Genomic DNA, 72089 nt, shown 5'->3' with positions numbered 1-72089 from the left:
ATGAGTGATATTCCACTGCTGAAAAAATGCAGCCATGGCTTTGCTGCAATACCCTGAACCCTTATCAGTTTTGATTTTTTCTGGGATTCCCATAACTGCAAAGCAAGAGAAAAGATGTTTTTTAACATGAGCTGTAGCTTCCCCTTTTGACATGTGGCCCAGATAAAATGTGAATAAGTATCTCCTGAAACATGAACAAAGGACAATTTTCCAAAAGCAGGAATGTGTGTTACATCCATCTGCCAGATGGAATTTGGAGATAAACCTTTAGGGTTAACTCCTGCTCCTTTATGTGGCAGATGCAGGACTTGACAGGCAAAGCAGTGTTTTACAGTCTCCTTAGCCTCCTTCCAGGATGAGCCATATCTTTTTCTGAGGCCTACAGCTTTAAGATGGGTTAAGGAATGGAATGTTTGTGCATCAGCAAAAGCCACAGACACCAGTGCATCTGCCCTTTGATTAAGTTTAGTCAAAGGGCCAGACAGGTTAGTGTGTGCTCTTATATGAGTAATATAGAAAGGGGAATGTCTTTGTTGTACTGCTTGTTGTAAAGAACGAAATAAAAGATTAAGTTGTTCATCAGTCACATTGCGAATTAAAGCACATTCAATATTTTGTGTGGCTTGCACCACATAAGCTGAATCAGAAACAATATTAACTGGCTGTTTAAAAGTTTTCAGTACTGTAATTACAGCCATAAGTTCAGCCCTTCGAGCAGAAGCAAAGTCAGTTTGAAAAACTTGTTATTGACATCCCACAAATGAGGCTTTTTCATTACTAGACCCGTCAGTAAAAACAGTAATGGCCCCTACAATATGAGCTTTTTGAGTAATAGAAGGCAATATCCAGGATGTTAATATTAGAAATTGAAATATCTTAGATTTAGGATAATGATCATCAAGAATACCAACAAAACCTGCCAAATTAACTTGCCATTCCTGGGAATTAATATAAACTTGCTGAATTTATTGTTTGTTTAATGGAACTATAATGTGATTTGGATCATATCCCATTAACTTTGTTGTGCTCAGCCTTGCCTGTCCTATTAGTACAGCAATTTGATCTAAGTTCAGAGTAAGCATTTTGGTTGTATTGTGAGGTAGAAAAAGCCACTCAACCAGATCATCCTGTTGAACAATAACTCCTGTAGGTGAATGTTTAGTAGGAAAAACTAAAAACTGTAATGGCTGCATAGGGTCAATTCATTTTACTTATGCTTGTTGAATTTTTTCTTCAATTAATTGACGTTCCTCTAATGCCTTTTTGGACAGGGAGCATTTACTGTTTAAGTTAGAATCACCTCATAAGGTAGAAAAAAGGTGAGACATAGCATAGGTAGGAATGCCTAAAGTTGGATGAATCCAATTAATGTCTCCCAATAATTTTTGAAAGTCATTTAAAGTTTTTAAATTATTTCTTCGAATTTGAACCTTTTGAGGCTTAATAGTACTTTGTTCTACCTTCATTTCTAAATATTGAAAGGGAGTAGAGGTTTGAATTTTATCGGGGGCTATGATTAATCCTGCTGCAGTTACAGCCTTTTCTAACTCTTTGTAGCATAGTATTAATTCCTACCTAGTTTCAGCTGCACATAAAATATCATCCATGTAATGGATAATATAACATTTTTTAAATTGTTCTCTAACTGGCTTAATAGCTTTTCCGACATAAGTTTGACAAATAGTCAGGCTATTTAACATGCCTTGTGGTAATACTTTCCAATGGTATCTGTCCACTGGTTATTTGTTATTTATAGCTGGAACAGTAAAAGCAAATTTTTCATAATCTTGGAAGCTAAAGGAATGGTAAAGAAGCAGTCTTTTAAATCTATCACTATTAGAGGCCAGTATTTTGGGATCATTGTTGGAGAGGGCAGCCCTGGTTGCAGTGCACCCATGGGTTTAATTTTAACTGCCCTCAAATCCGTTAACATTCACCATTTCCTTGATTTTTTCTTAATAACAAACACAAGAGAGAGTTCCAAGGGAGAAAGCAGGCTCTATGTGTCCCTTTTGCAATTGTTCCTCTGCTAATTTTTTAAAAGCCTCCAGTTTTTTCTGTTTCAGCAGCCATTGCTCCACCCAAACTGGTTTGGCAGTTAGCCAAACAAGAGGAATGGGAGAGGGAGGCTCAGCAATGGCCACATCTAAAAATGATACCCTAATCCAGTTTGATCTGTTTGCCCTTTTAGTTCTAAAGGTTCTGGTTGGCCACTTTCATTCTTTCGTAATCCTTTTGCAGGGAGATATCCCATATTTTTCATCATTTGTTTACTGTTATTACGATACTGATCCATAGGAATAGATATTTCAGCACCCCATCATTGCAATAAGTCTCTACTCCATAGATTGACAGGAATAGGTGTGATAATAGGTCAAATTGTCCCTTCCTGGCCATCCGGCCCCTGACATGGTAAAATCAAGAAACTTTGAAAACCTTCTGAAGCAGCTCCTACTCCAACAATACTGATGGATGCCTTTTGTTTGGGCCAGTGTCGGGGCCATTGATTTAATGCAATAATAAGAACATCGGCTCCAGTATCTACTAACCCTTCAAAGTCCTTTCCCTGAATGGTTACTGTACAAATAGGTCTCTTATCAGACACTTGATTAACCCAATATACAGCTTTTCCTGCTGGGTTAGTACTACCAAAGCCTCCTGTTCTTTTTACAGTGCTGCTTCCCAGTTTTGTATAAGGTAACAGCAACAACTGAGCAATTCTTCCTCCTGGAGAAGCAGACCATGGAGTTGAGGAACTAATAACTAGTTGAATCTCTCTGGCATAATCAGAATCAATTATTCCTGTATGCACAGTGACACCTTTTAAATTTAAGCTAGACCTTCCAAGCAATAGACCAACTGTTCATGAGGGTAAAGGGCCCCCAACTCCCATGGGGACCTTCTTTGGCAGCTCCCCAGGAAGTAAGGAGACAGGAATTGTGCTGCAGAGATCTACGGCAGCACTGCCTGCTGTGGCGGGGGACAATTGTTGTACGTTTGTAAGGCACTGACTGTGCCAGATATTCCTCGGTTCGTTGAGGGGCCTGAGGCAGGCTCCTCTTCCCATTTCCTGAAAGAGGTTGCCCATCTTTACTAAATTTAGAATGATACTGATTTGCCCAGTGATTGCCTTCTTACACTGGGGGCATACACCGGAACTTTTCTGTTGATTTATGGTAATAGTTTTTGCCTTTTGATTTCCTTATCTACATGCCTTTTTTGTGTGTCCAAATTGCCCACAATTAAAGCAAGAGCCTGAGAATTGGGGCATATTTTTTCCCACCTTTAGTCCAGCCATAGCTTGAGCTAAAAGAGTAGCCTTGTGTAAGTTACCCCCAATGCCATCACCAGCCTTAATATATTCAGCCAAGTGAGCCTTCCCTCTCATAGGTCTAATAGCATTTTGACACTCTGTATTAGCATTATCATATGCAAGAAGCTGTATTACAACATCTTGAGCTGTTTTGTCAGTTATGGCCTTATACACAGCCTCCTGGAGCCAAGCAATAAAATCAGTATATGGTTCTTTAGGTCCTTGTTGGACAGAACTGAAAGAAGGATATTTTTCTCCTGTAACATTTATTCTCTCCCATGCCCATAAGTGCACCATGCGTAACTGAACAATGGCAACGTTCTCCATTACTGCTTGATTTTCTAATCGACCCCAATTAGGGCCAACTCCCATTATCTGTTCAAAACAAACGCACAGGTGGCTGTGCTTGTGTGTTTTCCCTTGCCTGAGTTTGTGCTTTATCAGCCCACCAGGTTTTAAACTGTAAGTACTGAGATGGAGTGAGAGCAGATTTTGTTAAAGTATCCCAGTCATATGATATTAATCTATTCTCAAGAGCCACATTTTTTAGTAAACTTTGTACAAAAGGAGAATTTGGCCCATATTGACTAATGGCTTGCTTAAATTCCTTAAATAACTTAAAAGGAAAAGTAGCCCAATTAGCTATATTTTGCCCTTCTTGCTGGGTGATAGTAATGGGAAATTGCCATGCTTCAAGGTCTCCCTCAGCCCTAGCCTTTTGAATGAATTTTGTATAGCACCACCAATTGCTCCAAGTTTTGATGTTGCAACTACAGGAGCAGTAAGCTTTACAGCTAATTCATTTTCTCGCCCATTAGTGGGAGGGGGAGGAGGTGGCCATTCACTTAATTCAGCAGGTGGAGCTGATGGGCTAGTAAAACACACCCTTTTTAGTTTCCCTTTCTTTTCTTTAATTTCCTCCAGTTTTTGCTCCTCGCATCTAGAATCTAAGGTTAGTTTTTTACACTCATTTTCCTCTTCCTCATCTGAATCTGTCTCATCATCTGTTTGAAATGGCCCAAGAGCTGCCTTTATCAATGCCCACACTGACCAAACAGAAACTGGAATTTTGGCTCCTTCTTTATACACCTTTTTAAAATCTCTGCCAATTCTTTCCCATTCATCCAACTCCACAGTCCCTTATTCTGAGAACCATGGGCAAAACTGCTCTACTCTACTAAAGAGTGTTAATAATTTCTGAGTACTAGCTTTCACTCCCCCTCTCCATAACCAACACCTTAGAAAATTTAAATAAGCAGAATGTTTGCTTTCATTCTGTCCCATTGTTACCCTGGTTCTCCCAAGCACCCAGCTTACCCACTGAGCTTCTTTCAGTCATCCTTGGGTGTCCTTTGACCATGTGTCCTCCACTTCCACATGCTCTGGCATTCCTTCACCGGGGTCTTCGTAGCCAACATTGGGTGCCAGAAATGTTGGGGTGATCAGACACCAACACCAGGTCATGGAGGCTACGAAGTCCCGCAGAGTCAAAGGAATGAGACAAGACAAGTTAAGAGTACATAGGGTGGGTCCAGGGGGCCAACGCTAGTGTATGGAGGCTGCGAAGGCTCTGAGCTCTGGGAGCCCACGCTATTTATTGGTAATCAAACAAAGAAGCTGGTGGTGAGGACATGTAGATGTGGGGGTAGACAGGTGAGGATGTGAGGATGTGGGGGTAGAAAGGTAGCAGTGCATCAAGCATAGCTGTGACAATTTAGCATATGCTCTGCTATTTGAGATAAGGGAGAACAGGTTCTTCTAATTCAAGATACATCAATCAGTGAGTCTGGACACATTCCAGAGGCTACAAGGGGTTTTATTCCCTGAGACCTGGGTTCTCTCCAAGCCACAAGGGGTGTTATGCCCTGGGCTTAGATTGTAGTGCAGCAGGGCAGCCTTCCATCCTTTGGCACAGAGCTTGGTGTTACACAAGGGGAACAAGGCCACAAGGGTTTTTAGACCCTGGACCCAGGACATGTTCCAAGACTCTTTTACATTATGTCAGACAAGCAAGCCCTGCCTTAGCTCTTCTACCAACACTATGCATTTAACACATGTTGAGACAGAGTCTTGCTCTGTCACCCAGGCTGGAGTGCAGTGGCACAAATCTTGGTTCACTGCAACCTCCACCTCCTGGGTTCAAGCAATTTTCCTTCCTCAGCCTCCCGAGTAACTGGGATTACAGGTGCCCATCACCATGCCTGGCTAATTTTTATATTTTTACATAGATAGAGTTTCACCATGTTGTCCAGGCTGGTCTCGAACTCCTGACCTCAAGTGATCTGCCTGCCTCAGCCTCCCAAAGTGCTGGGATTACAGGTGTGAGCTTCCACGCTCAGCCCAGTATATATAATTTCAAAACAAATATTACAACATATGAATTGGCATTGCAGTGGGAATCAGAAGAGTTCTGTGATCATAGACATTTTGGAAGGAATAGGTGAAAGAATTGGCTATTACGTTTTGTATAAGAAAATCAGCACCTGTTCTGTCCATTTTGGAGTAGGCAGGCTGAGGTGCACACAGTGTATGTTGTAACTGTTTGTGTAGCCATGACACACACTCTGTCTGCAACCCCAGACCAAGACAACTGAAAATTAAAGCATGATATGTTTTGTAGAGTAGTACAAAATGAATGGCATTTATGCATGATGAAATTATTTCCTAGTTACCCAATAAGAAATTAATAATGCAACAAAAAATCATATAAGCCACAAGAGAAAGATTAAATCCCTTGTGATAGGAGGAGGAAACCCAGACTGATCGTAGATTTTGGTGATTGATCCTGGATGGGTTTTTTGGAGCCTTACATACTTTCTGTCCTCTGTGTAGCTTGTTCTCTTTTTCGTTTTCTTTTCTTTTTCTTTTTTTTTTTTTTTTGAAACAGGGTCTCACTCTGTTGCCCAGGCTGGAGTGCAGTGGCATGATCTCAGCTCACTGCAGCCTCCACCTCCCGGGTTCAAGCAATTCTCCCACTTCAGCCTCCTGAGTAGCTAGGATTACAAGTGCCCGCCACTACACCTGGCTAATTTTTGCGTTTTTATTAGAGATAAGGTTTCACCACGTTGGTCAGGCTGCTCTCAAACTCCTGAACTCAGGTTCCACCTGCCTCCGCCTCCCAAAGTATTGGGATTACAAGTGTGATCCACCATGCCCGGCCTGCAGTTTGTCTTCTAATAGTCAGCATTCTCTTTAGTAGTCCCAGTGGCAGGGTGGCACAACCAGAGGTTCCCAAAGGAAAATCTCACGTCTGGATACTAAATATACTATTTGGTTAAATGATAAACTTTTTCACTTGGCATTTCCTAGCACTGATGTAAACAACTTCAGGAGTTTGTCTCTACAATTCTATATCTTTTGAGAAAATATTTTTTCCAGCTCTTTTGTAGTTGGCAAAATACAATTGTATCTATTGGGTGAAAACTTAAACATAGCATCTGAAATCATAAAACTGCTAGAAGAAACCACTGGGGAAAACTTTCTTTTTTAAAAATTTTACTTTAAGTTCTGGGATACATGTGCAGAACGTGCAGGTTTGTTACATAGATATACATGCGCCATGGTGGTTTGCTGCACCTATCAACCTGTCATCTAGGCTTTAAGCCTAGGTATTTGTCCTAATGCTCTCCTTCCCTTTGCCCCCCACCCCCCAACAGGCCCTGGTGTGTGATGTTCCCCTTCCTGTGTCCATGAGTTCTCATTGTTCAACTCTCACTTATGAGTGAGAATATGCGGTGTTTGGTTTTCTGTTCCTGTGTTGGTTTGCTGAGAATGATGGCTTTGACATTGGTCTTAACAATGAATTTTTTGATTTGACATCAAAAACCCATACAATACAAGAAAAAACAATCAAATGGGACAACATTCACTAAAACGTTTCTCATAGCAAAAGAAAACAATCAACACAATTAAAAGTCAGTCGGTACAATTGGAGAAAAATTCTGTAACAATATATCTGAGAATGAGATTATGTATCAAACAGATAAGGAATTCTTAAAACTGAACATCAATAAGTAAATAACCCAGGACCTGAACAGATATTTTTCCAAAGAAGTCCTACAATGGCCAACAAACATTTGAAAAGATGCTTAGCATCACGAATCATGAAGAAATGCACATCAGAACTGCAATGAGCTATTACCTCATACAGACTTGTCAGAATAGTATCTATTAAGAAGTCAAAAGATAATGAGTGCTAATGATGATGTGGAGAAGGGAGAACTCTTGCACACTCTTAGTGGGAATGTAAATGGATAAAGCCATAATGGAAAACAATATGGAGTTTTCTCAAAAAAGTAAAACTAGAACTGCCACATGATCCAGCAATCCCACTTCTGGGTATTTATCTGCCTTGGTTCATTTTGTGCTTCTATGACAGAACACTTTTGGCTGGGTAATTTATAATGAATAGATATTTATTTTCTCATAGTTCTGGAGGCTGGGAAGTGCAAAATCAAGGTGGCGGCATCTGGTGAGGGCCTTCTTGCTACACCATCATGTGGCAGAAAAGCAAAGGCACAAGGTACCACTAACCCTATGATCGTGACATTAAACCCAACTATGAGGACAGAGCCTTCATGGCCCTATTACCTCACAACCACATTTGCCATAACCAAATTTCAACATGAGTTTTGGAGGGGACAAACATTCAAACCATTAACAATATCCAAAGGGAATAAAATTGCTATCTTGAAGAGATATCTGCACTCCTATACTCATCACAGCATTACGCACAATAGACAAGATATAAAAACAATGTAGGTGTCTATCAGCAGAAAAATGGATAAAGAATATATGAAATATCTATTAATATATCTATTTGTCTATCAAATGAAATACTATTCAGCCCTAAGAAAGAAAATCCTGCCACTTGCAACAACATAGATGAACTTTGAAGACATTATGCTAAGTGAAATAAGGCAGACATAGAAATACAAATGTTGTATGAACTCATTTTATGAGGAATCTGAAAAAGAGTAGAACTCACAGTTACAAAGAGCAGAATGGTGGTGACCTGGGGCTGAGGGACTGGGAAAAAATGAGAGATATTGGTCAAAGGGTACAAACCTATTGTCACAAAATAAATAATACTAGAGACCCAATGTACAGCATTGTGACTATACTTAATAATTACATCTTGTATACTTGAACTTTGTTAAGAAACATGGATCTCAAATGAACTTACCACACTAAAAAATAGTAACTATGTGACATGACAGATATGTTTATTAGCTTTATTGTGGTAATAATTTCACAATATATAAATATATCAAAACATATATTTTAGTTTTTACACTTTAAATACAGTTTCTATTTGTCAATCATAGTCCAAAAAAGGTGGGAAAAGATTGTGTAACCAAACTAATATCTAGTCACATGTAAATTGTATTTAAGACCATTTGAAATAAATTTTAGATTAAATTTAAAATCTAAATTGGCATAATTATTTTAAATTTTACTTTAAGTTCTGGGATACATGTGCACAATGTGCAGGTTTGTTACACAGATACACATGTGCCATGATGGTTTGTTGCATCTATCAACCCATCATCTAGGTTTTAAGCCCCGCATGCATTAGGTATTTGTCATAATGCTCTCCCTCCCCTTGCCCCCCAACCCCCGACAGGCCCCAGTGTTTGATGTTCCCCTCCCTGTGTCCATGTGTTCTCATTTTTCAGCTCCTACCTATGAGTGAGATCATGCAGTGCTTGGTTTTCTGTTCCTCTGTTAGTTTGCTGAGGATGATGGTTTCCAGCTTTATCCATGTCCCTGCAAAGGACATGAACTCATTCTTTTTATGGCTGCCTGGTATTGCACCCATACCGCAATCCAATGGGATTGCTGGGTCAAATGGTATTTCTGGTTCTAGATCCTTAAGGAATCACCACACTGTCTTCCACAATGATTGAACTAATTTATACTCCCACCAACAGTGTAAAAGTGTTCATATTTCTCCACATCCTCACCAGCATCTCTTGTTTCCTGGCTTTTTAATGATCGCCATTCTAAAAGGCGTGAGATGGTATCTCATTGTGGTTTTGATTGCATTTCTCTAATGACCAGTGACGATAAGCTTTTTCTCATGTTTGTTGGCGACATAAATGTCATCTTTTGAGAAGTGTCTGTTCATACCCTTTGCCCATTTTTTGATGGGATTGTGTTTTTTTTTCTTGTAAATTTGTTTAAGTTCCTTGTAGATTCTGGATATTAGCCCTTTGTCAGATGGATAGATTGCAAAAATTTTCTCCCATTCTGTAGGTTGCCTGTTCACTCTGATGATAGTTTCTTTTGCTGTGCAGAAACTCTTTCACTTAATTAAATTCCATATGTCAATTTTGGCTTTTGTTGCAATTGCTTTTGGTGTTTTAGTCATGAAGTCTTTGTAAATTGGCATAATTTTTACAGGGACAAAAAAGTTTTTTCGAAGAGGCATTATTTAAAGCTAGAACTGAATATTTAGCTAAAATGTTTAATTTTTATTCGTTGTTCATTTTAAAATTCTTTTTAGAGATGGGGTCTTGCTCTGTCACCCAGACTGAAGCACAGTGGTGCAATCACAGCTCACTGCAACCTCAACCTCTGGGGTTCAAGGAATCCTCCCACCTCAGCCTCCTGAGTAGCTGGCATTACAGGCCCTCACCATCATGCTTGGCTAATTTAAAAAAAATTATTTTTGTAGAAATGAGATCTTACTATGGTGCCCAGGTTGGTCTCAAACTCTAGCCCTCAAGCAATCCTCCCAGCTCAGCCCCCCAAATTGCTGGGATTACAGGTGTGAGCCACTGTGCCTGGCCTAAAATACTTTTGATAAATAAGAGTAAATTAAAATATTTTCAAAAGTGAAAATTTTGAGAGATTTTATTACCAATAGGAGCTTCTTTAGGGTACACTTCAAGAAGAAAGAAACATTTTCTGGTATGAAATTACAATGAAAAAGAGTAAGAGACTTAGTATGGGAATATCAACTATGGTGGACACTGAACTAAAGAAACTAAAAATTCCTTGGTTTCAAAAGTATTTAGATACAATAAAAGTATAATTCTTTATATATTTTTTCTGCATAATCTCATTTATATGTAGACTCTAATAAAGTCTAATTCAAAAAAATAGAAAGTGAAATAAGGGTTACTAGAGGCTTGATGTGGTGGGAAGAAATTATAGAGTTTTTGATTGAAGGGTACAAAGTTTCTAACAGACAAGGTAAGTAGGTTTTGAGATCTATTTCACAGCAGCGTGACTATAGTAAACCATAATGTAATTGTATATTTTAAAATGACTAAGAGTAAATTTCAAATGTCTTACCACAAATAATGCTGGTAAGCGAGTTGATAGATGTTATTTAACTCAATCATGCCATATTACATACATATATTCAAACATCACATTTTACCCCATAAATTCATTCAACTTTGATTTGCCAATCAAAACTACTATTCATACTTTAAAGAGAAAGAAATAAACTTTAAGAAATTTGACGAGAGAAAAAACTGTTCATTTTAAAATCTTAGAAAACAGACACATATTTTTCATATATATATATATATATATATATACATTTCAAATGGCTTGCTCCCTTAGTGATGTAAGTAAACTTTTTTTTTTTTGAGACAGAGTCTCACTGTCACCCAGGCTGGAGTTCAGTGGCATGATCTCTCACTGCAACCTCTGCCTCCCAGGTTCAAGCAATTCTCCTGCCTCAGCCTCCCGAATAGCTGCGATTACAGGCGCCAGACATCGTGCCCAGCTAATTTTTGTAATTTTAGTAGAGGCGAGGTTTCACCATGTTGGCCAGGCTGTTCTTGAGCTCCTGACCTCAGGTGATCTACCCACCTCGGCCTCCCAAATTGTTGGGATTACAGGCTTGAGCCACCGCGCCCAGCCATAAGTAAACTTTTAATATAATGAATAGTCTAAACCCAACACTCAGGAATAAAATGTATATTTTTAATGTTCAAAATAATACAATACTATAAAAGACAGCCCCTAAAGCAACTGCTTACAGTAAAATTATTTCTACATTTGTAAATAAATTATTCCTTCACTTGTTAGAGAAAAGATATTTGAGTATATATTTTAAACTACATTTCAATGTATTAAATCAAATGAACATATGTACTTGGCAATAAAAAATGTATTAAACAAGTAGACAAGAAAACTTGCCTTCTTTTCTAATTTTAAAACTGACAAACACTCAGCATTTAGGTGCTTATTTGTCTAGTGTTACTGGAGTGCTAAAAAGAAGTGCTCAATGAGAAATCTTTCCATATTTATATCCATGCTGGGTGTGAATATATGGGAATTTTACAAGGGTAGTATTATAAACATTCAACTACTACTATAGGCCCAGACTGACTGATTAGAATAAACATGGGTTACAAACCATTGATGTGGCCATCTTGTTTTTAGGCTTAACATTGATCATGATCTAACAGAATCAACAAATGAGAGCTATATGCTGGGTGCTCTTCGGGCACCTTCATTTGCATTAATTGCTTTAATTTTACCAAAACCCTAAAGTTCGGGATGCGATCAGGAACCAGCTCATAGCGAATTTCAATCTTAACCATTATGCCCAACACCATGTCATCCAATGCTTGTTTTAAATCCCGACATAACATTTTGGCTTTAAATTTTTTAATTTAGTAAAAATAAAGATAAATTTACAAACCACTTCTTTTTATCCATAGATAGTATGCAGAACTTAATTTTTGGTTTAAAGTATTCATTACAAAGTCTGAGACAAACACTTCAGTAAATGAATTATCACAATATTCTTCTTATGACTTAAAAGAACCATTAATTTTACTTTTGAAATATATTGAGTGTTTATATTTAAAGTTAAAATGAGCCTATTATTATATAGAAAATTTGTTGTCTGCATGAATCTTGTCATCCCTTGAGGGGTCTACATTTGCTAGAAGTTTCAGAAACACTAATAAGAATACTGTTTCTGATTGAATAATTAAAGAATGTTACGCTTTTTCAGTGACTAAAATAGATTGGAATTACTGATCAGTAACTTACAATGCGGTTTAAATGTTATTTAATGAATACATGTGAAGTTTCTCTTAAACTCATTATAACAAATTACTTCTACTGTTTTTCACTTCTATTAGAAAAAAGTATTAAAATTTCTGTTATTGCAAGCCTATAAATTTTATTCAGATCTAAACATAGTGATAATCTTAAAAGATCTGTATGCTTAGGATTATAAAAAGCCTATTGCCATTCACACATGGAAGATAAATAACTCCTTTTCAGTAAACCCAATGGGGCAATTGTGACTCACAACTATAAGCTATTAAAATATTAATACTATCACCTAGATGATACTTTTAGGTATCTGCATGTTCAAGTTGTTTAACTTATAATTCAAAAATAAATTTTTATAAACTATAAAAAATATAAAGAATTTTTTTTAGTTCGTAAATACTGTCATTATTTCTAGTTGACATAACATTAAATTTTAGAGGCTATGGCTTTAGAAACAAGAAATGTCACGGTTGACTCCGCTTTACTTCCTGCCTTATTTCACACAAACACAGCAGCACAAAAAAAGCCAGAAATGCTACAACTTGACTGGAAGTACACCAGTACCCTTCTAGGGAGAATATATGTGGAGCATATTTACTTGAAATTCATGACATCTTTTGTTGAAGTACAGGCTTCTATATGGCAAGTAATAAAGACAAAAATTTTATAGGGCAATAGAGTAAGAAACATACTCTAAAATTACCTTCTAACTCATTATTTCTATTTTCACTAGCATGGTTGTGATGGAATGAGCATTTGCAGCAGTTTTTTTGTTGTTGTTTTTTTTCTTTTTTTTGAGACAGAGTCCTGCTCTGTCGCCCAGGCTGAAGTGCAACGGCATGGCCCAGGCTGGAGTGCAATGGCGTGACCCCGGCCCTCCACAACCTCCACCTCCTGGGTTTAAGTGATTCTCCTGCCTCAGCCTCCCAAGTAGCCGGGCCACAGGCACACGCCACCATACCCGGCCCACCTCTGGACTTCTAGTAGAGACGGGGTTTCACCATGCTGGTCAGGCTGGTCCCAAACTCCTGACCTCGTGATCCACCCGCCTTGGGCTCCTGAAGTGCTGGGATTACAGGCGTGAGCCATTGTGCCAGGCCCATGGTCTTAAATAACCTACACTCTCTGCTTCATCATTTTTAGGGTATGGCCATAAGACGTTTATGATTTTATTAGAAAAAATGTTTTCTTTTTCTAATTCAGAAATTCAGCATCATTTCACAGGCAGATCACAAGGTCAGGAGTTCAAGCCCAGCCTAACCAACATGGCGAAACCCAGTCTCCACCAAAAATACAAAAATTAGCTGGATGTGGTGGCACACGCCTGCAGTCCCAGCCACTCAGGAGGCTGAGGCAGAATTGCCTGAACCCAGGAGGCAGAGGTTGCAGCGAGCTGAGACCACACCAGTGCACTCCAGCCTGAGCAACAGAGAGAGACTCCATCTCAAAAAACAAAAAACAAAAAAACAAAAAAAAACAAAAAAAAAACCAACTCATCTACAACAACTGTAGTAATTATACTTTAAAATAAATTTAACCAAAAGTGGAAAAACCTGTGCATTATAATCTAAACAATACTGAAGTACAAAATTAAATACACGAATGGAAAAATATTACCTATAAATGAATTGGCATTATTAATATTGTTAAATATCCATATTACACAAAATAATCCACAGATATAATGCAACCTCTATGAAAATACCAGTGACACACTTAATATAAATTTTAAAACATACATCTAAAATTTATATTGTACCACAGAAGACCCAAAGTAGCAAAGCAATAAAGAAAAAAAGAAGGGTGAATATATCACCCTACCTGACTTTGAAATATACTAAAAAGCTATATTAGCTAAAACAGTATGGTAATTGAAGAAAAACAGACACATACTCCAATGGAGCGGGACAAACAAAAAAAGACCAGAAATGGCTGACTTGAAGTTACAAACTAACTCCAGCAGAAATATTTATGGCTTATTATGGAGCATCAGTTACACAGCAAGCACTGTCATGTTTCTTTCTTTTCTTTTTTTTTTTTTTTTTGAGACAGAGTCTCGCTTTGTCACCCAGGCTGGAATGCAGCGGCGTGATCTCAGCCCACTGTAACCTCCACCTCCTGGAACGAAGTGATTCTCCTGCCTCAGCCTCCTGAGTAGCTGAGACCCCAGGCACGTGTCACCACGCCCAGCCAATCTCTGCACTTCTAGTAGAGATGGGGTTCCGCCATGTTTGCCAGGCTGGTCCTGAACTCCTGGCCTCAGGTGACCCCCCAACCCCGGCCTCCCAAAGTGCCAGGACCACAAGCATGAGCCACCGCACCCGGCCTCACTGTCATGTTTCTTTGATACATTTATATATAAAAACATTTTCATGACTTATGAAAGTTCCCTAGTACTTACCTAAAAAGAGAATGACTCAATAAATAAGTAAATTCACTTACGTCATCTATAAAAAGTGAAAGGACAATAACTAAAGAAAAGTAGGCTTATATAGGCATCTGCATCTAAAAGAACAAAACAGAATGTTCTAAATAAAATATAACACTACATTAATTATGGAATTACATCTAAAAATTGTGTGCACTACTAAATTTTATAAAAAACACTCTTATAATCACTGACCAGCTCGGGTAATGGATACTTCATAAACTATAAAACAAAAAATTATAACAAACAAAATTATAGGTCTGGCATGAGTACCGGGCAAAGAGTTTGTGTGGAGAGATTCTGAACCATAAGCCATAAGGTTTTACAGTAATGAATTTAATACAAAGCTGAGAGCATAAACTTGCTTTCAGCATTTTTGAGGTTTTTATTATCTAGTAAATTAATAACCTTATTAAAATGATTTGTTTTGTTCTGATATTGCTATATTCTTCTGAAAATAGGTACAAACTCATACTCATACAAACACACTCACTCCATAATTTTCTTTCCTAAGGTTTATCTTTAGAGTAATATATGTGTATTTTTAACTTTATGTAAATCAAAATTAAAAGTCTTTATGTGTTTGCAGGCAGAGAGGCCACATGTTCAAATAAAAATATCTAAGAAGTTTATAAAAATATGTATTCAAGACTCACAAATGTATAGATTTTGTTCATGCTTCTAAATAATATAATCATAGAAATTACCCTGTAGTCAATATCTATTTATTTATTCTTTTTGAGACAGAGTCTCACTCTGCCACCCAGGCTGGAGTGCAGTGGCACGATCTCAGCTCACTGCAACCTCCACCTCTCAAGTTCAAGTGATTCTCCTGCCTCTGACTCGTGAGTAACTGGGATCGCAGGCACTCACCACCATGCCTGGCCAACCTTTGTATTTATAAGTACAGACAGGGTTTCAACATGTTGGCAACACTGGTCTCAAACTCCTGACCTCAGGTTATCCACCTGCCCCAGCCTCCCAAAGTGCTAGGATTACAGGCATGAGCCATGGTTCCTGGCTGTCGGTAACAGTTTAATTGTACATTTTAAACAAAAAGTGTAAAATTGAATTTTCTGTAATACAAAGGATAAATGCTAGAGGTGATAGATACCTCATTTACCATGAGGTGATTATTATATATTGTATGCATGTATCAAAATATGCCATATGTGCTTTAAATATATACATATACTATGTACCCAAAAGTAATAATTCTTTATATTTTACTTAAATCAAATTAAAGAATTTCAGTGCTACTTGAACAGTTTGACTGATGGCTGAAGACTCTTTTCTCAAAAAACATTTTTCATCACTGACTTATTAAAAACTGTTGGTACTTCAGTTGCAATTTTGCATAATACTGATTATTGTTTTATCAGAACTGATTTGCACCAAAGGACTAACAGTGGCATAGGCATTGAGCACAGCTCTCTGCAATCTCAGGACAACGTGTGGGTCATACGTCCATGGCAGGGTTAAAGAGGTTGAGAAGATAAAGTCCACCCAGTACATGACCACAAAGAAACTCACCAGCAGCAGGATGGTCTGGGTGGCCCTTTTCTCTGGGGAGGGTCTTGGGGAGAGGTGGGTGCTATGGAGGTGCTGGGATTGCCTCCAATGCCTGGGCAGGAGAATCACCATGTATGCACTTGAGAGCAGCATAAGTACTACACAGGAGACATACTTGGATAATGTCACAGTGAAAAACACTCCCCTGATTGTGGAGTTCATGGGGGAAAGTGGCAGTATTTACTGACATTCTGTAGCTTGATATGGGTCGTGTTGGAAGAATGCACAGAGAAAAAGATTGGCCAACTACTGAAGGACAAATTGAAGAACACCCAAAAGAAGAAAACATGCAAAATGTAATTTGTGGATTTATGTTTAAACCTTGCCAACCAGGAGGTGCTGGGGCTGATGCTGATGGCCTGGAGCATGTTCAGAAGGCAGGTGGTGCAGATGGAGAGTCCCTTCATTGCCCTGTTTGTGTAAAAAAGTGCCTTACACTTAAAGTCATTCCCAAAATGCAGTGATTCAAATATGTCTAGAGGCAAAAAATCCACTGCAGTGAGGAGCATCTGAATGTGAATGAGGGCCAGGTGACAGGTGAGTAAGTCACGGGGTTTAGGCCTGCGATTCAGAAGAAGCGTAAAGATGTGGAAGAAAAGGAGAAAGGTGTTGGCTGAGAATCCAATGCCAGCTTGAAAAACAAAGGCATTTTTAACGATAGCATAAGTAGAAAATAGTTTCATCTCAATGGCATAGAGGAAACATACTTTCTATATCTGGAATAAAAGAAACAATAGATCCCATGTTATCAATGTTGGTTGTTCAGTGTTCAAAATTGTTACCATCATCATCTTTTTCCCCACTTATTCTTTGTTAAGCCTGTATATGAATTCTTGGAAATCCAGCTTCTGCATTCTTTTCCATACCAAATCATTTATATTTGTAAAACAGTAAGACTTCTACAATCATACAGTGCACAGTGCCTGTATCCCACTATACCTGAGCCTCACTTTTTAGAAATCATATCCTTATTGTTCTGCATTCTCTCCTATTATATTTAGCACCCAGAACAGTGATGGACAAACAAAATTACTCAAAAAAAAGGGCCAGGCACAGTGGCTCATGCTTGTAATCCCAGCACTTTTGGAGGCTGAGGTGGGAAGATTTCTTGAGGCCAGAAGTTCAAGACCAGCCTGGGCAACATAGTGAGGTGCCATCTCTACAAAAAAATTAAACAGTTAGTGAGACATTGTAGCATGCACCTGTAGTCCAAGCTACCCAGGAGGCTGAGGTGGGAGGATTGCTTGAATCCAGGAGGTCAAGGCTGCAGTGAGCCATGATTGCGCCACTGCATTCCAACCTGGGCAACAGAGTGAGACCCTATCTCATAACAAATACAAAAACAAATAAAATTACTCAAAGGTATTTATACATTTAAATTAAATGGAAATTTATTCTTTTTTTTTATACTTTAAGTTTTAGGGTACATGTGCACATTGTGCAGGTTAGTTACATATGTATACATGTGCCATGCTGGTGCGCTGCACCCACTAACTCGTCATCTAGCATTAGGTATATCTCCCAATGCTATCCCTCCCCCCTCCCCCCACCCCACCACAGTCCCCAGAGTGTGATATTCCCCTTCCTGTGTCCATGTGATCTCATTGTTCAATTCCCACCTATGAGTGAGAATATGCGGTGTTTGGTTTTTTGTTCTTGCAATAGTTTGCTGAGAATGATGATTTCCAATTTCATCCATGTCCCTACAAAGGACACGAACTCATCATTTTTTATGGCTGCATAGTATTCCATGGTGTATATGTGCCACATTTTCTTAATCCAGTCTATCATTGTTGGACATTTCGGTTGGTTCCAAGTCTTTGCTATCGTGAATAATGCCGCAATAAACATACGTGTGCATGTGTCTTTATAGAAGCATGATTTATAGTCATTTGGGAATATACCCAGTAATGGGATGGCTGGGTCAAATGGTATTTCTAGTTCTAGATCCCTGAGGAATCGCCACACTGACTTCCACAATGGTTGAACTAGTTTACAGTCCCACCAACAGTGTAAAAGTGTTCCTATTTCTCCACATCCTCTCCAGCACCTGTTGTTTCCTGACTTTTTAATGATTGCCATTCTGACTGGTGTGAGATGGTATCTCATTGTGGTTTTGATTTGCATTTCTCTGATGGCCAGTGATGATGAGCATTTTTTCATGTGTTTTTTGGCTGCATAAATGTCTTCTTTTGAGAAGTGTCTGTTCATGTCCTTCGCCCACTTTTTGATGGGGTTGTTTGTTTTTTTCTTGTAAATTTGTTTGAGTTCATTGTAGATTCTGGATATTAGCCCTTTGTCAGATGAGTAGGTTGCGAAAATTTTCTCCCATTTTGTAGGTTGCCTGTTCACTCTGATGGTAGTTTCTTTTGCTGTGCAGAAGCTCTTTAGTTTAATTAGATCCCATTTGTCAATTTTGGCTTTTGTTGCCATTGCTTTTGGTGTTTTAGACATGAAGTCCTTGCCCATGCCTATGTCCTGAATGGTAATGCCTAGGTTTTCTTCTAGGGTTTTTATGGTTTTAGGTCTAACGTTTAAATCTTTAATCCATCTTGAATTGATTTTTGTATAAGGGGTAAGGAAGGGATCCAGTTTCAGCTTTCTACATATGGCTAGCCAGTTTTCCCAGCACCATTTATTAAATAGGGAATCCTTTCCCCATTGCTTGTTTTTCTCAGGTTTGTCAAAGATCAGATAGTTGTAGATATGCGGCATTATTTCTGAGGGCTCTGTTCTGTTCCATTGATCTATATCTCTGTTTTGGTACCAGTACCATGCTGTTTTGGTTACTGTAGCCTTGTAGTATAGTTTGAAATCAGGTATTGTGATGCCTCCAGCTTTGTTCTTTTGGCTTAGGATTGCCTTGGCGATGCGGGCTCTTTTTTGGTTCCATATGAACTTTAAAGTAGTTTTTTCCAATTCTGTGAAGAAAGTCATTGGTAGCTTGATGGGGATGGCATTGAATCTGTAAATTACCTTGGGCAGTATGGCCATTTTCACGATATTGATTCTTCCTACCCATGAGCATGGAATGTTCTTCCATTTGTTTGTATCCTCTTTTATTTCCTTGAGCAGTGGTTTGTGGTTCTCCTTGAAGAGGTCCTTCACATCCCTTGTAAGTTGGATTCCTAGGTATTTTATTCTCTTTGAAGCAATTGTGAATGGGAGTTCACTCATGATTTGGCTCTCTGTTTGTCTGTTGTTGGTGTATAAGAATGCTTGTGATTTTTGTACATTGATTTTGTATCCTGAGACTTTGCTGAAGTTGCTTATCAGCTTAAGGAGATTTTGGGCTGAGACAATGGGGTTTTCTAGATATACAATCATGTCGTCTGCAAACAGGGACAATTTGACTTCCTCTTTTCCTAATTGAATACCCTTTATTTCCTTCTCCTGCCTAATTGCCCTGGCCAGATCTTCCAACACTATGTTGAATAGGAGTGGTGAGAGAGGGCATCCCTGTCTTGTGCCAGTTTTCAAAGGGAATGCTTCCAGTTTTTGCCCATTCAGTATGATATTGGCTGTGGGTTTGTCATAGATAGGTCTTATTATTTTGAAATACGTCCCATCAATACCTAATTTATTGAGAGTTTTTAGCATGAATGGTTGTTGAATTTTGTCAAAGGCTTTTTCTGCATCTATTGAGATAATCATGTGGTTTTTGTCTTTGGCTCTGTTTATATGCTGGATTACATTTATTGATTTGCATATATTGAACCAGCCTTGCATCCCAGGGATGAAGCCCACTTGATCATGGTGGATAAGCTTTTTGATGTGCTGCTGGATTCATTTTGCCAGTATTTTATTGAGGATTTTTGCATCAATGTTCATCAAGGATATTGGTCTAAAATTCTCTTTTTTGGTTGTGTCTCTGCCCGGCTTTGGTATCAGAATGATGCTGGCCTCATAAAATGAGTTAGGGAGGATTCCCTCTTTTTCTATTGATTGGAATAGTTTCAGAAGGAATGGTACCAGTTCCTCCTTGTACCTCTGGTAGAATTCAGCTGTGAATCCATCTGGTCCTGGACTCTTTTTGGTTGGTAAACTATTGATTATTGCCACAATTTCAGCTCCTGTTATTGGTCTATTCAGAGAGTCAACTTCTTCCTGGTTTAGTCTTGGGAGAGTGTATGTGTTGAGGAATTTATCCATTTCTTCTAGATTTTCTAGTTTATTTGCGTAGAGTTGTTTGTAGTATTCTCTGATGGTAGTTTGTATTTCTGTGGGATCGGTGGTGATATCCCCTTTGTCATTTTTTATTGTGTCTATTTGATTCTTCTCTCTTTTTTTCTTTATTAGTCTTGCTAGTGGTCTATCAATTTTGTTGATCCTTTCAAAAAACCAGCTCCTGGATTCATTGATTTTTTGAAGGGTTTCTTGTGTCTCTATTTCCTTCAGTTCTGCTCCGATTTTGGTTATTTCTTGGCTTCTGCTAGCTTTTGAATGTGTTTGCTCTTGCTTTTCTAGTTCTTTTAATTGTGATGTTAGGGTGTCAATTTTGGATCTTTCCTGCTTTCTCTTATGGGCATTTAGTGCTATAAATTTCCCTCTACACACTGCTTTGAATGCGTCCCAGAGATTCTGGTATGTTGTGTCTTTGTTCTCGTTGGTTTCAAAGAACATCTGTATTTCTGCCTTCATTTCGTTATGTACCCAGTAGTCATTCAGGAGCAGGTTGTTCAGTTCCCATGTAGTTGAGTGGCTTTGAGTGAGATTCTTAATCCTGAGTTCTAGTTTGATTGCACTGTGGTCTGAGAGATAGTTTGTTATAACTTCTGTTCTTTTACATTTGCTGAGGAGAGCTTTACTTCCAACTATGTGGTCAATTTTGGAATAGGTGTGGTGTGGTGCTGAAAAAAATGTATATTCTGTTGATTTGGGGTGGAGAGTTCTGTAGATGTCTATTAGGTCCACTTGGTGCAGAGCTGAGTTCAATTCCTGGGTATCCTTGTTGACTTTCTGTCTCATTGATCTGTCTAATGTTGACAGTGGGGTATTAAAGTCTGCCATTATTAATGTGTGGGAGTCCAAGTCTCTTTGTAGGTCACTCAGGACTTGCTTTATGGATCTTGGTGCTTCTGTATTGGGTGCATATATATTTAGGATAGTTAGCTCTTCTTGTTGAATTGATCCCTTTACCATTATGTAATGGCCTTCTTTGTCTCTTTTGATCTTTGTTGGTTTAAAGTCTGTTTTATCAGAGACTAGGATTGCAACCCCTGCCTTTTTTTGTTTTCCATTGGCTTGGTAGATCTTCCTCCATCCTTTTATTTTGAGCCTATGTGTGTCTTTGCACGTGAGATGGGTTTCCTGAATACAGCACACTGATGGGTCTTGACTCTTTATCCAATTTGCCAGTCTGTGTCTTTTAATTGGAGAATTTAGTCCATTTACGTTTAAAGTTAATATTGTTATGTGTGAATTTGATCCTGTCATTATGATGTTAGCTGGTTATTTTTCTCGTTAGTTGATGCAGTTTCTTCCTAGCCTCGATGGTCTTTACATTTTCGCATGAATTTGCAGCGGCTGGTACCGGTTGTTCCTTTCCATGTTTAGTGCTTCCTTCAGGAGCTCTTTTAGGGCAGGCCTGGTGGTGACAAAATCTCTCAGCATTTGCTTGTCTGTGAAGTATTTTATTTCTCCTTCACTTATGAAGCTTAGTTTGGCTGGTTATGAAATTCTGGGTTGAAAATTCTTTTCTTTAAGAATGTTGAATATTGGCCCCCACTCTCTTCTGGCTTGTAGGGTTTCTGCTGAGAGATCCGCTGTTAGTCTGATGGGCTTCCCTTTGAGGGTAACCCGACCTTTCTCTCTGGCTGCCCTTAACATATTTTCCTTCATTTCAACTTTGGTGAATCTGACAATTATGTGTCTTGGAGTTGCTCTTCTCGAGGAGTATCTTTGTGGCGTTCTCTGTATTTCCTGAATCTGAACGTTGGCCTGCCTTGCTAGACTGGGGAAGTTCTCCTGGATAATATCCTGCAGAGTGTTTTCCAACTTGGTTCCATTCTCCCCATCACTTTCAGGTACACCAATCAGACGTAGATTTGGTCTTTTCACATAGTCCCATATTTCTTGGAGGCTGTGTTCATTTCTTTTTATTCTTTTTTCTCTAAACTTCCCTTCTTGCTTCATTTCATTCGTTTCATCTTCCATCGTTGATACCCTTTCTTCCAGTTGATCGCATCGGCTCCTGAGGCTTCTGCATTCTTCACGTAGTTCTCGAGCCTTGGTTTTCAGCTCCATCAGCTCCTTTAAGCACTTCTCTGTATTGGTTATTCTAGTTATACATTCTTCTAAATTTTTTTCAAAGTTTTCAACTTCTTTGCCTTTGGTTTGAATGTCCTCCCGTAGCTCAGAGTAATTTGATCGTCTGAAGCCTTCTTCTCTCAGCTCGTCAAAGTCGTTCTCCATCCAGCTTTGTTCCGTTGCTGGTGAGGAACTGCGTTCCTTTGGAGGAGGAGAGGCACTCTGCGTTTTAGAGTTTCCAGTTTTTCTGTTCTGTTTTTTCCCCATCTTTGTGGTTTTATCTACTTTTGGTCATTGATGATGGTGATGTACAGATGGGTTTTCGGTGTGGATGTCCTTTCTGTTTGTTAGTTTTCCTTCTAACAGACAGGACCCTCAGCTGCAGGTCTGTTGGAATACCCTGCCGTGTGAGGTGTCAGTGTGCCCCTGCTGGGGGGTGCCTCCCAGTTAGACTGCTCGGGGGTCAGGGGTCAGGGACCCACTTGAGGAGGCAGTCTGCCGGTTCTCAGATCTCCAGCTGCGTGCTGGGAGAACCACTGCTCTCTTCAAAGCTGTCAGACAGGGACACTTAAGTCTGCAGAGGTTACTGCTGTCTTTTTGTTTGTTTGTGCCCTGCCCCCAGAGGTGGAGCCTACAGAGGCAGGCAGGCCTCCTGGAGCTGTGGTGGGCTCCACCCAGTTCGAGCTTCCTGGCTGCTTTGTTTACCTAAGCAAGCCTGGGCAATGGCGGGCGCCCCTCCCCCAGCCTCACTGCCGCCTTGCAGTTTGATCTCAGACTGCTGTGCTAGCAATCAGCGAGACTCCGTGGGCGTAGGACCCTCCGAGCCAGGTGTGGGATATAATCTCGTGGTTCGCCGTTTTTTTAAGCCGGTCTGAAAAGCGCAATATTCGGGTGGGAGTGACCCGATTTTCCAGGTGCGTCCGTCACCCCTTTCTTTGACTCGGAAAGGGAACTCCCTGACCCTTTGCACTTCCCAGGTGAGGCAATGCCTCGCCCTGCTTCGGCTCGCGCACGCACGGTGCGCACCCACTGACCTGCGCCCACTGTCTGGCACTCGCTAGTGAGATAAACCCGGTACCTCAGATGGAAATGCAGAAATCACCCGTCTTCTGCGTCCCTCACGCTGGGAGCTGTAGACCGGAGCTGTTCCTATTCGGCCATCTTGGCTCCTGGAAATTTATTCTAATATGAAAAGAATCACTAAAGCAAGCAATTGAAAAAATATTCAGCTGAGTCACTCTCATATCTCATCACTTTGATACACTCTGTTCTCCATCACTCTTCCACATATCTGGACCCTTGTGATTATACTGGACCCATGGTGATAATTTGTGAAAATCTCACTATATTTCAACAGCAGACTAGCAATCTTGATCACATCTGCAATCTTATATTTTCTTTGCCATGGAATCTAATGTATTCCCAGTATCTGGGGAATTAGTATGTGAACACATTGGGAAGGTTTTGTTTTGCTTTTCTGAATCCTTCTTAATGTATCACTTAAAAATGGTCCCAGCTCTCTCCCAGTTTAGTTTCCATTCCAGTAATTTTTTTTTTTTTTTTTGAGATGGAGTCTCCCTCTGTCGCCCAGGCTGGAGTGCAGTGGTGCAATCTCAGCTCACTGCAAGCTCTACCTCCTGATTTCACGCCATTCTCCTGCCTCAGCCTCCCAAGTAGCTGGGACTACAGGCACTCGCCACCCCGCCCGGATAATCTTTTGTATTTTTAGTAGAGACGGGGTTTCACTCTGTTAGTCAAGATGTTGTTGATCTCCTGACCTCGTGATCCACACGCCTCGACCTCCCAAAGTGCTGGGATTACAGGCGTGAGCCACCGCGCCCGGTCCTTCCATTCCAGTAATTTCTTATGTAAGCTCTTTTTTATCTCGGTATAACATTGCTAATGTCCACCTCTCAATTATCAACAAAAAAAATCACTATTTTATTCACTTCACGACAACTATGAGGTTGCATCAAAAGAATCAGATGTTGGCCGGGCGTGGTGTCTCCCGCCTGTAATCCCAGCACTTTGGGAGGCCGAGGCAGGCAGATCACCTGAGGCTGGGAGTTTGAGACCAGCCTGGCCAACATGGTGAAACACCGTCTTTACTGAAAATACAAAAATTAGCCAGGCGTGGTTGTGCACGCCTGTAATCCCAGCTACCTGGGAGACTGAAGTGGGAGAATCACCTGAGCCCTGGAGGTTGAGGCTGCAGTAGCTGAGATTGTGCCACTGCACTCTACCCTGAGCAACAAAGCAAGACTGTCTCAAAAAAAAAAAAAGGCAAAAATTTTTTAATCACATGTTGATCTGTTTCCTGAGACTTCCCTTAATACAGGGATACTTTCCAATGCCTAGAAAAATACTTGGTTTCCAATAATAAAAATATCTTCCCTCAAGTTTTCTCAGGATATCTCTAATACCATATCTAATATCTTGTAAAATTTTATAGAATGATTTTTCAGGCACTATCCTATGTTATTTAGCTTGGATTCAGGCATCATATATCATCAGTTTAATTTAATCCACAGCTTAGAACAATTCAATTTCATGACATGTTAAGATAAAAAGCCACTGCATTCACTCAGATTTTTCTGAGGTGAAAAGGTGTCCAATTATATTTTCAAAATCACTTATTGGGATACTGTTCCATAAGTGTAAATAGATAAGGCAATGCATAAATGGTAATAATTAGTATTTCTGGCTTATAATTAGAAATTAATGGCTGAAGTAAAAATTGCTCAAAACACACATACACACACATATAAGTATATATATGTACTTTTATAAATACATACACATATATAATTTTAAAAAAAAGAAAAGAAAAGAAAATGCCAGCTCCGTCAGACCTACATAGGCAAAGTGTTCTGTTCTCCAGAGGACACAGCTGTGAGCAAGGAAACTAGACATGACTCCCCATGGAAGGTAGGCTGCTTTTCACATTCCCCTTCCATCAATTTGCCCAGGTGCATTTGTAGAGGGCAGAAAGATTCCTCCATTCCAAGCAGCATGAGTGTTTAAATATGTACTGTCCTCCCCAGGAGATCTTACTTCTTTTTGAGATGGAGACTTACTCTGTCGCCCAGGCTGGAGTGCAGTGGTGTGATCTCGGCTCACTGCAACCTCCGCCTCCCTCGTTCAAGCGATTCTCCTGCCTCAGCCTCCTGAGTAGCTGGGATTACAAGCATGTGCCACCACACCCAGCTAATTTTTGTATTTTGGGTAAAGATGGGGTTTCACCACGTTGGTCAGGCTGGTCTCGAACTCCTGACCTTGTGATCTGCCCGCCTCAGCCTCCCAAAGTACTGGGATTACAGGTGTGAGCCACTGCACCTGGCCGAGATCTTACTTTGATGTAAAGTATCAAGCTATCCTGCTATTGTGTTCCACCCCTCATTCTTCAGTCTCCTCTGCTGCTTCTACTCACAGGAGTGTTTTATTTCACACATTTATCAGTCACGCACCCACTTGTTAGCAGTAGACACTTATTTTTGGCCCCTGTGATATCCATCAAGCACAACTTTAATCATAACTAAACATAACATTAACTTAATCATAATTACGAGTGCACATATATGATCTTCTTCCTTAACAAATAATACCTATTAAATTGTTAGATGATAAGATCATGATATTTCTTCTTATAAATATCTAAGAATCTTAGCATAGGGCAGCAGCTCAGCCTGTTTAGGTTCAGGATAATGAGCTATCTTTCCTACTCTGATGAAATTTCTTCATTTGACCTCAGTCAGGACCACCCAGCCCACAGAATTCTATTGTCCACAAATTTACTTTTTCCTGCTCTCTCTAACCCAGTCCAACATATCATTTGTTGCAATCAACATGACTTCATTTCTCAATCCAATTGGCTTTGTTGGATCTTGCTTTGTTTGCCTTCTTGCAAGTCTTTCAACTCCATTTGAAAATGTTTTCCCACTCCCCAAAGAAAAAACTGTCAATCAAAAATTATATGTCCAAGAAAGCTATAGAACAACAATAAAGACAAAATATGCATCTGACTAAGGTCTACAAGCATCTGTAAGGAACTCAAACAAATTTACAAGAGAAAAACAATGCCATTAAAAAGTGGCAAAGGATATGAACAGACATTTTTGAAAAGAAGACATACGGGCTGGGCGCCACCTCACGCCTGTAATCCCAGCACTTTGGGAGGCCAAGGGGGGCAGATCACAAGGCCAGGAGATCAAGACCAGCCTGGCTAACAGAGTGAAACCTCGTCTTTACTAAAAAATACAAAAAATTAGCCGGGCTTGGTGGCACGCACCTGTAGTCCCAGCTACTCGGGAAGCTGAGGCAGGAGAATCACTTGAACCTGGGAGGCGGAGGTTGCAGTGAGCTGAGATCGCGCTACTGCACTCCAGCCTGGGTGACAGAATGAGACTCCGTTTCAAGAAACAACAACAAAAAAGACATACATGCGGCCAAAAAGCATATGAAAAAAAGCTCAATATCACTGATCATTAGAGAAATGCAAATCAAAACCACAATGAGACGCCATCTCACACCATTCAGAATGGCTAGTTACTATTAAAAAGTAAAAAAAAAAAAATAACAGTTGCTGGTGAAGTTGTGGAGAAAAGGGAAACACTTATACACTGTTAATGAAAGTGTACATTAGTTCAATCATTGTGGAAAGCAGTATCACAATTCCTTAAAGAGCTAAAAGCAGAACTACCATTTGACACAGCAATCCCATTACTGGGTATATACCCAGAGGAATATACATTATTCTACCATAAAGACATGTGCATGCAAATGTTCATTGCAGCACTATTCACAATGGCAAAGATGTGGAATCAACCTAAATGTCCATCAGTGACAGACTGGATACTAAAAATGTGGTACATGCCCACCATGGAATATTATTAAGCCATAAAAAAGAATGAGATCACGTCATTTGCAGAGACATGGATGGAGCTGGAGGCCATTCTCTTTAGCACACTAACATAGGAACAGAAAACCCAGTACCGCATGGTCTCACTTAAAAGTGGGAGGTAGGCCGGGCACTGTGACTCACCCTTGTAATCCTGGCACTTTGAGAGGCCAAGGCAGGAGGATCACCTGAGGTCAGCGGTTTGAGACCAGCCTGGCCAACATGGCAAAACCCCATCTCTATTAAAAATACAAAATTAGCTGGGCATGGTGGTGGACACCTGTAATCCCAGCTACTCTGGAGGCTGAGACAGGAGAATCGCTTGAACCCGGGAGGCAGAGGTTGCAGTGAGTTGAGATCACGCCACTGCTCTCCAACCTGGGCAACAGAGTGAGACTCCATCTCAAAAAAAAAAAAAAGTGGGAGGTAAATTACAAGAACTCATGAACTAATGAAGACACTGGGATTTATATACTTGAATGTGGAAGGTGGGAGGAGGGAGAGAAGCAGAAAAGATAACTATTGAGTACTGGGCTTAATACCTGGGTGATGAAATAATCTGTACAACAAACCCTCATGACATGAGTTTACCCATATAACAAATCTTCACATGTACCCCCAAACTGAAAATAATTTTTTTAAATATCAACATTAATTATAGCAATTACAGTCATAATCTTTTATAACAGAAGAAACTTTGAGTAATTTTTTAATTGTTCCCAGGGCTTATTCTCACACAATATTCTTTCTGATTGTTTCTTGTTAACTGCAGAGAAACTATAGAAATGTGAGATACTAAAAATTAAAAATAAATACATTGAAAAACACCAATTCTCAAAATAAAGTTAAGAAGAAATAAATATATAAATAGCTCTACATAGAAATAAATGTAACATATTAATAGATCTATAACAAAGAAAGAGATCAAATTAATTAGAACCTTTACACAAAGAAAAGCCCCAGGACAAATGGCTTAACTGGTAAATTCTATTAAGCATTCAATAAAGAATTAATACTGGGCCAGGCGCAGTGGCTCACGCCTGTAATCCCAGCACTTTGGGAGGCTGAGGTGGACGGATCACCTGAGGTCAGGAGTTCAAGACCAGCCTGACCAACACGGAGAAACCCGTCTCTACTAAAAATACAAAATTAGCCTGGTGTGATAGTGCATGTCTGTAATCCCAGCTATTTGGGAAGCTGAGGCAGAAGAATTGCTTGAACCCGGGAGGGGGAGGTTGCAGTGAGCCAAGATCACACCATTGCACTCCAGCCTGGGCAACAAGAGTGAAACTCCATCTCAAATAATAATAATAATAATTAATACTAACTTTTCACAAATATTCCAAAAAATTGAATCAGTGAAAACATTTCCCAGGTCATTCTATCAGATCAGCATTACTATGATTCCAAAATCAAACAGAAACATTACTAGATAAAAAGTGACTTATCATTATCCTTCATGCATACAGACACTAAGATTCTAAAACAAAAAAAAAACTAGCAAACTGAATCTGAATCTAGCAAAATATAAAACTCTTTAACACCATTGTCAAATGGGATTATTTTGCAAATGCGATGTTGGCTTAAAATCTAAAAATCAAACAATTTTCTAGTTTAGAAAATAAGTAGAACCATCTTCTGTTACAGATTTACATAATCATGTGTATTAGCAAGGTATTCCCCAAAAACCCACTAGACCTAGTAAACAAGCTCACCAAGGTCACAAGATACAAAAACAACCTATAAGACTGAATCGTACTTTTATATGAAAGCAATGAAAAATATGAAAGTAAACAATTCTTTTAATAACAGCATCAAAGAAAGAAACATTTAGAAATAAATTTGCTGAGCGTGGTGGCTCATGCCTGTAATCCCAGCTCTTTGGGAGGCCAAGACAGGTGGATCACTTGAAGACAGGAGCTCGAGACCAGCCTGGACAACGTGGAGAAAACTCATCTCTACCAAAAATACAAAAATTAGCCAAGTGTGGTGGCGCACGCCTGTAGTTCCAGCTACTCAGGATGCTGAGGTGAGAGGATCACCTGAGTCCTGGAGATTGAGGCTTGCAGTGAGCCAAGATAGTGCCACTGCACATCAGCCTGGGTGAGAGAGCAAGACCCTGTCTAAACAAACAAGCAAACAAAAACTAGAATGAGATAATAGTTATTGCTCAATAGATTATTATATCAAAAAGATGGTAACAAATGTTGACTAAAGTGTGAAGAATACGGAATCCTCACACATTGTTGATGAGAATTAAAATAGTGCAGCCATTGCGTGAGAAAAAGGCAATTCTTCATAAAGTTATATATGGTTTTACATATGACTCAGAGATCCCATCCTCAGGTAAATACCCAAAAGAATGAAAATCTGCAGCACTCAGAGATTCATATGTGAATGTTTACATCAGCACTCTTCATGTAGCCAAAACGAATAGAATCCAAGTATCCATTAACTAGTGGAAGAAAAAATAGTATGTGCCATAGCCATACAACAGAATATTACTCACTAATCAAAAGGAATGAAGCAGTGATGCATACTACAACAGGAATGGGCCTCTAAAACATTAAGCCAAGTGAAAGAAATCAGACCCAAAAGACTACTTAATTGATGATTTCACTTATAAGAAATTTTTATAAAAGACTCACCTTTAGAAACAGAAAATAGATTGATGATTGTCTAAGGTTGGGACAGTAATAGGGAGTGAATGCAAATTGACTAAAATTTTCTTTAAGAGAAAAAGACCTGCTGACAGAGCCAAAATGCTGACTGGGTGCAAGGAGGAACATCTCCCACCGAGAGACCAGGACATCAGGAAGACGGGCACACTTTGAGCCGATCTTTGGAGGGAAGGCATTGAGAGTAGACGGAGGGAGAACACAGATGCTGGGCTGAAGTGGGAGGATGCTGGGAATGCTGCACAGGGCTGCTGAGCATTGGAACTCATTCCTGGCCCCCGGTGACTCTTGAAAACAGGTGGGTTGAGCAGGTGAAGAGTGACCCATTCTCACCGCAGACCTCTGGAATTCTAGAAGTAGGAGGTCCTACAACCCCCACAAACACTTGAGCTGGCAGAGAGAGCTGCTTAGATAGGAGGAAAGGGCTGGACCCTAGCCTGTGCAGAACCCAGAAGGGTTGGCATGGAAATAGCCGCAGTGGGCCACAACCAAGGATGCCCATCCCCCAAGGTTTGTAATGTTCTTCTAGGAGACTTTAGCCTTAGAGTTACTGTCATACCTGGACAGGGCAAGACAGTCTTGCAGTGGAATGGGCCAGTCTGGCTTGAGCACCTTCCTGTCTGCTATCCTCTCCTGAGGACCCAGCATGGCTACACCCATTTGCAGCACAGCCTCAGATGCCTAACCAGGGTGCTTCCCTGGGGCCCTCATCATAGCTCCTTTGCCGGAAGACTGAACCTGACTGTTGGACAGCTCCAGCAGACTGACCACTGCCAACATGCACCAGCCCACTCACAGATTACCCCCACTACAGCCTCCGCCTGCTGCTTTGCTGGTACAAACTCACCCAAGAACACCCTCTCCCCACGACTGCCTTGCTGATGTGCAGTGCATATGGGTGGACCTTGCCTTCCCCACTGGGGCACGTGAACACATGCACCCCACAGCACCTGACCACCGCCATTGTGAGTGCACCCCAACACCTTTCCCCTGCTGATGGGTGGGCACCCTGCTCTGCCACCACCATTGGCATGAAAACACACACAAATGCCCACAACTGTGCCACTGCTGCTGCCGGCACAAATGCATGCACAAACACCAGCAATCCACCCCTACTACACCACTGCCATTGCAGGCATGAACACACACACAAACACTCACAAGCCCACCCTCACCAGTGCTCTGCCACTGCCACTGCCACAACCAGTGTGAGTGTGGGCACCACACATGTCTAATTTTAATTGTTTTTGTAGAGACAGGGTCTCCCAATGCTTCCCAGGCTGGTCTTGAACTCTTGGGCTCAAACAATCTTCCTGCCTCAGCCTTCCAAAGCTCCAGGATTATAGATGTGAGCCACTGCTCCTGGACTAGCTCCAATTTTGAAAGAAGTTCTACTCTGTGTAAAAGCTATCAAACAGCATTGCATGTTACAAAGAACTCTTGGGTGAAAGAAAGAGTCAATTGGTATGGCAAATTTTACTGCTGTCTTATTTTAAGAAATTGCCACAGAACCCAACCTTCAGCAACAACCACCCTGATTCACACCCATCAACATCAAGGAGAGACCCTCAGCCAGGAAAAATATTATGACTTGCCAAAGGCTCAGATGTTCATTAGCACTTTTTAGCAATGAAGTATTTTAAACTAAGGAGTGTACTTTTTTGGACATAATGCTATTGTACACTTAACAGACTATAGTATCTTGTAAACATAATTTATATGCACTGGAAAACAAAAAATGCATGTGACTTGCTTTATTGCAAGATTCACTTTGTTTTGCTGGGCTGAAACTGAACATGCAATAATTTGTGGTATGCCTGTACCTTTTAAAAAATGAATACAGTGGATAAATATCACAAACATAATGTTACACTAAGAAGCCAGATGCAAAAGTATACATGCTATCTCATTTCGTTTCTTTAACAAAATAGCAGACAAAGCAGAGTTTCTGGCTCAGGTAAGGGCGGAGTCGCTTTTTGAACAAACACTCTCACTGAAAATAATAAGTTCTCGCATCCAACACAGGAGCACTCAGATTCATAAAACAAGCTCTTAGAGACCTATGAAGAGACTTAGATAAGCAGACAATAAGAGTGGGAGACTTCAACACCCCCACTGACAGTATTAGAGAAATCACAGAGGCAAAAAAGTAGCAAAGATGTTTGGAACCTGAACTCGACACTTGACCAATTGGACCTAACAGACATCCACAGAACTCTCCACCCCAAAACAACAGAATGTACATTCTTCACATGGCACATAATCTGGAATCAACCTTTCAATCGGCCATAAGACAATTCTCAGCAAATTCAAAAAATGAAATTATAACAACCACACTCCTGGACAACAGCACAGTAAAAATAGAAATCAGCACTAAGAAGATGCTCAGAATTATACAATTACATGGAAATTAACAACATGCTCCTGAAAGATTTCTGGGTAAACAATGAAATTAAGGCAAGAATCAAGAATTTCTTTGAAACAGTGACAACAAAGATACAACATACCAGAAACTCAGGGACACAGCTGAAGCAATGTTAAGAGGAAAGGTTAAAGCACTAAATGCACACGTCAGTTAGAAATATCTCGAATTAACAACTTCACATCACAACTAGAAGAACTAGAAAAACAAGAGCAAACCAAACTCAAAACTAACAAGACAGGAAATAACCAAAATCAGAGCTGAACCAAATGAAATTGAGACATGAAAAACTGTACAAAAGAGCAATGAAACCAGAAGTTGGTTATTTGAAAGAATAAATAAGATTGATAGCCCACTAGCTAGACTAATGAAAAAAAGAGAAGATCCAAATAAACACAATCAGAAATTACAAAGAGGACAGTACCCCTGACTCCACAGAAATACAAAAACTCTCAGAGGCTACCATGAACAACTCTGTGCACACAAACTAGAAAACCTAGAAGAAACAAATAAATGCCTGGAAACATACAACCTCCTAAGATTGAACCAGGGAGAAATTGAAACCCTGAACAGATCAATAATGGCTTCTGAAATTGAATCAGTAATAAAAAGCCTACCAACCAGAAAAAGTTCAGGACCAGACAGATTCACAGCTGAGTTCCACAGATATAGAAAGAAGGGCTTGTACTATTACTATTGAAATTATTCTAAAAAAAATTAAAAAGGAGGAACTCCTCCCTAACTCATTCTATTGCCAGCAACATCCTGATACCAAAACCTGGCAGAGACACAACCGAAAAAGAAAAATTCAGCCAATGTCACTGATGAACGATTCAATTTTTGAAGTGAAGGAACTCAGATCCAAAAAGCTGTATATTCAGCCCTCTGTATCCATGAAGTTTGTATTCTTGGATTCAACCAACCAAGGATCAAAAATATAATTAGGCCTATGATGCTTGCATCCATACTAAATCTATAGAGTTATTTTTCTTGTTAGAATCCCCTAAACAATATCAGTATAACAACTATTGACATAGCATTTACATTGCATTAGGTATTATAAGTAGCCTAGATATGACTTAAAGTTCATGTGCATAGGTTATATAAAAATAGTGTACCATTTTATATAAGGCATTGAGCATCTACAGATTTTCATATTTGCAGGGATTTGAAAAAATCCACCATATATACTGAGAGACAACTGTAAATTATATAAATCTATTTATAGAGCATTGTAAGAAAGAGCAAAATTATAGAGATGGAAAATGAGCAGTAGTGGCGAAAGGAAGGGATGGGGAAAGTTGTTTACTGAAAGGGACAGCATAAAAGAAATTTGGTGGGTGAAAAAAGTTCTGTGTGGTACTCCAGTGGTGAAAGATGACTCTAGACCATTGTTAAAACCTGTTGAACTGTACACCACAAAGAACAAATTTTTCTGTATAAAATTTTTAAAAAATCAGGCCGGGTGCAGTGGCTCATGCCTGTAATCCCAGCACTTTGAGAGGCCGAGGTGGGTGGTACAACCTGAGGTCAGGAGTTCAAGACCAGCCTGGACAACATGGTGAAACTCCATCTCTGAAATACAAAAATTAGCTGGGCATGGTGGCGGGCACCTGTAATCCCTGTAAGCTACTTGGGAGGCTGAAGCAGGAGAATTGCTTGAACCCCAGAGGTGGAGGTTGCACTGAGCCGAGATTGTGCCATTGCACTCCAGCCTGGGCAACAGAGCAAAACTCCATCCCAAAACAAATTTTTTTAATAGACCAAGTTGCTGAAGAAATTCAGATAGAATATAGACAATGACAGATGAATTAAACTATATTCCAAATGTATGACATACTGACTATTTCACCGGGGTTGGAGATGAAAAGTCCTGACCCAGTAACTTTGGGAAACATACGGGGTATTGCAAGAATCAAAATCTCTACACAAACACTAAACTATATTTCAACTTAATTGTTGAAATTCCTCTGTCAGGAAGATTTGTCTCTTCCCTCCCTCTTTCTTCCTTCCATTCTTCCTTCCTTTCCATTTCTTCTTTCTTTCTTTTCTTCTTTCTTTTTCTTTGAAATGGAGTCTCACTCTATCGCCCAGGCTGGAGTGCAGTGGTGCAAGCTCAGCTCACTGCAACTTCCGCCTCCTGGGATCACGTGATTCTCCTGTCTCAGCCTCCTGAGTAGCTGGGACTACAGGCATGCGCCCGGCTAATTTTGTACTTTTAGTAAAGACAGGGTTTCACCATATTGTCCAGGCTGGTCTCAAACTCCAGAAGTCAGATGATCCACCCGCCTCAGCCTCCCAAAGTGCTGGGATGACAGGCATGAGTCAACGTGCCCAGTTGGTATTTACTTTCTAATTATACATGGACCTTTACATAAATGCTTTGTGCATGCATGCAATTCTGTATGCATGTTATAATATCAATAAATATTAAATATTATGGGTTGGGTGTGGTGGCTCATGCCTGTAATCCCAACACTTTGGGAGGTCAAGACGGGTGGATCACAAAGTCAGGAATTTGAGACCAGCCTGACCAACATGGTGAAACCCCATTTCTACTAAAAATACAAAAATGAGCCAGGCATGGTGGTGCGTGCCTGTAATCCCAGCTACTCAGGAGGCTGAGGCAGGAGAAACACTTGAACCCAGGAGGTAGAGGTTGCACTGAGCTGAGATTATGCCATTGCACTCCAGCCTGGGCAACAGAGCGAGACTCCATCTCAGAAAAAAAAAAAAAAAAAAAAAAAAAGAAAACATATTGGTTCTGGAGCCAAGATGGCTGAATAGGAACAGCTCCGGTCTACAGCTCCCAGCGTGAGCAACACAGAAGATGGGTGATTTCTGCATTTCCATCTGAGGTACTGGGTTCATCTCACTAGGGAGTGCCAGACAGTGGGCGCAAGACAGTGAGTGCAGCGCACCGTGCGGGAGCCAAAGGAGGGCGAGGCATTGCCTCACTCAGGAAGCACAAGGGGTCAGGGAGTTCCCTTTCCTAGTCAAAGAAAGGGGTGACAGACGGCACCTGGAAAATCAGGTCACTCCCACCCCAATACTGCGCTTTTCCGACGGGCTTAAAAAACGGCGCATCAGGAGATTATATCCCGCACATGGCTCAGAGGGTCCTACGCCCACGGAGTCTCGCTGATTGCTAGCACAGCAGTCTGAGATCAAACTGCAAGGTGGCAGCGAGGCTGGGGGAGGGGTGCCCACCATTGCCCAGGCTTGCTTAGGTAAACAAAGCAGCCAGGAAGCTCGAACTGGGTGGAGCCCCCCATAGCTCAAGGAGGCCTGCCTGCCTCTGTAGGCTCCACCTCTGGGGGCAGGACACAGACAAACAAAAAGACAGCAGTAACCTCTGCAGACTTAAATGTCCCTGTCTGACAGCTTTGAAGAGAGCAGTGGTTCTCCCAGCACACAGCTGGAGATCTGAGAACGGGCAGACTGCCTCCTCAAGTGGGTCCCTGACCCCTGACCCCCGAGCAGCCTAACTGGGAGGCACCCCACAGTAGGGGCAGACTGACACCTCACATGGCCGGGTACTCCTCTGAGACAAAACTTCCAGAGGAACGATCAAACAGCAGCATTCGCGGTTCACGAAAATCCGCTGTTCTTCAGGCACCGCTGCTGGTACCCAAGCAAACAGGGTCTAGAGTGGACCTCTAGCAAACTCCAACAGACCTGCAGCTGAGGGTCCTGTCTGTTAGAAAGAAAACTAACAAACAGAAAGGACATCCACACCAAAAACCCATCTGTACATCACCATGATCAAAGACCAAAAGTAGATAAAACCACAAAGATGGGGAAAAAACAGAGCAGCAAAACTGGAAACTCTAAAAAGCAGAGCACCTCTCCTCCTCCAAAGGAACACAGCTCCTCACCAGCAACGGAACAAAGCTGGATGGAGAATGATTTTGATGAGTTGAGAGAAGAAGTCTTCAGACCATCAAACTACTCCGAGCTACAGGAGGAAATTCAAACCAAAGGCAAAGAAGTTGAACACTTTGAAAAAAATTTAGACAAATGTATAACTACAATAACCAATACAGAGAAGTGCTTCAAGGAGCTGATGGAGCTGAAAGCCAAGGCTCGAGAACTACGTGAAGAATGCAGAAGCCTCAGGAGCCAATGCGATCAACTGGAAGAAAGGGTATCAGTGATGGAAGACGAAATGAATGAAATGAAGAGAGAAGGGAAGTTTAGAGAAAAAAGAATAAAAAGAAATGAACAAAGCCTCCAAGAAATATGGGACTATGTGAAAAGACCAAATCTACATCTGATTGGTGTACCTGAAAGTGACAGGGAGAATGGAACCAAGTTGGAAAACACTCTGCAGGATATTATCCAGGAGAACTTCCCCAATCTAGCAAGGCAGGCCAACATTCAGATTCAGGAAATACAGAGAACGCCACAAAGATACTCCTCGAGAAGAGCAACTCCAAGACACATAATTGTCAGATTCACCAAAGTTGAAATGAAGGAAAATATGTTAAGGGCAGCCAGAGAGAAAGGTCGGGTTACCCACAAAGGGAAGCCCATCAGACTAACAGCGGATCTCTCAGCAGAAACTCTACAAGCCAGAAGAGAGTGGGGGCCAATATTCAACATTCTTAAAGAAAAGAATTTTCAACTCAGAATTTCATATCCAGCCAAACTAAGCTTCATAAGTGAAGGAGAAATAAAATCCTTTACAGACAAGCAAATGCTGAGAGATTTTGTCACCACCAGGCCTGCCCTAAAAGAGCTCCTGAAGGAAGCACTAAACATGGAAAGGAACAACTGGTACCAGCCACTGCAAAATCATGCCAAAATGTAAAGACCATCGAGGCTAGGAAGAAACTGCATCAACTAACGAGCAAAATAACCAGCTAACATCATAATGACAGGATCAAATTCACACATAACAATATTAACTTTAAATGTAAATGGACTAAATGCTCCAATTAAAAGACACAGACTGGCAAATTGGATAAGGAGTCAAGACCCATCAGTGTGCTGTATTCAGGAAACCCATCTCATGTGCAGAGACACACATAGGCTCAAAATAAAAGGATGAAGGAAGATCTACCAAGCAAATGGAAAACAAAAAAAGGCAGGGGTTGCAATCCTAGTCTCTGATAAAACAGACTTTAAACCAACAAAGATCAAAAGAGACAAAGAAGGCCATTACATAATGGTAAAGGGATCAATTCAACAAGAAGAGCTAACTATCCTAAATATATATGCACCCAATACAGGAGCACCCAGATTCATAAAGCAAGTCCTGAGTGACCTACAAAGAGACTTAGACTACCACACAATAATAATGGGAGACTTTAACACCCCACTGTCAACATTAGACAAATCAACAAGACAGAAAGTTAATAAGGATACCCAGGAAATGAACTCAGCTCTGCACCAAGCAGACCTAATAGATGTCTACAGAACACTCCACCCGAAATCAGCATAATATACATTCTTTTCAGCACCACACCACACCTATTCCAAAATTGACCACATACTTGGAAGTAAAGCTCTCCTCAGCAAATGTAAAAGATCAGAAATTATAACAAACTGTCTCTCAGACCACAGCGCAATCAAACTAGAACTCAGGATTAAGAAACTCACTCAAAACCGCTCAACTACATGGAAACTGAACAATCTACTCCTGAATGACTACTGGATACATAACGAAATGAAGGCAGAAATAAAGATGTTCTTTGAAAGCAACGAGAACAAAAACACAACATATCAGAATCTCTGGGACGCATTCAAAGCACTGTGTAGAGGGAAATTTATAGCACTAAATGCCCACAAGAGAAAGCAGGAAAGATCCAAAATTGACACCCTAACATCACAATTAAAAGAACTAGAAAAGCAAGAGCAAACACATTTGAAAGCTAGCAGAAGGCAAGAAATAAGTAAAATCAGAGCAGAACTGAAGGAAATAGAGACACAGAAAACCCTTCAAAAAATTAATGAATCCAAGAGCTGGTTTTTTGGAAGGATCAGCAAAATTGATAGACCACTAGCAAGACTAATAAAGAAGAAAAGAGAGAAGAATCAAATAGATGCAATAAAAAATGATAAAGGGGATATCACCACCAATCCCACAGAAACACAAACTACCATCAGAGAATACTACAAACACCTCTATGCAAATAAACTAGAAAATCTAGAAGAAATGGATAAATTCCTGGACACATACACCCTCCCAAGACTAAACCAGGAAGAAGTTGACTCTCTGAATAGACCAATAACAGGAGCTGAAATTGTGGCAATAATCAATAGCTTACCAACCAAAAAGAGTCCAGGACCAGATGGATTCACAGCCAAATTCTACCAGAGGTACAAGGGGGAACTGGTACCATTGCTTCTGAAACTATTCCAATCAATAGAAAAAGAGGGAATCCTCCCTAACTCATTTTATGAAGCCAGCATCATCCTAATACCAAAGCCGGGCAGAGACACAACCAAAAAAGAGAATTTTAGACCAATATCCTTCATGAACATCGATGCAAAAATCCTCAATAAAATACTGGCAAAACGAATCCAGCAGTACATCAAAAAGCTTATCCACCATGATCAAGTGGGCTTCATCCCTGGGATGCAAGGCTGGTTCAATATACGCAAATCAATAAATGTAATCCAGCATATAAACAGAGCCAAAGACAAAAACCACATGATTATCTCAATAGATGCAGAAAAGGCCTTTGACAAAATTCAACAACCCTTCATGCTAAAAACTCTCAATAAATTAGGTATTGATGGGATGTATCTCAAAATAATAAGAGCTATCTATGACAAACCCACAGCCAATATCATACTGAATGGGCAAAAACTGGAAACATTCCCTTTGAAAACTGGCACAAGACAGGGATGCCCTCTCTCACCACTCCTATTCAACATAGTGTTGGAAGATCTGGCCAGGGCAATTAGGCAGGAGAAGGAAATAAAGGGTATTCAATTAGGAAAAGAGGAAGTCAAATTGTCCCTGTTTGCAGATGACATGATTGTATATTTAGAAAACCCCATTGTCTCAGCCCAAAATCTCCTTAAGCTGATAAGCAACTTCAGCAAAGTCTCAGGATACAAAATCAATGTACAAAAATCACAAGCATTCTTATACACCAATAACAGAGAGCCAAATCATGAGTGAACTCCCATTCACAATTGCTTCGAAGAGAATAAAATACCTAGGAATCCAACTTACAAGGGACGTGAAGGACCTCTTCAAGGAGAACTACAAACCACTGCTCAATGAAATAAAAGAGGATACAAACAAATGGAAGAACATTCCATGCTCATGGGTAGGAAGAATCAATATCATGAAAATGGCCATACTGCCCAAGGTAATTTATAGATTCAATGCCATCCCCATCAAGCTGCCAATGACTTTCTTCACAGAATTGGAAAAAACTACTTTAAAGTTCATATGGAACCAAAAAACATCCTGCATCACCAAGTCAATCCTAAGCCAAAAGAACAAAGCTGGAGGCATCAAGCTATCTGACTTCAAACTGTACTTACTACAAGCCTACAGTAACCAAAACAGCATGGTACTGGTACCAAAACAGAGATATAGATCAATGGAACAGAACAGAGCCCTCAGAAATAATGCCACATATCTACAACTATCTGATCTTTGACAAATCTGAGAAAAACAAGCAATGGGGAAAGGATTCCCTATTCAATAAATGTTGCTGGGAAAACTGGCTAGCCATATGTAGAAAGCTGAAACTGGATCCCTTCCTTACACCTTATACAAAAATTAATTCAAGATGGATTAAAGACTTAAATGTTAGACCTAAAACCATAAAAACCCTAGAAGAAAACCTAGGCATTACCATTCAGGACATAGGCATGGGCAAGGACTTCATGTCTAAAACACCAAAAGCAATGGCAACAAAAGCCAAAATTGACAAATGGGATCTAATTAAACTAAAGAGCTTCTGCACAGCAAAAGAAACTACCATCAGAGTGAACAGGCAACCTACAAAATGGGAGAAAATTTTCACAACCTACTCATCTGACAAAGGGCTAATATCCAGAATCCACAATGAACTCAAACAAACTTACAAGAAAAAAACAAACCCATCAAAAAATGGGCAAAGGACATGAACAGACACTTCTCAAAAGAAGACATTTATGCAGCCAAAAGCACATGAAAAAATGTTCACCATCACTGGCCATCAGAGAAATGCAAATCAAAACCACAATGAGATACCATCTCACACCAGTTAGAATGGCAATCATTAAAAAGTCAGGAAACAACACGTGCTGGAGAGGATGTGGAGAAATAGGAACACTTTTACACTGTGGGTGAGACTGTAAACTAGTTCAACCCTTGGGGAAGTCAGTGTGGCGATTCCTCAGGGATCTAGAACTAGAAATACCATTTGACCCAGCCATCTCCCATTACTGGGTATATACCCAAAGGACTATAAATCATGCTGCTATAAAGACACATGCACACATATGTTTATTGTGGCAGTATTCACAATAGCAAAGACTTGGAACCAACCCAAATGTCCAACAATGATAGACTGGATTAAGAAAATGTGGCACATATACACCATGGAATACTATGCAGCCATAAAAAAGAATGAGTTCATGTCCTTTGTAGGGACATGGATGAAATTGGAAATCATCATTCTCAGTAAACTATCACAAGAACAAAAAACCAAACACCACATATTCTCACTCATAGGTGGGAATTGAATGATGAGAACACATGGACACAGGAAGGGGAACATCACACTCTGGGAACTGTTGTGGGGTGGGGGGAGGGGGGAGGGATAGCATTAGGAGATATACCTAATGCTACATGACAAGTTAATGGGTGCAGCACACCAGCATGGCACATGTATACATACATAACTAACCTGCACATTGTGCACATGTACCCTAAAACTTAAAGTATAATTTAAAAAATTTAAAAAATAAAAAAATTAAAAATTAAAAAATTTAAAAAAAAAATAAATTTTAGAATTTATTTTTATTTCTGTGAAAACTGATATTGGAATTTTAATAGGGATTACATTGTATCTGTAGATCACTTTGTGTAGTGTGGACATTTCATCAGTATTAATTTTTCCAGTCCATGAACAAGGGATATCTTTACATTTATTTGTGTCTTCTTCAATGACATTTGTCAATGTCTTTTTTTTTTTTTTTTGAAATGGAGTCTTGCTCTGTCACCCAGGCTGGACTGCAGTGTTGCAATCTTGGCTCACTGCAACTTCTGCCTCCCGGGTTCAAGCCATTCTCCTGCCTCAGCCTCCCGAGTAGCTGGGACTACAGGCACCCGCCACCACGCCCAGCTAATTTTTTGTATTTTTAGTAGAGACAGGGTTTCACCGTGTTAGCCAGGATGGTCTTGATCTCCTGACCTCGTGATCTGCCTGCCTCAGCCTCCCAAAGTGCTGGGATTACAGACGTGAGCCACTGTGCTTGGCCCATCAATGTCTTATAGATTTTACTGAGCAGATCTTTCACCTCCTTTGTTAAATGGAATCATAAGAATTTTATACTTTTTGATGCTATTATAAATTGGATTGTTTGCTTAACTTTTTTTCTCAGATCATTTATTGTTAGTATATAGAAATGCAACTAATTTTTGTATGTTAATTTTGTGACCTCAGCTTTACTGAATGAGTTTATTAGCTCTAACTCTTTTTGTATACTCTTCAGGGTTTTCTATATATAAAATCACCTAATCTGCAAGCAGATAGAATTTTAATTCTTCATTGCCAATGTGAGGGCCTTTGATTTCTTTTTCTTACCTAATTGCTCTTGTTGCAGGGCTTGTGAGCCGCCAAACTGGGGCTTATCCTGGGAAGGTTCATGGCTTCACTCAGGAAGAATTCAAGTGCAAGATAGTGGTAGAAGAAAACAGCTTTATTGAGCTGGCAGTGTTGCAGCTCTATGAGTGCTCCTGTGGAGCGAGGCTCCCCTGTAGGCAGTGTGCTGAGAGGAGCAGTTCTGCAGTCATGTACTTATATACCCACTTTTCATTACACGCAAACTAAGGGGCAGTGTTTTTTCCCTTCAATTTTTTGGAAGAATTTGAGAAGGATGGACATTAATTCATCTTTAAATGTGTGATGCAATTCACCCATGAAGTCATTTGGTCATGGGCTTTTTCTCATTGGATTTTTTATTACTGCTTCAATCTCCTTTCTTATTATTGGTCTGTTCAGTATTTCTGTTTTTTGTGATTTAATCTTGGTGAGTCATTTATTTCTAAGAATCTATTTCTAAGTTATCCAATTTGTTGTCATATAATTGTTCATAGTAGTCTGTTATTATTCTTTGTATTTGTGTGTTGTCAGTTGTAATGACTCATCTTTCTTTCTTTCTTTCATTTATTTATTTATTTGAAACAAGGTCTCACTCCAATGTCCAGGCCAAAGTGCAGTGGCGTGATCATGACTCACTGCAGCCTCAACCTCCCAGGCTCAGGTGATTCTCCCACCTCCCACGTAGTTGGAACTACAGGTGCACACCAACGTGCTCAGCTAATTTTTGTATTTTTTAGAGAGAGGGGTTTCACCATGTTGCCCAGGCTGGTCTCCCATTCCTGAGCTCAGGTGATTTACCTACCATGGCCTCCCAAAGCGCTGGGATTACAAGCATGAGCAAGTGCACCCAGCCCATTTATAATTTTTTGAGTCCTCTCTCTTTTTGTTCCTTTGCTTAATCTGGCCAAAAGTTTCTCAATTTTGTTTTCTTTAAAAAATTCAACTCAGTTTCTTTGATCTTTTCTATTGTCTTTCTATTTAGTCTCTTTTTGTTCTAATTCTTACTATTTCCATAATTATGCTAACATTGGGATTATTTTGTTCTTCTTGTTCAAGTTTCTAGAGGATTAGAGTTAGATTTTTTATTCAACATCTTTTTCTTCTTAATGTAGGACTTTATTATTATAAACTTCTGTATTAGAACTGTTTTGGTTGCATCCCAGAAGTTTTGGTTTGTGTTTCCAATTTCATTTGTCTCAGGATATGTTTTGATTTGTCTTTTGATTTCTTCTTTAACCCATTGATTTTTCAGGAGTGTATTGTTTAATATTCACATATTTGTGAGTTTCCAGTTTTCTTCCTGCTATTGATTTTCAGTTTTATATCAGTGCAATCAGAAAAAAAACTTGATATAATTTTAATCTTTATAAATTTGAAAAGACTTACTGTTTTTTACTTTTGGTTTAACATGTCATCTATCCTGAAGAATATTTCATGTATTCTTAGAAGACTGTGTATTCTCATATTGTTGGATGGGATGTTATATGTATAATTAGTCTATAGTATTATATGAGCGCACTGTTTTCTTAATTTTGTGCTTGAATGATCTATCCATTTTAAGTAGGGTACTGATGTTCTCTTTTATTGTATTTCTGTATATTTCTCTTTCCAGTTCTGTTAATGTTTGCTTTATATATTTAGGTATTCCAGTGTTGGGTGCGTATATCTATTTAATTGTTCTAACCTCTGGACAAATTAACCTCTCTATTATTATATAGTTAACTCCTTTGTCTCTTGTGACAGATTTTGTCAGACAGCCTGTTTTATTTAATGTAAGTATAACTACCCCTGCCTGCACTCTTTTGTTTACCATTTGTATGGAATATCCTTTCCAGTTCTTTCACTTTTAGCCTAGGTTTGTCCTTAAATCAAAAGTGAGTCTCTTGTAAGCAACCTGTCACTGGATTTTTAAAAATTCATTCAGCCACTCTCTGTTTTAAATTTGTTTTGTGCTGCTATATCAGAATATGACAGGGTATTTTGTAAGGAAATGGGTGATTTATAAGGAATACAAGTTAATTTAGCTTATGATTCTGGAAGCAAGGAAAGCAGAGAGCATGACACTGGCATCTGGTGAAGACCTTTATGCTGCATAATAACATAGCCAAAGGCATGACGGGGAGAGAGCTCCCTTTTATAACAAATGCACACTTGTGATAATTAACCCACTGCTGTGATAAGGACATTAATACATTCATGCAGGCAGAGCTCTCATGGCCTAATCACTTATTAAAAGTCCCACTTCTTAATTCTATCACAATGGCTATTAAATTTTAACCTAAATTTTGAAAGTGACATTCAGTCTATATCAGTGTCTGTTTATTGGATAATTTAACCTCTTTATATGTAATTACTGATAGGTAACCATTATAATTTTGTTTTCTGTTTTATACTTCATTTGTTTCTTTTTTCCTCTTATGCTGTCTTCCCTTTGGTTTTGTTAATTTTTTGTCTTGTTTTTATATACTTTGGTTACTTTCTCTTTTTATTGTATGTATCTACTACAGTTTTTTTCCCCAGTGGTTATAAGACTTACATAAACATTATATAACAGTCTAGTTTAAGATGATAATAATTCAACTTTTATACATAGAAAAACTGTACAGCTTTCCTCCCCTTCACACATTTTACATTATCTATGTCACACTTTAAAACTTTTTATATTGTGTATTCATTAACAAATTATCAGCTATACTTTTTAAAAATACTTCTGTTTTATAGTTCTTATACTAGAATTAAAAGTGATTTATGTACCACCATTACAGTATTCGAGTATTCTGAATTTCACTATGTACCATTTCCAGTGATATTTGAAGTTTTAATGTTTTCATATTTAGTTTGCATTTCATCATTTCAACTTGAGTAATTCCCTCTAGTCCTTTAGCATTTCTAGACAGGTCTAGTGGTGATGAATTCCCTTAACTTTTTTTTGGTGGGGGGGCCTTGAAATGTCTTCATCTGTCTTTTATTTCTAGAAGATGCTTTGTTGTATATAGCTTCTCAGTTGTCTTTTTTTTTTAATCTTCCTTCTTTCAGCACTTTGAATATATGGTATAACTCCCATTTGGCCTGTAAGGTTTCTGCTAAAAAATCTACTGATAACATTATAAAGTTTCCCTTGTATGTGAAGAATCTCTTATCTCATGCTGCTTTCATGATTCTTGCTTTGTCTTTGAATTTTGACAATTTAATTATAATATGTCCCAGGGATATCTTCATTAGGTTCTTCTTGCTGTAGTTATTTTGAGCTTTATGAAACTGGTTGTTCATATCCTTTTCCAGATTTGGGGAATTTTAAGACATTATATCTTTAAATAATCTTTTTTTCCTGTTTCTTTCTTCTTCTGAAAATCCTAAAATATGTATATTTGTTCACTTTATGATATATAGCCTATATGCTCCCTTCTTGCTTTCATTTTTTTCTAATTGATTACTTTCAAATGACCTGTCTTTGAGTTTGCTGATTTTTTTTTTTTTCATGATTGAGTCTCTTGTTAAAACTGTTACATTTTTTCAGTTCTTCCATTGTTCACTTTAGTGCCAAGATTTCTGTTTGGTTCTTTTTAATGGTTTCTATTTCTCTATTAAAAGTCTCATTTTGTTCAAATATAGTATTATGAAGCTTTTTAGTTATCTATCTGTGTTCTTTTGAATCTCACTGAAATTCTTTTTTTGTTTGTTTGTTTGAGATGGAGTCTCACTCTGTTGCCCAGGCGGGAGTGCAGTGGCGTGATCTCAGCTCACTGCAAGCTCTGCCTCCCGGGTTCACGCCATTCTCCTGCCTCAGCCTCCCGAGTAGCTGGGACTACAGGTGCCCACCCACCATGCCCGGCTAATTTTTTGTATTTTTTAGTAGAGGCGGGGTTTCACCGTGTTAGTCAGGATGGTCTCCATCTCCTGACCTCATGATCCACCTGCCTCGGCCTCCCAGTGAAATTCTTTAAGATGATTATTTTGAATTATTTGTCAGCCAACTTTCAGATCTCCATTTCTTTGGAGATAATTACTATGGCTTTTTAGTTTCCTTTGGTGGTGGTGGTGGTGGTTTGCCTGATTCTTTATAATCTGTGTAGCCTTATGTTTATTTCCCTGAATGTGAAGGAGCAAACATCTCTTCCAATCATTATAGACTAGTTTTGGGAAGTAAATACTTTATTCTTTCGGATCCCTGAGCTGATGAGATTTTGACTAAGATTGCACTTGAGTGTGTTGGAGCTGTGTCACATGACTGCTACTGGGTCTGCAGTGGGTTTTATGGTTGACAGGCCTATTAGGAGGGCATAGATAGTCATGGATCCTGTCTGTTCTCTGGGAAGACAACTTTCTTCAGGATCTTGAGCATTGGGGCTGGTTCTAAGATAAGGAATTGTAGTTGTTTCTGCAGAATGGGGGTGCTGATAGAATAGATGTGGACAGGTGTGGCTCCTGCTGAGTCTCTGGGAGTGGTTTCATCCAGTCATTGAACAAGTCACTGATGGACATGACTGACCCCTGGTCACAGCTGAGAGGGTCTGGAACTGATTCACAGGGTTGCTGCAGGATATGGGCCCTGGGCCCATGGCTTGTCTCCTTCCAGGTTTCTCATTGAGCAGAACTACTCCCAGACCCTGGCTGACAGAAAGTAGAGCCAAACTTACAGGGCTACTTTAAGATTCACAGTGAGACTAATGTCAGCAAGTCTAGCTCCAGGGGCACAGATGTGTGTGCTTTCAGGCAGGTCCCAGGTTGAGCAAAACTCCTGACCTGTGGCTGCATGAAACTGGAGCAAAGTTTCAGTGCCACTTCAGGATTCCCATTCCAGTCAGTGTTGGCAGTTCTACATCCAGGGGCACAGATGGATGTTTTTCCCTGAGGGTCCCTGTGTGGACAGAACTTTTTCCAGACCATGACTGAGAAGTGATGGAGATGGATTTTGCCTTATTCAGGGGCCACAGACAGGATCACGGTCTTCAGGCCTGTCACCTGAATCTCAAGTGGGAATGAATCCTCCTGGATTCTTGGCAGATTTTTCGAGCAGCAGGACCAAGGCCAAATGAGCTATAGTTAAATCTACGGTGGGATATGGCAATTTTTTTGTTTTGTGTCCAGAACCATAATCAACAAGCCTACCCTTCAGTTAAGGACTTGTCCTCAAATTGTCCTCCTTGATCTTGGGCTTCAGCCGGGCATCAGAAATTCTGACCTGGATCGCAAAGCTCCCATAAAGGCATGGCTGCCACATTATGTTGTGAGAAATATGCATGGGGGCCTTCTATTCTGTCATCTTGCTTATGTTTCCAATCCTATATGTTTCACTTTTGAAAATATATCAAATTTGTGATATTTGGATTGAAAAGTTCTGAAACAAAATGCTCGAATATGCACATTGTATAAGATGTAAATTAGATTACTAGTGGGCACCATGTATTTATTAATATGTTTGATTATAAGTTTAAGTTTACTGCAAGCAAAAAAGAATTATTAAGATTTATAACCATTTTGTATTTAAATGATGTATAATTTAATTCCAAATACTGACTTTATATTTTAGCAATTCTCACCATATTTTGCAACATTTATGTTGTTCCTTGATTTGGAAATATAAAGCTTTTCTTAGCTTCTAAAGACTTTATTATAGCCATTATATTTTGTGTAAGAATAGCACCAATATATTGATAACATGATAAAGAAGTTTTCCTAGTGTCTTTTAAATATTTATTCATTAAACTTTTCTCATTAGATCTAATTACTAGTGATTATAATGCATTTTCTGTGACATTTTACTGCCATTCATTGAATGGCAATGATTCAAAATGCCTGTTCTTCATGGGTGCACACAGTTGATAACTGCAAATATCTAAAGGATTATTTTTTAATAGAATATCTATGTTGTATTTATTATTTTATGTACTAAAATTTCTCTTATTCTTGTTATTGATTCCATATGATTGTGTTTCTTTTTTTTCAGATAGGTTTCCTTAGATCAGTTAATTGCATTTTTGTTTTTCAACCTTGATATTATGAGTTGGATGATGATTTTCAACTCTGTACACTTTAAGACAATATAATGTTTAATTTATATATGAATTAGCTATATGCCTGTTGCTTATAAAATACTACGTGCTATTCATCTGTATAAATATTGCCTCTACTTTGTTCATGATTTGTCTTGTATTTTTTTTCTTAGCTGTTAATGATCGCTTTATTCTTTCTAGATAAGTAGTTTAGGAAATAATCTTAAATTCACAAGCTATTGTTTGGATCTATATAATTATGTGAGAGGAACACTTTTGTTCTTTGAAGGTGATTTTTGAAACATTTTATAACTATCTCTTTTAGGTAGCCAAATTTTTAATGGTGAAAACATATAATTGTCATCTCAAACATTTTTAAGTGTACAGTTTATTAGTGTTAAGTATAGTCATATTGTTTTACAAGAGGTTTGTAGATCATTTTTATTTTACAGAAGTCAAAGTGAATACCCATTAAACAACAAATTGTCCTTTCCACACTTCTCTCCAGCTCCTGAAGAGCACCATTCTGCCTAATGTTTCTATGAGTTTGGCTACTGTAGATACTTTATGTAAGTGTAATCAAACAGTGTCTCTTTCTTTTTGACTATCTTATTTCACCTAACAATATCCTCAGGGTTTGTCCTTATTATAATATTTGTCAAAATGTCTCTGATTTTTAAGGCTCAGTAATGTTCTGTTGTGTATCTGTGCCACATTTGTTTAATCTGCTCATCCATAAAGGGACGTTTTGATTGCTTCCAGGTATTGTCTTTTGGGAGTAATGCTGCAGGGTACATGGGTGTGCAAACATCTATTCCGCGTTCTGTTTTGAATATGTTTGGAATATTTTGGATACACGGATGTAGTACCATGTGTATGTTCTTGCTTTTTGTTGCCTCATCCTTTGATAGTATATCAAAAAATTCATGCCAAGACCAATTTTCATGACCAAGCTTTCCCCTTATGTATTCTTCTAGGAGTTTTACATTTATAGGTTTTATGTTTAACTTTTAGTTTGCTTTTTAAATTGATACAATGTTAATTGTACATATTTATTGGGTATAATTTTATATATATGTGTGTGTTGTATAATGATCATATCAGGATGTTTAGTGCATTACCTCATGTATTTGATAATTCTTTGTAGTGAGAACATTCAAAAGTCTCTGTTCTAGCTGTTTTATTTTAATTTTTATTGTTTGTAGAGACAGGATCTCACTCTATCACCCAGACTGAAGTGCAGTGGCACAATTATAGTTCACTGTAACTTCAAACTCCTGGGCTCAAGTGATCCTCTGGCCTCAGCTCCCCAAGTAGCTAGGACTACAGGCATGTGCCACCATGCCTGGGTAATTTGTTAAAATTTTTGCATATAGGGTCTCACTACATTGTCCAGGCTGACCTTGAACTCCTGACCTCAAGTGGTCCTCCTGCTTCAGCCTCCCAAAATGCAGAGATTACAAGGATGTAACACTGTGACTGGTCTCTTCCAGCTATTTTGTAATATGCAATACCCTCCTATTAACCATTGTTATCCTGCTGTGTAAGAGAACACTAGAACTTATTTCTCCTATGTAATTGTAACTTTATGCATGTTAACCAACCTCTTTCTCTTTCTGCCCCTTCAGTCTCTGGTAACAACTGTTATATTCTCTGCTTATTATCAACTTTTGTTCCTTTTTTTTTTTTTAGGCAGAGTCTAGCTCTGTCACCCAGGCTGGAGTGCAGTGGCGTGATCTCAGCTCATGGCAACCTCTGCTCCTGGGCTCAAGCTATTCTCCTGCCTTAGCCTCCCAAGTAGCTGGGATTACAGGCACGCACCACCATGCCCAGCTAATTTTTTGTATTTTTAGTAGAGACGGGGTTTCACCATGTTGGCCAGGCTAGTCTTGAACTCTTGACCTAAAGTGATCCGCCCACCATGGCCTCCCAAAGTGCTGGGATTAGAGGCATGAGCCACCGCGCCCAGCCCTTTTTTTCTTTCTTTCTTTTTTTTTTTTACATTACTCATTTGAGTAAGATCACAAAGGGTTTATCCTTCTGTATACGGCCTATTCACTTAACATGATATCTCACGGTTCATCCATGTTATTGCAAAGGACAGGATTTTATTCTTTTTGAATGGCTGAATAGTATTTCATTGTGCATGTATACCACATTTTCTTTATCCATTTATCTCGGTGTACATTTGGATTGATTTCATATCTTGGCTGTTATAAAGAGTGCTGCCGTAAACATGGGAATGCAGCTATGTTTTTGACACATTGACTTTCTTTCTTTTGGATATATACCCAATAGTGGAATTGCTAAATCATATGACAGCTGTATTTTTAATTTTTCAGGAACTTCCATACTCTTCTATAGTGGCCATACTACTTTACAATCCCATCAACAGTGTACATGTGTTCTCTTTTCTTCACATCCTCACCAATACTTGTTTTAGTTATAATTTTGTCTTTTTGATTATAGTCATTTTAAATAGAGTGTGATGGCGTCTCATTGTGGTTTGGATTTGCATTCCCTTGATGATTAATTATGATGAGCATCTTTTTATGTACCTGTTGGCCATTCGTATGTCTTCTTTTCACTAATGTCTATTAAGGTCTTTGGCACATTTTTAAATTGGATTAATGTTTGTCTTATTTTGAGATTTCAAATTTCTTATGTACTTGACATTAACCTCTTGTCATATATATAGTTTGCGAATATTTTCTCCCGTTGTCTATGTTGTCTCTTCACTCTGTTATTTCATTTCATATGCAAAAATGTTTTAGGTTGATGTAATCTCATTTGCCTATTTTTGCTTAGGTTGCCTTGGCTTTGAAGTCTTTCCAAGTCCGATGTTGTAAAGTATTTGCCCTGTTTTCATCTAATAGTTTCATAGTTTAGGGCATTACATTTAAGTCTATAATCCATTTTGAGTTGGTTTTTGTATAGGATGAGGGTTAGGGGTCTAGTCTTACTCTTCTGCATATGGATATTCAGTTTTTTCCTGCACCATTTATTAAAGAGATTGTCCTTTCCCCAAAGTGTGTTCTCGGCATCTTTGTTGAAAATCAGTCAGCTTTAGGTGCATGAATTTATTTATGGACTCATTGGGCATGTTGGTCTATGTGTTTGTTTTAATGCCAGTACAATGCTCTTTGGGATACTATAGCTTTGTAGTAAATTTTGAAGTCAGGTGCTGTGATGCCTTCAGCCTTGTTCCTTTTGCTCAGGATTGCTTTGGCTATTCAGGGTATTTTGTAGTTCCATGTACATTTAGTTTTTGTGGGGGTTTTTTCTATTTTTTGTGAAGAATGTCATTGGTATTCTGATAGAAATTGCATTAAATCTATGGGTAGCATGCCCATTTTAATAATATTCTTCCAATATATAAACACAATATATTTTCATTTATTCACATGTATTTCATTTTTTATCCATGTTTTATGATTTTCAGTGTAGAGATCTTTCACCTTTTTATTTAAGTTTATTGCTGGGTATCTTAATTTTTTATAGTTATTTGTATACACAGAAAAAGTATTTGACAGAAGTCAACATTCTTTATAGTGAAAACTCTAAGCAAATTATGTATAGAAGGTATGTATCTCAACAAGGTAAATATGACAAACTAGTGTTAATTTACCAAACAGGGAAAAGATGAAAGCTATTTCTCTGAGATCTGTAACATGATAAGGTACCCAGTTTCACCACTCCTATTCAACATAGTACTAGAAGTCCTAGCCAGAGCAATAAGTCAAGAGAAAGAAGTGAAAGGCATTCAAATTGGAATGGAAAAATGAAATCATCCTTGTTTACAGACAAAATGACCTTGTATATTAAAAAAACATAAAGCATGACACAAAAAACCTGTCAGAACTAATAAACAAGTTCTGTAAAGTGGCAAGATACAAAATCAACATACAAATATCAATAGCATCTCTGTGTGCTGATAGAAAACCATCTGAAAAAGAAAATAAAAAATGCAAGTTACAGTAGCTACAAAATATAAGTCAGTCCATTTTGAGTTCACATTTGTAAATGTGCAAGGTAAGGTAACTTTATTTTTTCCCTGTGGATTTCCAATATTCCCAAGCCTGTTTGTTGAAGAGACTGTCCTTTTCTCATTGTGAATTCTTGGAACCCTCATTGAAAATAAGTTTACTATCTACATGAGTGTTTATTTCTGGATTCTCCAATCTGTTTCATCTTTTATTTACCTTTACGTCAGTAGCACACTGTTTTGAGTACAATAGCTTTATAGTATGTTTTGAAATCAGAAAGTATGATGCCTCTTTGTTTTTCTTTCCCAAGATTGTTTATCCATATGTGGAAGACTTTTATCCATCTGTGGTCTCTTGAGATACCACAGACATTTTAGACTATTTTAATACTTGTGCGAAAAGTTCCATTAATATTTTGATGGAGAGTGCATTGAATCTGTAGATTCAATGGGTAGTATTGACATCTTAACAATATTGTCTTCAAATTCTTGAACAAGAGTGTGTTTGAGAATTTATTTAATTTTCACATATTCGTGGACATGCCATTTTTCTTTCTGTTCTTCTAGTTTTATTCTGTTGTAGTAAGAAGTGATGCTTTGTGTGATTTTCATCTGGTTAAATTTGGTAAGACTTTTGCAGCTTAACAGGTTGTCTATCTGTGATAATGTGTCATGTATGGTTACAGATATTATGTATTCTGCTGTTGAATGGTCAGTTATGTATATGACTGTTAGGTCTAATGGTCTATAGTGTTGTTCAAGTCCTCTGTTTCCTTATTCATCTTCTGTCTCTTTTATTCTTTCCATTACTGAAAGTGGAGTATGGAAGTCTCCTACTACTATTGTACCGCTGGCTACTTATTGCTTCAATTCTGTAAAAGTTTCCCAGTTGCAGCATGTATTTGAGAGGTGTGATGTTATGTGCATATATGTTAATATTTATTATAGCTTCCTGGACAATGAACCCTTTTATAATTATATAGTGCTCTTTCTTATCTCTTGTGATATGTTTTGATATAACATGTATTTTAACTAATATGACAGTATTTTACTTTTCTCATTATTTTTTTTCCATTCTTTCATGTTCAGCTTATGTGTGTTCTTAGATCTAAATTTGGCCTTCCATAGAAAGCATGGAGTTGGATCTTTTTTCTTGAATTTATTCAGCCAAGTTGTCTTTCGAATTTATTCATTTATGTAGAAAGTAATTACTGAAAGAGAATGACTCACTATTGCATTTTGTTCACTTTTTTGTTTTAGGTCTTGTATCTATTTTGGTCCTGTTTTCCTCTCTTGCTATCTTCCTTAGTGTTTTGTTGATTTTTGTAGTGACATGTTTTAATTCCTTTCCCACTTCTCTCTGTGTATCTGTTATAGGTATTTGCTTTGTGGTTACCATAGATATTATGTAAAACATCTTAAAGTTATAACAATTTACCTCAAGCTGCTAACCTTAATTGCATACAAAAATCCTGCCTCTTTAGGAACCCTCCATTGTATTTTATTGATTTCACAAATTATATCACTTTATACTGTGAATCCATTAGCACAGATTTGTGGTTATTTTTAAGTGTTTGACTTCAAATCTATAGCAGAATTAAAAGTATTCTCTGCACTGTCGTCATAATACAGAATATTTTATTGTGTATATAATTACTGTTACCAGAAAACTTTATATTTTTATTAATTTTGTGTTACTATTTACCATCATTTTATTTTTCAATATGAAGAACTGTTTCTCTTTAGCACTTCTTTTAGAACAGATCTAGTGGGTATGAATTCATTTGGCTTTTGTTGATTTTGAATATTCTTTATTTCCAAATTTTTAAAGGATAGTTTTGGAAGATAACATTTTCTTGATTGGTAGTTGTCATTATTCAGCACTTTGAATATATCATTCTTCAACTTTCTGACCTGTGAGATTTTTTGCTGAGACCATCTGCTGGTCATCCTATAGGAGTGGGCCTTGTATATCAAGTCACTGGGGGTTTTTTTGTTTTTTGTTTTTTGTTTTTTGGCTTCTAAATTCCCTTTGTTTGTAACTTTTGAATCTCTGATTAGAATGTGTCTTGTTGTGGGTCTCTTTGTGTTGCTACTAGTTAGAGTTGGTAGAGTTTCATTAAATTTTAGGCCATTTTCTCCCTCAAATTTGGAAAATTCTCAGCCATCATTTCTTCAAATAAATTTTCTACTCTTTTCTCTCTCTTTGCATTCTAGAATTCCTATTATGAGCATATTGGCCTACTTGATAGTATCCCATTAGTCCCTTAGACACTCTGTTGTTTTCTTTTTTTCTTTTTACTGTCCTGACCATAAACTTTCAAATAACTTATTACCAAGCTTGTTGGGTTTTTTTCTCCTACATCAAGTCTGCTGTTGAACCCTCTAGTGAATCCTTAAATTCAGTTATTTTTCAGCTCCACACTTTGTGTTTTTACAGTTCATAAGCTCATTTTCTTCATGTATTTTCATCTTCTTTTTTTATTTGTCTGTGTTCTCCTTTAACTGGTTGAGCATCTTTAAAATAGATATTTTACTAGGCACAGTGACATGTGCGTGTGATCCCAGCTACTTTGGAAGCTAAGGCAAGAGGATTGCTTGAGGCCAGCCTAGGCAATATTGCAAGACCCTGTGTCTAAGATTTTTTTTAATTAGTTGTTGTGGCATGTGCCTGTAGTCCCAGTGACTCAGGAGGCTGTGTCAGGAGGATTGCTTTACCCCAGGAATTTGAGGCTAGGCTGCATTGAGCTGTAATTGTACCAGTGTACTCCAGTCTGAGTGACAGAGTAAGACCCCATTTTTTTTCCTTTTTCTTTTCTATTTTTTTTATATACTTTTGACTTTTATTTTAGATTCAATGTATACATGTGCTGGTTTATTACATGGGTATATTGCATGACACTGGTTTGGGGTATGAATAATCCCATCACCCAGAGAATGAGCATAGTGCCTAATAGGTAGTTTTTCAGCCCTTGCCTCCTTCCTTTACTCCCCCTCTGTATAAGTCCCCATTGTCTCTTTTTCCCATCTTTATGTCCATATGTACCCAATATTTAGTTCCCAGTTACAAGAACATGGTTTTGATTTTCTGTTCCTGTGTTAATTTACTTAGGACAATAGCTGCATCCATGTTGCTGCAAAGGACATGATTTTATTCTTTTTTGTGGCTGCATGGTATTCCATGGTATATATGTACCACATTTTCTTTAACCAGTCCACCATTGATGGGCACCTAGGTTGATTCCATTTTTGCTATTGTGAATAGTGCTGCAATGAACATATGAGTACATGTGACTTTTTGGTAGAACAATTCATTTTCCTTTAGGTATATACTAACTAATAGGATTGCTAGGTCAAATGGTAGTTCCAAGTTCTTTCAGAAATCTCCAAACTGTTTTCCACAGTAACTGAGCTAATTTACATTTCAATCAGCAGTGAATAAGTATTCTCTTTTCTGTGCAGCCCTTGCCAGCATCTGTTTTTTGACTTTTCAACAATCACTATTCTGAGTGGTGTAAATGGTATCTAAGTGTGGTTTTGATTTGCATTTCTCTGATGGGTAGTGATGTGTAACATTTTTTCCATATGCTTCTTAGCTGTTTGTATGTCTTCTTTTGAGAAGTGTCTGCTCTTGCTCTTTGCCCACTTTTTCATGGGTTTTTTTCTTGTTAATTTAAATTTCATATGGATTCTGGAATTAGGCCTTTGTCAGTTACATAGTTTGTGAATATCTTCTCCCATTCTGTAGGTTGTTGATTCTGTTCACAGTTTCTTTTGCTGTGCAGAAACTCTTAAATTAGGTCCCATTTGTCAATTTTTGTTTTTATTACAATTGCTTTTGAAAACTTAGCCATAAATTCTTTGCCAAAGTCAATGACTAGAATGGTATTTGCCAGGTTTTCTTCTAGTATTTTTATTTTTTGAGGATCTGAATTTAAATCTTTAATCATGTTGAGTTAATTTTTATATATGCTGAAATGTAGGAGTCTATGTTCATTCTTCTGCATATGGTTAGTCAGTCATCCCAGATCCAATTATTAAATAGGGAGTCCTTTCACTATTGCTTATTTTTGTTGACCTTGTGGAAGATCAGATGATTGTAAGTGTGTGCCTCTATTTATTTCTGGGTACTCTATTCTGTTCCATCGGTCTATGTGTTTGTTTGTTTTTTTTTTTTAATTTTTGTTTTTCTTTATTTCCTCTGAAAAAAGAAGGTGGGGGGGAAACATTTGCAAAACGTGCAGGTTTGTTACATAGGTATACGTGTACCATGGTGGTTTGCTGCACCTATTGACCCATCTTCTATGTTCCCTCCCCTTACCCCCAAAACCCCCAACTGGCCCTGGTGTGTGGTGTTCCCCTCCCTGTGTCCATGTGTCCTCATTTTTCAACTCCCACTTATGAGTGAGAACATGTGGTGTTTAGTTTTCTGTTCCTGTGTTAGTTTGCTGAGGATGATGGCTTCCAGCTTCATCCATGTCCCTGCAAAGGACATTATCTCAGCCTTTTTATGGCTGCATAGTATTCCATGGTATATATGTACCACATTTTCTTTATCTAGTCTATCATTGGTGGGTATTTGGGTTGGTTTCATGTCTTTGCTATTGTAAATAATGCTGCAATAAACACACGTGTGCATATGTCTTTATATTAGAAAGATTTATATTCCTTTGGGTATATACCCAGTAATGGGATTGCTGGGTCAAATGGTATTTCTGGTTCTCGATCCTTGAGAATCGCCACACTGTCTTCCACAATGGTTGAACTAATTTACATTACCACCAACAGTGTAAAAACATTCCTATTTCTTCACAGCCTCACCAGCATCTGTTGTTTCTTGACTTTTTAACGATCGCCATTCTGACTGGTGTGAGATGCTGTCTCATTATGGTTTTGATTTGCATTTATCTGATGATCAGTGATGTTGAGCCTTTTTTCATATGTTTGTTGGTTGTGTAAATGTCTTCTTTTAAGAAGTGTCTGCTCGTATCCTTTGTTCACTTTTTGATGGGGTTGTTTGGTTTTTTCCTTGTAAATTTGTTTAAGTCTCTTGTAAATTCTGGATATTAGACCTTTGTCTGATGGGTAGATTGTAAAATTTTTCTCCCATTCTGTAGGTTGCCTATTCACTCCAATAATAGTTTCTTTTGCTGTGAAGCAGCCCTTTAGTTTAATTAGATCCCAATTGTCAATTTTGGTTTTTGTTGCAATTGCTTTTAGTGTTTTAGTCATGAAGTCTTTGCCCATGCCAATATCCTCAATAGTATTGCCTAGATTTTCTTCTTAGGGTTTTTATGGTTTGGGGTTTTACATTTAAGTCTTTAATCCATCTTGAGTTAATTTTTGTATAAGGTGTAAGGAAGAGGTCCAGTTTCTGTTTTCTGCATATGGCTAGCCAGTTTTCCCAGCACCATTTATTGAATAGGGAATCCTTTCCCCATTGCTTGTTGTCAGGTTTGTCAAAAATCAGATGGTTGTAGATGTGTGATGTTATTCCTCAGGTCTCTGTTCTGTTCCATTGGTCTATATATCTGTTTTGGTACCAGTACCATGCTGTTTTGGTTACTTTAGCCTTTTAGTATAGTTTGAAGTCAGGTAGTGTGATGCCTCCAGCTTTGTTCTTTTTGCTTAGGATTGTCTTGGCTATATGGGGTCTTCTTTGATTCCATATGAAATTTAAAGTAGTTTTTTCTAATTCTGTTAAGAATGCCAATGGTAGTTTGATGAGAATATCATTTAATCTATAAATTACTTTGGGCAGTATGGCCATTTTCACAATGTTGATTCTTCCTATCCATGAGGAGGGAATGTTTTTCCATTTGCTTGTGTCCCCTCTTATTTCCTTGAGCAGTGGTTTGTAGATCTCCTTCAAGAGGTCCTTCACATCCCTTGTTAGCTGTATTCCTAGGTATTTTATTCTCTTCGTAGCAATTGTGAATGGGAGTTCATTCATGATTTGACTCTCTGCTTGTCTATTGTTGGTGTAAAGGAATGCTTGTGATTTTTGCACATTGATTTTGTGTCCTGAGACTTTGCTGAAGTTGTTTATCAGTTTAAGGAGTTTGGGGCTGAGATGACTGGGTTTTCTAAATATAAAATTATGTCATCTGCAAACAGAGATAATTTTACTTCCTCTCTTCCTATGTGAATACCCTTTCTTTCTTTCTCTTGCCTGATTGCCTTGGCCAGAACTTCTAATATTATGTTGAGCAGGATTGATGAGACAGGGCATCTTTATCTTGTACTGGTTTTCAAAGGGAATACTTCCAGCCTTTGCCCATTTAATATGATATTGGCTATGGGTTTGTCATAAATAGCTCTTTTTATTTTGAGATATGTTCCATCAACACCTAGTTTATTGAGAGTTTTTAACATGAAGGGATGTTGAATTTTATCAAAGGCCTTTTCTGCATCTGTTGAGATAATTGCATGGTTTTTGTCTTTGGTTCTGTTTATGTGATGGATTACGTTTATTGATTTGCATATGTTGAAACAGCTTCACATCCCAGGGATGAAGCCAACTTGATCACATTGGATAAGTTTTTGGATGTGCTACTGGATTTGGTTTGCCAGTATTTTATTGAAGGTTTTCATATCAATGCTCATCAGGGATATTAGCTTGAAGTTTTCATTTTTTGTTGTCTCTCTTCCTGGTTTTGGTATCAGGATGATCCTGGCTTCATAAAATGAGTTAGGGAGGAGTCCCTCCTTTTCAGTTGTTTGGAATAGTTTCAGAAGGAATGGTACCAACTCCTCATTGTACTTCTGGTAGAATTCAGCTGTGAATCTGTCTAGTCCTGGGCTTTTTTGGCTGGTAGGCTATTAATTACCGCCTCAATTTCAGAACTTGTTATTGGTCTATTCAGGGATTCTACTTCTTCCTGATTTAGTCTTGGGAGGGTGTATGTGTCCAGGAATTTATCAATTTCTTCTGAATTTTCTAGTTCATTTGTGTAGAGGTGTTTATAGTATTCTCTGGTGGTAGTCTGTATTTCTGTGGGGTCAGTGGTGATATCTCCTTTATCATTTTTTATTGTGTCTATTTGATTCTTCTCTCTTTTCTTCTTTATTAGTCTAGCTAGAGTTCAGTCTATTTTGTTAACTTTTTCAAAAAATCAGCTCCTGGATTCATTTATCTTTAGGAGATTTTTTCATATCTCTATCTCCTTCATGTCTGCTCTGATCTTCGTTATTTCTTGTCTTCTGCTAAGTTTTGCATTAGTTTGCTCTTGCCTCTCTAGCTCTTTTAATTGTAATGTTAGGGTGTTGATTTGAGATCTTTCTAACTTTCTGATGTGAACATTTAGTGCTATAAATTTCCCTCTTAATGCTGCTTTACCTGTGTCCCAGATATTCTGGTATGTCGTCTCTTTGTTCTCATTGGTTTCAAATAACTTTTTGATTTCTGCCTTTATTTCTTTTTTTTTTTTTTTGAGACAGAGTCTTGCTTTATCACCCAGGCTGGAGTGCAGTGGCGCAATCTTGGCTCACTGCAAGCTCCACCTCCTGGGTTCATGCCATTCTCCTGCCTCAGCCTCCCAAGTAGCTGGGCTACAGGTGCCCACCACCACACCCGGCTAATTTTTTGTATTTTTAGTAGAGACGGGGTTTCACCATATTAACCAGGATGGTCTCAATCTCCTGACCTTGTGATCCGCCCACTCGGCCTCCCAAAGTGCTGGGATTACAGGCCTGAGCCACCGCACACGGCCTATTTCATTATTTACCCAGGAGTCATTCAGGAGCAGGTTCTTTAATTTCCATGTAATTGCGTGGTTTTGAGTGAGTTTTTAAATCCTGAGTTCGAATTTGATTTCACTGTGGTCTGAGAGACTGTTTGTTATGATTTCAGTTCCTTTTCATTTGCTGAGGAGTGTTATGCTTCCAATTATGTGTTCAATTTTAGAATAAGTGCCATGTGGCACTGAGAATAATGTATATTCTGTTGATTTGGGGTGGAGGGTTCTGTAGATATCTCTTAGGTCCACTTGATCCAGAGCTGAGTTCAAGTCCTGAACAACCTTGTTAATTTTCTGTCTCATTGATCTGTCTAATATTGACAGTGGAGTGTTAAAGTCTCCCACTATTATCGTGTGGGAGTCTAAGTCTCTTTGTAAGTCTCTAAGAACTTATTTTATGAAGTTGGGTGCTCCTGTATTGGGTACATATATATTTAGAATAGTTTGCTCTTCTTGTTGAATTGTTCCCTTTACCTTCTTTGCCTTTTTTGATATTTGTTGGTGTAAAGTCTATTTTGTCAGGGACTAGGATTGCAACCTCTGCTTTTTCTTTTCTTCCATTTGCTTGGTAAATTTTCCTTTTTATTTTGAGCCTATATGTGTCTTTGCACATGAGATGGGTCTCCTGAATACAGCATACCAATGGGTCTTGACTCTTTATCCAATTTGCCATTCTGTGTCTTTTAATTGACATATTTAGCCCATTTATATTTAAGGTTAATATTGTCATGTATGAATTTGATCCTGCCATCATGATGCTATTTGGCTGTTTTGCGTACTAGTTGATGTAGTTTCTTCGTAGTGTCATTGGTCTTTACACTTTGGTGTGTTTTTGCAGTGGCTGGTACCAGTTTTCCCTTTCCATATTTAGTGCTTCTTTTGGTAGCTCTTGGAAGGCAGGCATGGTGGTAATGAAATCCCTCAGCATTTGCTTGTCTGGAAAGGACTTTATTCCTCCTTTGCTATAAAAGCTTAGTTTGGCTGGAATATGGAATTCTGGGTTGAAAATTCTTTTCTTTAAGAATGTTGACTATTGGCCCCCAATCTCTTCTGTCTTATAGAGTTTCGGCTGAAAGGTCTGCTGTTAGTCTGATAGATTTCCCTTTGTAGGTCACCTGGCCTTTCTCTCTGGCTGCCCTTAACATTGTTTCCTTCATTTCGACCTTGGAGAATCTGATGATTATGTGTCTTGGGGTTGATGTTCTCTTGGAGCATCTTAGAATCTGTATTTCCTCAATTTGCATATTGGCTTGTCTTCTAGGTTGGGGAAGTTCTCCTGGATAATATCCTGAAGTGTGTTTTCCAGCTTGTTTCCATTCTCCCCATCTCCTACAGGTACTCCAATCAGTCGTAGGTTCAGTCTTTTTGTGAAGTCACATATTTCTTGGAGGCTTTGCTCATTCCTTTTTATTCTTTTTTCTGTAGTCTTGTCTGCATGCCTTATTTCAGCAAGGTGGTCTTTCAACACTGATATCCCTTCTTCTGCTTGGTTGGTTTGGCTATTGATACTTGTGTATGCTTCATGAAGTTCTCATGCTGTGTTTTTCAGCTTCATCAGGTCATTTATGTTCCTCTCTAAACTGTTTATTCTAGTAGCAGCTCCTCTATCCTTTTATCAAGGTTCTTAGCTTTTTTGCATTGGGTTAGAACATGCTCCTTTAGCTCAGCGTAGTTTTTTATTACCCATCTTCTGAAGCCTACTTCTGTCAATTCTTCTGTCTCATCCTCCATCCAGTTCTGCACCCTTGATAGAGAGATGTTGCAATCATTTGAAGAAGAGGCACTCTGGCTTGTTAGGTTTTCAGCTTTTTTGTTGTTGATTCTTTCTCATCTTGGTGAGTTTGTCTAGTTTCAATCTTTAAGGCTGCTGATCCTTGGATGGGGATTTTATGGGGACTTTTTGTTGTTGTTGATGCTGTTGTTGTTGCTTTCTGTTTGTTTTTCTTTCAATGGTCAGGTCCCACTTCTATAGGGCTGCTGCAGTTTGCTGGAGGTTCACTTCAGGCCCTATTTGTCATGTGCATCTGTGTGAAGAGACCACCAAACAGGCTTTGTGTGAGTAATAAAGCTTTTTCATCACCTGGGTGCAGGCAGACTGAGTCCGAAAAAGGAGTCAGCAAAGGGAGATAGGAGTGGGGCAGTTTTACAGGATTTGGGTAGGTAGTGGAAAATTACAGTTAAAGGGGGTTATTCTCTTGCGGGCAGGGGCAGGGGTTACAATGTGCTTGGTGGGGAAGTTCTGAGACTCATTGTCTAGGAGAAGGAATGTCACAAGGTTAATTGATCAGTTAAGGTTAAGGTGGGGCAGGAACAAATCACAATGGTGGAATGTCATCAGTTAAGGCAGGAACTGACTATTTTCACTTCTTTTGTGGTTCTTCAGTTGCTTCAGGCCATTTAAATGTATACATGCAGGCTTGAGCTCAGAGGCCTGACACTATTCATCTGGTTTACTCCTGTGCCTGGAGATGTCACTCAGGAAAGCTGGAGAACAGCAAAGATGGATGCCTGCTCCTTCTTCTGGGATCTCTGAACTCGAGGGGCACTAACCTGATGCCATAGGATTGCTCCTGTATAGGGTGTCTGACAACCCCTGTTGGAGGTTCTCACCCAGTTGGGTGGCACATGGAACAGGAACCATTTAATGAAGTACTTTGTCCCTTGGTGGAGGGGGTGTGCTTTGCTGGGGGGAAGCCCACTTGTCTGGGCTGCCTGGATTCCTCAGAACTACCAGTAGGAAAGGCTAAGTCTGCTGGTCCGCAGAGACTGCTGTTACCCCTGCCCCTAGGGGCTCAGGCCCAGGGAGATCCAGGTTCTGTCCCTGAGCCTCTGGCTGGAGTTATTGGAGCTCCTGCAGGGAAGCCTGGCACAATCAGGAAGGATGGGTCAGGGTCTGGCCTGAAGAGGCACTCTGGTGGCAGTCTGCCACAGCCAGTGTGTTGGGCTGTGGGGGGCACATCTTGGGACCAAGCCAACCAGCCTCACTGACTCCAGAAGGGGAAAAGTGCAGCTGGGAGCTATAGAGGTAGATGCTGCCCTTCCCCCACCCATTGAGCTTAGCATGTTAGGCAGTTGTGAGTCCCAGTGCTGGCTGCTGCCCCTCCACCAAGGGGCTCAAATGGCTTAGACAGCAGGCAGCCACAGCTCTTGTGCTGTTTGCCCCTCCCCCCAGGTGCTTGGCAGGCTTAAGCAGATTCCAGCTGAGAGGCTGTTGAGAATCTGCGTGGCCCCAGGGTTGGGATGCTAAGCCCCAGTGGCGTGGGTTCACAAATGGGATCTTGTGATCAGTGGGTGGCATAGTTCCATGGAAAAAGCATGCTTTTCCTGGCTGGGTAGCATCCTCACTCACCACATGCTTTGGCTGGCAGGAGGGAGCTTTCCTTCCCCATGTGGCTCTCAGGTGGGCTGCTGCACCCCACTGTTATTACTTCCTCTCCATGGATCATGCCAGCCTCCTAGTCAATTCTAATGGGAGAACCTGGATACCTTGGTTGCCGGTGAAGGATTCACACACTTATTATGGTTCTTTTCGATGGGAGCCTCCAAACCCTGCTGTTTCTAGTTAGCCATCTTGGTGCTGCTCCTGTGTGTCTGTTTTTGTGCCAGTACTATGCTGTTTTGGTGACTATAGGCTTATAGTATAGTTTGAAGTTGGATAATGTGAAGCCTTTGGCTTTGTTCTTTTTGTTTAGGATTGCTTTGGCTATTTGGACTCTTACTTAGTTCCACATGAATTTTAGAATAGTTTTTTTCTAATTCTGTGAAAAATGACATTGGTAGTTTGATAGGAATACTATGGAATCTCTAGATAATGATGTTGATTCTTCTATGAGCATGGAATATTTTTCCAATTGTTCGTGTTGTCTATAATTTTTTCAACAGTGTTTTATAGTTCCCCTTGTAGAGATCTTTAACCTCGTTGGGTAGATCTATTCCTACATATTTGGTTTTTTCTTTGTGTGTGTGGCTATTTTAAATGGAATTATGTTCTTGATTTCACTCTCAGCTTGAATGTTATTGGTGTATAGATATGCTACTGATTTTTATACTTTGATTTTCTATCTTGAAACTTTACTGGAGTTCCTTATCAGTTTTAGGAGCCTTTTGGCACAGTCTTTCCAGGTGTAGAATCATATCAGCAGAGATGATGTTACTTTCTTTTTTTCCTCTTTGGATGCCTTTTATTTCATTCTCTTGACTGATTTTTCTGGATAGTACTTCCATTACTATGTTGAATAGAAGTGGTAAGAGTGGGCATTCTTGTCTTCTTCTTGTTTTTAAAGGGAATGCCTCCAGCTTTTGCCTGGTCAGTATGTTGGCTGTGAGTTTCTCATAGATGGCTCTCATTATTTTGAGGTATGTTTCTTCAATGCTTAGTTTGTTGAGGGTTTTATTTATCATTAAGGGATGTTAAGTTTTATCAAAAGCTTATCTTACATCTATTGAAATGGTGATTTTTTTCTTTTTTTCTTTTTTTTGGAGACAGAGTCCCGCTCTATCCCCAAGGCTGGAGTGCTCACTGCAACCTCCACCTCCCAGGTTCAAGTGATTCTTATGGCTCAGCCTCCTGAGTACCTATGACTACAGGCACACACCACCACACCCAGCTAATTTTTGTATTTTTAGTAGAGACAGGGTTTCGCCATGTTGGCCAAGCTGGTCTTGAACTCCTGGCCTCAGGTGATCCGCCCACCTCAGCCTTCCAAAGTGCTGGGATTACAAGCGTGAGCCACTCTGCCCAGCTTTTAAATTTTAATTCTATGTGATGAATCACATTTATTGATTTATATATGTTAGAACAACCTTGCATTCCAGGAATAAAGCCTAGTTAATTGTGGTAAATTAACTTTGGCTGTGCTGCTCTATTTAGTTTGCTAGTATTTTGCTGAGGATTTTCCTGTCTATGTTCATCAGATATATTGTCCTGTAGTTTTCTTTGTTCATTGTGTCTTTGCCAGATTTTGGTAACAGAGTGATGTTGGCCTCATAGAATGAGAAGGGAGGAGTCCCTCCTCCTTATTTTTTGGAATAGTTTGAGTAGAATTGATAATAGTTCTTCCTTGTACTTCTGGTGTATTTCAGTTGTGAATCCATCTTGTCCAGGGCCTTTTTTTGGTTGGTAGATTTTTTATTACTGATTCAATATCAGAACTTGATACTGGTTTGTTCAGGGTTTCAGTTTCTTCCCTATTCACTCTTTGGAGATTGTATGTTTCTAGGAATTTATTCATTTCCTCTAGATGCATAGAAGTCCTCATAAGTCTCTGAGAATCTTTTGTATACCTGTGGGGTTGATTGTAATGTCCCCTTTGTTGCTTCTGATTGTGCTTATCTTCTGTTTTTCTTTGTTAACCTAGCTAGTGGTCTATTGATCTTGTTTACCCTTTCAAAGAACCAACTTTTGGTTTTGCTGATGCTTTGTATGGAATTTGGGGTCTCAATTTAATTCAGTTATCTGTTTTTAGTTATTTCTTTTCCTCTGCTAGCTTTGTGCTTAGCTCATTTTTCTTATTCTATTTTCTTTACATGTGATGTTACATCATTAATTTGAGATCTAACTTCTTAAAGTAGGTATTTCATGTTATAAACTTCTTTTAATGTGGCTTTAGCTGTGTCCCAAAGATTTTAGTATGTGTTTTCTCTGTTTTCACTTATATCAAAGAACTTTTTGATTTCTGCCTTGATTTCATTGTTTACTCAAAAGTTGTTGAGGAGCCAGTTGTTTAATTTCTATGCATTTCTGTGGTTTTGAGAGATCTTCTTGGTATTGTTTTCTGTTCTTATTCTATTTTGGTCCAAGAGTATGGTTGGTATGATTTTGATTTTTTTTTAATTTATTGAGACTTGCTTTCTGGCTGAGCATATAGGTTCAATCATCAAGTGTGTCCTGTGTGCATATGAAAGATGTATGTGTTCTATCGTTGATGGGTGGAGTGTTCTGTAGATGTCTATTAGGCCCAGTTGGTCTATTCTGTAGATGCCTATTAGGTCCAGTTGGTCAAGTGGAATTGATGTCCAAAATTTCTTTATTTATTTTCTGCCTCAATGATCTAATGATGCCCATGGGGAGTTGAAGTATGCCACTGTTATTATGTGGCTAATTCTTTTCTCAGGACTAGAAGTACTTGTTTTATGAATCTTGGTGCTCCAAAGTTTGGTGCATAGGTGTTTACCATATTAAAATATTCTTGTTGAATTGAACCCTTTATCATTATGTAATATATCCTTGTCCTTGTGTATGGTTGTTGGCTTAATGTCCTCATTTCTTAAAGAAGACAGAGAATGCCAGGTGTAGTTGCTGATGTTATCCCAGCACTTTGAGAGTCTGAGGCTGTAGGATTCCTTGAGGCCAGGAATTCTTGACCAGCCTAGGTGACTTAGAAAGACCCTGTCTATACAAAGAATTTGTATGTGATGGTGCATTCCTGTAGTCATAGCCACTTGGGAAAGCGAGGGAGGGTGACTGCTTTAAGCCAGGAATTCAAGGTTCCACTGAGCTATGATTGCACTCTGGCCTGATGACAGTGTAAGAACTTGTCTGTAAGACAAAGATAGATATTTTAAATTAATTTAAAATTAGTTTTTTGGGAACCGGCCCCCAAATCTGGCCATAAATAGGCCCCAAAACTGGCCATAAACAAAATCTCCGCAGCACTGTGACATGTTCATGGTGGCCATGACACCCACACTAAAGGTTGTGGGTTTACCAGAATGAGGGCAAGGAACACCTGGCCCATCCAGGGCGGAAGACCACTTAAGGTGTCCCTAAGCCACAAACAATAGCATGAGCAATCTGTGCCTTAAGGACATGTTCCTGCTGCAGATAACTAGCCAGAGCCCATCCCTTTGTTTCCCGTAAGGAATACTTTTAGTTAATCTATAATCTATAGAAACAATGGTTATCACTGGCTTGCTGTCAATAAATATGTGGGTCAAACTCTGATTGGAGCTCTCAGCCCTGAAGGCTGTGAGTCCCCTGATTTCCCACTCCACACTCTATATTTCTGTGTGTGTGTCTTTAATTCCTCTAGCGCTGCTGGTTAGGGTCTCCACAACAGAGCTGGTCTCAGCATTAGTTAATAGATTTCTACTTCTCTAGCTTCACTTGGATATTAATATGTTAGTTAATAGATTTCTACTTCTTTAGGTTCACTTTCATTTTGGCCCTTTGATTGAGCCATGTTTTTTGGTTACTTTGATGTCTTGTGATTTTGTTGATATTTTGATCAAGTAAGAAACAGCTAACTATTTCATATTTTATGGAATGAATTTGTACAGGTGAAAACTGATACCCATCAAGTACTCTAGTCATTCTGGGAAATTCTTCAAACTGTTGTCAGGATGTGTCTTCTCTGGACTACTGTGTGTATTTTCCTATTAAAAAGGTTTGCCTTTTTTTCTCTTGGAGCCTTTAATCTCTCCCTTTTGTGAGTGTCAAAGGCACTACTGTCTTTCTATTGTGGTAGTAAGCATTCATGTTTCTTCTCAGTTGACCTGACATGTCATTTCAACTATATCACCATTTTCTTCAGCACCACGTATTAAAGGAAGCAATGAACAGTCTTTAGCCCCAGAATAACCCAGAACTTTGGACATATGTTTTACTCCTTTTTTTTTCTTTGCTGAGGGCAAAACAGAATGTGAAAAATTTCTGTGTAACTGTGCTGTGCTGTGGTGCACAAATACAACAAACTTCGTTCCTTCTAAATGCGACCATTCTTGGCTTTGTGTTCACCTAAGCACTGCAAACTCAACTGGCTTTAGTCACACTATTATATTTAAGTTCACATATCAATTGAGAAAAAAAGGGACCTCAAGTTTTTGATTCAACTATCATGGTGTTCTCAACTTGGTATAATTTTTTATATTAGATTTATAAAGTATTTTCACCTGAACTTAGTAATTGGAATTTTTAAAACTTTTGTTATCTTTCAGATATGTTTTCTCATGATACTCCAGTCCTCTTGAGAAAGAAGCACATAGAAGCATCATTCCAAAAAGTGATATTGGATGGATATGGGAGCTATGGCTCTCAGAATTTACACTTAAGGAAAGAGTGGGAAAGTGAGGGTAAGTGTGACAGTCACAACGGATGTTGTGATGGACATACAAAATGTAGCACAACTACCTATAACAAAAACATCACTGCTACAAGAGGTCAAAAACATGAAAAAACTCAATCTATGTCAGTTACTTTTTCTAATCCATGTGTTTCTGTAACTAAATATCGACATCAATTTTGAAACATACCTTTTCTTTTAAAGGAAATTTGGAAAATCTGAATAGTGACTTAGTCCATGTTTCAAATAATCATATAAACCAGTTAAAACATAGAACTTGAGTAAATGTTCAGTCAAATATTTCTGAAAAGGAGAGATTTAAAAATGAGGAGGTGATTTCTAAATATGATCAATTTGATGGGTCCTTTGTTAAAAGTTTGTTTCACCAACAAATAACAACTCGTTCTGCTTGTGATCAATATAGAAAGGTCTTCATTCATTCATCATTGATTAATCAATGTCAGGGAATAGATAATTTGGGAAAACATCACACATATGATAAAATTTTGACAGCCTTTAGGCAGGACTCTACCCTAAATAATTAGCAGTATATTTATATTGCAGAGAAAAATCAGTACAATAAATCTGATACAACATTAAGCCAAGGCATAAGCCCCAGAAGACATCAGAAAACTCATTTTCTACAGAAACATTACAAATGTAAAAAATGTGAGAAAGTCTCACGTAAATGCACCAACCATGTCCATCAGAGTATCCATATTCAAGAGAAGTCTGCCAAATGTAACAAGTGTGTAGAAACTTTTATCCAGTCATCAAAACATACTCAGCCTCAGAGAATCCATATTGGAGAAAAGTCACACAGATGTAATAATGGTGAGAAAATCCTTAGTAAATTGTCAAGTCTAAGAAAACATAAAATAATCCATAATGAAGAGAAACCTTACAAATGTAAAGAATATGAAAAAGCCTTTAACCATCGTTCACACCTTACTCAACATCAAATAATTCATACTGGAGAGAAACCATACAAATGTAAAGAATGTGGCAAAGCCTTCAATTCTAGTTCATATTTTGCTAGACATCAGAGAATTCACACTGGAGAAAAACTTTACAAATGTAAAGCGGGTAGCAAATGTTTTACTTACTCTTCAAATCTTCTTGTGCATCAGAGAATTCATACTGGAGAGAAACCTTACAAATGTAAAGAATGTGGTAAATCATTTAAAATGTCTTCAGCCCTTACTCAGCATGAGAGAATTCATGCTGGAGAGAAACCCTACAAATGTAAGGAATGCAGCAAAGCCTTTAACTGTAGGTCATACCTAACTAAACATCAGAGAATTCATACCGGAGAAAAACTTTACAAATGTAAATCACATAGCAAATCTTTTTCTCATTCCTCAAGTCTTATTGTCCACCAGAGAATTCATACTGGAGAAAAACCCTATAAATGCAAAGAATGTGGCAAAGCCTTTTATCGTAGTTCACGCCTTACTCGACATCGAAGTAGTCATAACGGAGAGAAACCCTACAAACGTAAGGAATGCAGCAAAGCCTTTAACTGTAGGTCATACCTAACTAAACATCAGAGAATTCATACTAGAGAAAAACTTTACAAATGTAAATCATGTGGTAAATCTTTTTCCCGTTCCTCAAGTCTTTTTGTCCACCAGAGAATTCATGCTGGAGAAAAACCCTATAAATGCAAAGAATGTGGCAAAGCCTTTAATTATAGTTCATGCCTTACTCGACATTGAATAATTCATACTGGAGAGAAATCCTACAAATGTAAAGAATGTGACAAGTTATTTAATCGATGCTCGACCCTTTCTCAACGTAAGAGAATTCATACTAGAGAATCTCTATAGTTGTGGTAAATGTGGAAAGAGTTTTATCCAAAATTTAGAACTTAAAAATCACCATAGAGTTTATAGGGAAACTGACTTTACAGACTCAATAAATGGGAGGAAGTATTTAATCAAAACTCAAGTCTGAATGTGTCAGGACTTACACAAAAAAGGAATAAAGCACAGATCCCCAGACTTTACATTAAATAGTAGTATTTATTAAGGAGGATTACTGTAAAGCCAAAGCAGTTATTTATTTTGTTATGTGTTTCAAATGAGCAAAAACATTGATGTGTGGACAAGTAATTATTCAGTGAGCACGTTATTTGTATTGAAAACATTTGAGATTTGTATAAAGCAAACAATAATTCAATTCTCAAATTAGTTGTTATACCTTAATGCCTAGTGTTTATATAAAAACATATAGTCTATTTTTTCTACATCAGAGCTATGAGAGGTTGTTCTATAGTAAATGAATATTATTAATATCAATTTAATTTCATGGAAGTTTAATGGTAAATGGAGAATACATGAAGAAAATCTAAAAGATGCTCTTTGTGTTTGAATCATAAAACAGTAATGGATGTAAGCATATAGTACATATTTAGGGCATTATTATTCTATACTAAAATAAAAGAAGAATATTCTGAGTTTATTTATTACATCAATTGTTCCTTAAGTAGAAAAAAACTGCTCAGTTATTTGAAATACCAGCATAGTACAATGAAGTAGTAACTTTGAATATTATTTGATGTGTTAAAAATAAAAACGCCTCACAGATATAAAAGTGAAAACTCATATCTGAAAGATCCTAAATACATTTCATATCAATTTTCCAGAGGACTTCAATTTCCAATAATATTGATAACATTTTCATAGTTACTATATTATATTCTTTCCTGCTTTTTGTAGCTACTGGTGTACTATAACAGTTATAATAAAGATTATATGGGAGTATACTTAAAATCCATACTTTTACAATCCTGAATCATTGCTTATAAAATTTTATTCAGTGTTTTTCTTTGCACATGCTCCTTTTTCAGTGTGAACACTTAGAGATTTTTCTTGGCTTTAGCTTACATTGAATGGAATATACAGATGTATCAACATAGAAAGAAAAAGGTGTAAGAGAACTATACAGGAAAAAATGCATGTGTTTACCTATCTTCAAATGGAAAAGAAAATCATGGATCACAACAGGAAATTTGAGAACTGTTGATTTACTACCAAACTAGAAACCTCACAAATTCTCAAAGCAAAATTAGTTTCTCTGTTGTACACTGAATTTTTCTCTCATAAATCTAATGTCTTCTGGGTTCAGACCCTATCCCATACAAATCCTTTTTTCTTGCCTATGATTCCTGTAAGAATAATTATATGATTTTCTTATTTGAAAGCTTATAAAATATTGTTATATGTTATCATGGATTTTAAGAATGTTTTCATAAAATTTAATGGTGCTGGCCAGGCATGGTGGCTCACGCCAGTAATCCCAGCATTTTGGGGGGCCGAGGCGGGTGGATAACCTGAGGTTGGGAGTTTGAGACCAGCCTAACCAACATGGTGAAACCCCATCTCTACTAAAAATACAAAAATTAGCTGGGCATGGTGGCGCACATCTGCAATCCCAGCTACTCAGGAGGCTGAGGCAGGAGAATTGCTTGAACTTGGGAGGCAGAAGTTGCAGTGAGCCAAAATCATGCCACTGCACTCCAGCCTGAGTGACAGAGTGAGACTCCATCTCAAAAAAAAAATTTAATGGTGCTTCGAAATTAATCTGAAGACATTAGTAACTCTATAGTGATCTATTTAGTTACAATACAAAATTCTGACCATTTAGTTGAAGTAAAAGCAGTGCCAAAGATAAATAAAAAATCTTGAAAACAGCCAGGACAAAGCAACAAATTACATAAAAAGAGAAATAATTTCAGTGCAGTATAATATGTCATAAAAAGTAATAGTTGCAAATGACAATGGAATTACATTTTTTAAGTTCAGATAGGAAAACCTAGTATCAACACAAGATTCTGTATTCAGCAGAATTCTTTAAAAAATGAAACCAAGCCACAGTGAAATATCCACACCTATGAGAATGGTAAAAAAAAAAATTGTTTTAAATGTGAATACCAAGTG

General features: G+C 38.6%; 2 pseudogenes; one reads left to right on the top strand and one right to left on the bottom strand.

The window, feature by feature from the left end:
* Positions 1-16115: 16115 nt before the first annotated feature.
* LOC107968749 (putative vomeronasal receptor-like protein 4) lies at positions 16116-17029 on the bottom strand (annotated as a pseudogene).
* A 13919-nt stretch (positions 17030-30948) lies between these two features.
* LOC129137292 (zinc finger protein 519-like) lies at positions 30949-68544 on the top strand (annotated as a pseudogene).
* The last annotated feature ends 3545 nt before the right edge of the window (positions 68545-72089 follow it).

This window comes from Pan troglodytes, chromosome 18 (assembly GCF_028858775.2).
Source record: "Pan troglodytes isolate AG18354 chromosome 18, NHGRI_mPanTro3-v2.0_pri, whole genome shotgun sequence".
In the NCBI taxonomy this organism is placed as follows: Eukaryota; Metazoa; Chordata; class Mammalia; order Primates; family Hominidae; genus Pan; species Pan troglodytes.
Note: the sequence above shows the minus strand (reverse complement) of the source record. Positions and strands in the feature narration are given on the sequence as shown.